This window comes from Dermochelys coriacea, chromosome 7, assembly GCF_009764565.3.
Source record: "Dermochelys coriacea isolate rDerCor1 chromosome 7, rDerCor1.pri.v4, whole genome shotgun sequence".
Lineage (NCBI taxonomy): Eukaryota > Metazoa > Chordata > Testudines > Dermochelyidae > Dermochelys > Dermochelys coriacea.
In genome coordinates this window covers 60448406-60517175 of record NC_050074.1, presented here as the reverse complement: position 1 = coordinate 60517175, position 68770 = coordinate 60448406, and the positions used below count along the sequence as shown (strand labels likewise).

Below are 68770 nucleotides of genomic sequence, written 5' to 3'. Positions count from 1 at the left end.
GTTGATCATAGGATGACTATAAGGATCTGTGAAAAAGGCAAGTGCCATCCCAGGATGTATCAAGCAAGGCACTTCCAGCAGAAAGAGGGAAGTATTAATGCACTGTACAAGGCACTGGGGAGGCCTCATCTGGAATGCTGTGTACAGTTCGGGTCAGCCATGTTCAAGACAGATGAATCCAAACTGGAACAGGTGCAGAGAAGAACTACTAGAATGATCAGGGGCACAAAGGGCCTGTCTTATGAGAGGAAATTACAAGAGCTTGGTTTGTTGAGCCTAGCAAAATGCAGGCTGAGAAGGGCTCTGACTGGTCTCTACAAATCCATCGGGGTAAACAGCAGGGAGGGGGATGAGCTACTGAAGCTAAAGGACAGTGTGGGCACAAGATCAAATAGGGAGAAACTAGTCATGAACAAATTGCGGCTGGAAATGAGAAGAAGGTTTCTAACCATCAGAAGTTCTGTAACAGCCTCCCAACAGGAGCAGTGGGGGCAAGAAACCAAACTCGTTTGAAGATGGAGTCAGATAAGTTTGTGAACAGGATGAGATGAGGGGCTGACTGAGATATCAGAGGACTGGACTTTGTCAAGGAAATGATCAGGAGCTACCATGGGAGACGGATGGATGCACGAAGCCAGTCATTATTTCTCAAGGGCAAAGGCATATGTTTTATTTCCCTCGGTCATCTTTTGCATTATTTTTGCAAAAACTGGGCAGAAAAAATTCACCCTTGAGCAACAGCCCAGAGTACCACTTTCAAAAGGGCCTAGGGGCCATCTTCAGATGTGAATTAGGCACTTAGAAGCCTCAGTTCAATTGACCTTCAATGAGACTTGGGCTCCTGTGTTTCAGAATTTTCAATGTAGGTGCCTAAAGATGCTTATCGGTGCCTGGTTGGGTTCTCAAACGTGTCTAGGTGTCTAACTCCCATTTGAAAATCCCACCAGCTGCCTTGCTGCATTTTATGGGGCCTTTGAAAATCTGGCCCTTTTGCACATCTGACAATTTTACACCAGGTTGAGAGAATTCCCAGTCTACAAATTCTGGAGCTAGGGAAAGGGCCTGTAGAATGGCAATTGTAAATGAGCAGCTGCCACAACATGCCTCAGCCAATTCTATAATAATAATTAATAGATTCTAATAAATATTGTCAGCTTTTTGATGCAAGGACCGCCGTTTTGTTCAGTGTCTGGTCTATGCCTGGTGAGGCACTGCAATAATACAAGCAATAATCCGCAAATCTGTTGTGATTTGTACAGGTTACGGAACCCCAAGGGGATGTGGACTCCAGCGAGCCAGGTGCTGTCCCTGAAAGTAATTGGAGCCAGTCCCTGCCCCAGGGAGCTCCCTGATGAACTTGACAGGGAAGAAGAGAAAGGGGCTATTCTCACCTCACACAGGTGGGGATTGGAGGCACTGGGAATGGAAGTGATGTACCTAAAGGTCTCACACACAGTTGGCTGCCGAATGTCCTGCTCTTTGTGCTAGGGGTAGTTTTCTGACCGAAATCAGTTGTAACTTCCCTCTCTAAAATTCTCCCCCTGCCTGGGTGCTCCCCTGGCACCTCCTGGTGTGCTAAGGAAATCCCAAAGGAGCCCAGCAATGCCACAGGCTGAGGAGGGGGGGCCCTAGGAGGTGACAGGAGGGATTTCCAGAGGGAAACATGATATTGAAAAGTGCCATTGTGGTGCTACGTGGCCTCTGCAACCTGGCGGGGGGGGGGGGGGGGCAGGAAGATGGGTGTGTGTGTGCTGCAGGGCTCTGGTCTCTGCTGAGTTGACATAGGAGCTTTCTACCTCCCATTCACGTGCTGCCTCTTCTCGCACTATGAACATTGTTTCAGCTGAACCTTAGATCCTAGCTTCTCTTGATTCCCTAGGCTCCACGGTGACCCAGGACACGCTCTGCCAGTTCTGGAGGCTCTGACCTGGAACAGGCCTCTCAACGGGCCAGTCGCTGCCTGATGTTCAGAGCCATCGCCCCGAGCTGGCCTTGAGCTCCAGGCGGGCTCCTCTTTCCTCCCTGCACTTCACGGACCCTACCCTAGACGTGGCCCCTGCCCTGAACCACCCGGGCAGCTCCTCGCCTGTCAAACAGCCTCAGCTCTCCAGAGCCAGCTGCACTTCTGCCCCCGAAGACTTTGCAGAGATAGGCTTTGCCAGGCACATGGACTCACATATGCAGAGACAACAGTGTTGAACACACACAGCCACCAGACGTGCAAGCCCAGCCCACGTGCGTAGGCTTTCTGCACAGAACAGGAGCCGGGAAAGGAAGTCAGCCTGGGAGGTGAGGCTGGAGCCTTTGGCTAGCCAGGGACTGAGATGGCTGCAGGAGAGCCCAGACAAACCTCGAGCAGATTAGACTGCAGAGGAGGGTCTAGGAGATCACACTGCTGGCAGGGAGAAGCAGGTGCCAGCTCCCCTCCCTCCATTGCTGCCAAGTGCCCTTCCCCCTGCTGTCTCTCTGTCTTCACAGACTGGGTGCCAGACGCTGGCCCTCGCTCTGGCCCCATGGCACCACCAGAGCAGTACTAGGAGAAAAGCACCAGCTGGGACAGCTCTAAGGTCTGCCCCCCTGCCCCCGAGCAGGGGGCAGGTCACAGGCATGCCTAACTGATGGGGCATGCATACCGGGGCCAATGCGGCTGGCATAAGTTAGAACAACTTTGAGCTTGCTCCACGTTGCCCCGGGGAAGCGTACAGGTGGCACAGGGCTGCTCCAAGGTTATCTGAGGATCAGAGCCCTTCCACCTCCCCTGGCCAGCAAAGCTCAGATTGCAGCCCCCTAGGGCTCAGCACTTTTGGGCTGCCAGAATTGAGTTTTCACTACAGCATGAATTTACTTTGACACATGGCGGCTAGCTAGACAGACAGCTAGGCAGACAGACATCCTTACAGCATAGAAATATCGCCTATTCTTTTGTACACATCTTGGAACAACAAATTAGTCTAGTTCCACCTTTTTTAGTTGAGTGACTTTCTGTCCCAGATAAGGATAGACAAGGCTGCTTTCACCTGGGCTACTTTACGTTCAAAAGCATCTGGCCCGGCCAATCTAGAAGCAAGTTCAAGCCAGGCTAGAGGAAACAAGAGCAAAGGACATTTTCCCCCTCACCCAAATTAAAGCAATCCATTTGTGACATCCCAGTATGGCCCACTTCTACAGCCAGTGTGCAGAAGAATTTGAATTGTTCTTTTGCAGCTTCACAGCCTAGGAGGACAGAGCAAGCAAGGGGGGGAGAGAGGGAGAAAGCAAGCAAGCAAGAATTGTCCAAGGACTCAGACTCAGATGCGTGGCTGAGGAAAGCCCTCTGCTGCTCAGGCAGTGGCTGTGGGTTGTCTAAGTCTCTCCTGCATAGATAACCCTCTGTCAGGCTGGCCAGACTAGATCAAGGGAAGCAGCCTTGTGACTGCTTGCTCAGGGCTGGGGTTGAAACAAGCACTGGGCTGCTCTCTGAAGTTCTCAAAAGACAACAGTGCCCCCTTGCGGCCTCGCCCAATAGCGCTGCTGCTGCTTCAGAGCCTGTCCAGCCTGCAGGATGCTCACTGCAGATCCAGGAGCGCCTGACCCCAGCCCTGTATGTGTCCTGATGTCACTGCTACAGTCTCCTCAGTCTACACTCCAAATACACCATTGCAGCTGCAGATTTGCTTTGCTCATCCCCTTTTTCCCCAAAGCCAGTCCTTGCGGGCCCTGCCAGGTCACTGTGCTGTGCTCTGCAGGGAGGCTGGCTGTGGTTTTGGCCTGGCTTGAGAGTTTCTAGCTAAGTCCCTCTCTTTCCTTTCATTGAGGCTTGGTCTGCACTAAGAACTTATAGTGGTAGGGCTACACCACTCAGGGGTGTAGACAATACACACACACACACACAACCTGTGAGCAATGCAGTTATTTCAACCTAGTCCCCAGGGCAGATAGTGCATCTCCCGTCGACATGGCCACTGCCTCTCGGGGAGGGGGCGTACCTATGCCGGCGGAAGAAGCTCTCCCATCAGCATAGAGCCCTGCTGCAGTGCTGTTGGTGTAGACAACTCTTAGGCTTGGCATTCATCCCCACAGTGAAGCAACCATCTCAGCCCTGCTCCTCAGGACCCCCTGCCTCTCCCACCCCGGGACAATCGCCCTGCACAAGGCGGATGGGTTAGGGTAAGATCCTGCAGCCCCCTGACCCCCGGCTCTGGGACCAAACTCTGAGTCCCACCGGGGATCCCAGTAGCATGTGAGCCAGTGGCTGGTGTGGAGCTGCTGGGGCCTGAGCCCAGGCCAGCTCTCCAAGGGGAGGCGCCCCTCATATCTCCGCTGGGAACAGCTCGGCAATTACTCGCCTCATTTGTTGTGTGAAAGGCCCCTGTGCTGCGCCACAGGGGATGGGTCGGATCAACACGTCCATGTTTGGCCATTAATCAAGGGGGCAGGGTTGGCACTGTTGGCTCCAGCGGCCCAAACTGCCCCATCAAGCCACTACAAAGAGGGGTCTTTCCCATACCACAACCCTGCTGAACCCTGCTCTGGCGTTGAGAAAGGACCTTTGCCCTGGGGGAGCAATAGTGTCTACGAATAGGGGTGGGGTTGGGGGCACTGTGTAGCAGCGAGGTGGGGCTGGGAGGCTGTGTATTTGAATGGGGGTGGGGCAGGGGGGCAGTGTCTATGAATAGGGGTGGGGTGGGGCAGTGTGTAAAGGTGGTGAGGTGCTGGGGGCCAGGCAGGGGGAAGTGTGTAATAGTGGGGTGAGCCTGGGTATTTGAATGGGTTGGGGCAGGGGAGCAGTGTCTATGAATAGGGGTGCAGTGGGGCAGTGTGTAACAGTGAGGGGCAGTGTGTAAAGGTGGTGAGGGGCTGGGGGCCTGGCAGGGGGCAGTGTGTAATAGTGGAGTGAGGATGGGAGGCTGTGTATTTGAATGGGGGTGGGGCGGGGGGGCAGTGTCTGTGAATAGGGGTGGGGTGGGGCAGTGTGTAAAGGTGGTGAGGGGCTGGGGGCCAGGCTGGGAGCAGTGTGTAACTGGGGCTGTGGGGCAGTGGGATTGAGGGCAATGGGGTAGCATCACGTGCTAGAACTGCTTCACAGCAGCTGCAGCCCTGTGACTGCAGTGAAGTCCTGGCTCTTTGGAGCCAAGGGGAGTTGGGCTCTGACTGAAGTGGAGCAGGACAGCCCCCTGGGTGTCAAACCCAGGAACCCTAGCCCGGGGGAGGAGGGTGTACAGGGCACACTGGGAGGAGAGGGGGGCACTGGCAGCAGGTTTACTGGTTACACGGGTGTGCCAGTACAATGCGAGGCCATGCCAACGTGCCACCCAGCCAGCCAAGCCCAGCGTGCAGTTGCTGCCCATGCAGCGGGCACCTTAGCTGGCAGCCCCGGGGCTGAAAGGGAAGGGCTCCTGCTTGCGTTCCCTGCCTGGGAAGCAGCTGCCAGGCCCGGAGAGGCCAGGGAGCGGAGGGGCTGTCTGCACTGCGCTGTTCAAAGGCCCTTTCTTGGCGCAGCCCCCATGCTGCTTGCCCTTTGCCAGAGGCGTTTATCACGCTCCGAGGGGCCGCCCGGCCCCGCTGCAGCGCTCCCCCTCCTTTGTGCGCCCCGAGCGCTGCCAAGGGCCCTACATTTATTAGTTTGACCTTTGGCCGGGGAGGGGAGCCATCAAAGCGGAGCCGCCAGGGCTCCGGCTCTCTTGTGAGCGGCTTTGTGCCGGGAGCGCCCCGCCCCCCTTCATGGGCCTTTTGTCCCAGGCGCTGAGAAGAGAGCTCCCTCGGGGGCGGCCCTGAATGCCAATACAAATCAATTCGTCTCCGGGCCAGCAGAGGCGGGGAGGGGGGTGAGAAAAGGGCTGCGCGCTAATCAAATCCGCCATGGTGCCGGCGCTGCGCAGAGCAGGGCAGGTGGGCCTGGCATGGGCAGGGCTGTCAACAGTCGCAGCTTGCCTAGCCCGCCAGGTGGCAGCAGGGCACTGGATGCCCTTTTCTCCAGGGTGTTTCGGGGAGACCCAGCCAGGGGCTACCCTGACAATCCTGCTATGCCAGCTGCTCGCTGTGAGGCAGATGGGGCAGCTCAGCCAGGACTTGCTGGGGGGAGGATTATGGTCCCCAAGCTCTGACGTCAATGAGACTGGGGTGACTGTCACCCCCAGTGGGTGGATCCCATAGATGGGGAGGGGCAGTAACTCAGGGAACGAGGGGGCATTGGCACTGCCACCTGGCCCAGCCTACCAAATGCACAGGGCACCTGCTAGTCCAAGCCCTATCCCAGCTGGGTTCCCTGCAGTGCCTGGGGCTTGGGCCCCAGGCTCTGGTCTTCAGGGGTCCCTCTATTCCAGCTGTGATCCTGGGCTGCAAGCCAGCCTGGCACAGGAGCTTGAGGCTGCCCTCACCTCAATCTTTTGTTACCTGTAACTGAGTTCCTGCTAATGGAGCTTGGATTGGCCCCTGGCAGGGGCCAGGCTGCTTCGGGAGCCTCACACCCATGGCAGCGGCTTTGCCCACCTGGCCTGAGCTGCGAGGTGAACCCAGACACCTGCCACCACTTCAGTGCTGGCTGGGAGAACAACCCACGCTAAGCCCCCGTCCACAGAGCATCCAGGGGCAGGACACTGGGGGGCAGAGTATATTAGTGATTAACAACACAAAAAAGGGCTAATACCCAGGAATCAGCAGTGGTTAATAATTATTAGTAATGAACCATAATCAGTAACGATCGTAACCCCACTGCCTCCCTCACTGGCATGGCCTCTGGTGCGCCCTCACACAGAGCCAGCTGGGGGTGTCCCAGACGGACCTTGTTCCGCTGCCTCTAGCAAGCCATGGCCTGGGGAAGAGGGTGGGCCAGGGCTTGGCAGTTTCTTGCTGCCAAATCCCGTCCTGGTCTCTCCCCTGTCAGCTGTGCCCATGTTCCTTGCCATGACTCCTGATTTTTCTCTCTAGCTCAATTTCAGACACTGGCAGTTGATTTCCCTGCACCAGCTGCTGCCCTCTCTGATCACAGGCACTAAATACAGCAACCAAGCGCTTTTACAAAGAGAAAGAGCATGTGCTGGGGGCTGGGCTGGCCCATCAGGGCTGAGGAGGGTCCTGAAGGCAGGTTCAGGGGTGCTGAGCAGTAGCCACTGTGGCCAGGGATAACAGGGTCTGCATTGCCCAGAAGGCTGCCTCCAGCCCTGGATATTTTTGCCTTGGATTTTGCAAGGACAATGCATCCCCTTTCCCTGCCACTTCCCAGCCGGTTAATATTCAGCCCGAGTGCCAGACACCAACGCCCCTCCGCTCTCTTGTCAGCATTCTATTTTAGGAAGGGTCCCCCCGTATCTTCCCCCCCCCACACACGAGGGCATACAGCAGCCGCTGCCCGAGAAGCCCCTTTCTCTTGTTTTTGCTGATGTGCCTTTGAAAACATCTCCCCTTCCCCTTGCTGAACAGCCGGTGCTGGGTGGGCTCTGCTCTGCAGCCGGTGCTGGGTGGATGTTGGAAACACACGGCACAGGCAGATTTCAAAGGGCAGCCCTCGAGCCGTTACTTTGAGCTCTCCCCGCGCCCAGGCTCTCAGACCAGGAGAGCCGTGACCCTGATTGGCACAATACGTGAGGGAAGACGGCAGGACTAAAGTCAGGCTTGTGTGTTTGCAGGATTGAGGCCCTCGTGCCTGACACACAACCTAGTGATTTGAACCCTCACTATCGTCCTCAACTTTTCATCCAGGCCTCTCCCAGCAGGTCAGCAGCATCAACCCCATTTTACAGATGGGGAAACTGAGGCACTGAGGGGCAGTGACATGCCCAAGGTCACCCAGCAGGCCACTGGTAGAGGTGGGAACAGAACCGTGGGCTCCTGCATGCCATCCAGGTCATAGAATCAAATAATAGAATACTAGGGTTGGAAGGAACCTCAGGAGATCATCTAGTCTAAGCCCCTGCTCAAAGCAGGACCAATCCCCAATTTTTGCCCCCAATCCCTAAATGGCCCCCTGAAGGATTGAACTCACAACCCTGGGTTTAGCGGGCCAATGCTCAAACCACTGAACTATCCCTCCCCCCAGGTCACTGTCTGCCAGGCCCTATTCATGTAATGGCTGGCAATCTCCCTTCACAATGGATTTTCATCTGCTGCCCCGGAGAGGCAGAAAAGCGTGTGATTCTGCCCCCGGACTGCTGGGCTCCAGCCTGTTCCCGGCCCTTTTCCCACTTCACTCCAAGGCGACTGGCATCGCCACTGTACACAAAGCAAAACCCATCCACCCGCCGCACTCTCCAGGCTGAGACAATCCCTGGCCTACCGGCTGCGTTCGTACGATGTAACTAGGGGGGCTGGGAGGGTACTGCTAGAATTCCACCAGCACCCCCTAGCATGGGCACAATGATACCAATAGAAAGGTGCCTTATACCAGTGGTCTCCAAAGTGGGGTGCGCACACCCCAGGGGGTGCACCAGAGGATCCCAGGGGGTGCATGGCAGGAGGAGCGCCACCGGACAGCACTCCCCTCTTTTCTTTGGCGACAGTTCTGCATGCCTGCAGCAGGTCTTCCCCTCAGGTGGCACACCTGCAGCAGGTCTTCCCCTCTCCTTTCTTCAGGAGGAGGCACCGTGGAGGTGCGCGATCCAAAAACTTTGGAGACTGCTGCCTTATACAACAGAGCTTATTCTCCTTCCCGCATGGGAGTAGCGAGCCTGGCATAAGCACTTTCATATCAGTATAACTGGGCCCATACCGGGGACTGTACCAGTATGATTACACTGGTGTCACTACATCGGGCCAATTTTTGAGCAAGCTTCCTCCCCCCACCCCCCCTCCTCTCTGGCTGGAAAAGCTGGCCGGTTTCTCTCTGAGCTAGTGGGTGTTAATCAGGGAAGTCAAAACAGGTGGGTCATTTTCAAATCCCTGTCTCTGCCTTTAACCATTTGGAGCCTGACCCTGCAGACAAAGCTGTCCCAGCCCAGAGGGGGCTTGAGGCTCCAGTTCTGTTAGGTCTGATCTACACTGGGGATAGTGCCTGGCCTATCATCTCCGCACACTGGGCACTGCACCTGGTTTCTGGAGTGGAAGCAGCTGCCCCACTGCAGACAAGGAAAGCTGCAAGGCTCAGCTCCACCAATTGCCTGTGGGTTGGCACTGGGGCAGCTCCCCACATTACCAGCTCCCAAGGGCTGCAGTAGGGGATAATCCACAAGGGTCGCCATGCCCGCAGCTTCAAAGCGGGCATACAGTGGAGAACTCTGCTCTGGGCGCTTCTGGTTCTCATTGGAGTAACTGATGCCCATGCTGCTGGGCACAAGCAATTAGGCCACCCCTCTGGGGCTCTCCCTTACACCCTCTAAACCAGGGCCCTTACCCCAGATTTGGCCCCATGGTTTGATTCCATGGTACAAACCTGATGTGGGAGCAGTCGGGGGCAGCAGAGAGGAATGCCAGCCCCAGCCCAGGGGGTGGGGATGTAACCACAGGCTCCAGCTGGAAGTAAGAGGTTGGTCCGGCTAACCCAGGCAGCCTGCCCCATCTGACACGTATTTCAATAGCTGCACCAGGATGGGAATTCAGCCTCATATGATCTATTAGGCTGTGAATGCAGAGAGGACAAAGGCGATTAGAAGAGCACTGGATCATAGCCCGGGGGGGTTAATGGGCACCACATGGGTCCAACTGTGCCAGAGGTGGCGGGGGTTCAAAGGATGAGGTGTTGCAGGCAACGCCAGGAGAGGCAGAGTGGAGCAGGGCTGCTCCCCCCACCACCTGCTTGATGAGTGCACTGGCTTCCCATGCCCAGGGCTATAGGAACAGGCAAAGGTCCCATCCCCATGCCAGCACTGAGCACCCTCTGCTCCCATGACACCCAGCACAGGGCCATGGGGGCAGCAGAGGGCCCAGACAGACCCCTTGGGAGGGTTTACTCATAGGACAGGCCAGCCTGCCACCAAGCATGCCCATCACCAGTGCATGCCTCAGTCCTGTCCTACCCTTCCCCGCCCCTGCAGCAAGGCAGCCTGGACAAAGGGGGGGGGGGGGCGGGTTCTGCTGAGCTGTGGGCAGCTTCTCTCCAGGGACTGGACTGAGGCCTGCCAAACTCACTGCACAGCAGCTAGTGGCACCCCCTGGAAGCCATTCCATCCCTGCACCACAGGGGAAGTGCCAGGCCTATGTCAGCCAGTGTCCCAATGGACATATATTTATGCCCAGTCCTTATTCGCGCTGAATGGACTAGAAATGTTTCAATACGAACCCTGGGCTCTGGCTTGGCACCCCGTGCAGAGCAGCTGGGAGCAGAGCCCGCCACCCCTCCCCTCACTAGGGAACCCCCACGCCAGTTTGCGTGTCACTTTTATGGCAGTGAGATTTGCAGTCAGCAATGCAGGGGCTGGAGCTGAGGAACACGGGGCAAGCACAGCCCCGATTGGCTCCATTTCCCTACACTTATATGCACCAGTGCCACAAAGGCTGCATCCCTGCCAGCTTTGCCCTGGCAGGGCGAGGGCCCATCCTCTGGGCTCGCTCTGGCAGGGGGGGAGGGAGCCAGTGACCTGGGGTACCCCTGGCAGGGGAGGGGGATTAGGAAGACAGACCTTGTTCACAGCGTAGGCAGTGCTTTGGGGGTGCATTGGTTAGGGCCCTGGGGCTACATCTTTACTGCCTATAGTGACATACCCACCACCTACAGCACTAGCCCAGTGATTGCCATGCAGATCAGGGCTCAGGGTGGCAACCTGGACTCTGCCACTCAGCCGAGACTTGTGCCAACGGGTGTTTGCACGGAGGCTAACCTATGGTCCTATGGACTGCATGTGCTCAGTGTAGCTGAGGAGGGAGGAGAATCTGCAAGGGGGAAGCACAGAGAATGCCCATGCAGTGCCAGACGCATGCCCCACTTGGGGAGGGCGAAGGGCCCCAGAGCTCCCCAGCACACAGGGAGATCGCTGCTCTGCCACTCCCCTTCTATCCCTTGCCCAGCTGGGGGACCCTGGGCAAGTCCCTTCCCTGCCTGTGCCAGAGAACAACGCCCCTGCCCTCCTGGCTGAAGCATGGGGAGAGCTGGGATGGAAATGGCTAGGGAGGAGCTGGGCATTGGTTATTGCTGTTATAGCCCCGCTGCCCCTCCCAACCACAGTCTGGGCACGTTCCATGCACCCGCCCTCAGGCTCCAGCCTTACCTCACCTCCTGGGAAGGCAAGAAAAGGACCCAAGCCCTGGTCAAAGCTGGGGAGCGCAGTCCTTCCCATTTACCTCCTGAGCCCACTATTACCAGTGTTTAACCCCTGGGGACCCAGAGTCAATCCCTCTGCCCCACCCTCACCCCCCTCTTCAGCCCCATTGCTTTCCAGATGCAGATAGCGGGACAGGAGCAGCAATAGGACCACAGGCAGCTTTGACGGGGCCAGTGCCATCTTCCCCCCAAGGCCATCCTAATCCACTCTGTGAACCCAGTGGTGTGTGAAGGGCACCACACTGTGGAAGGCCCAGCATAGCACACAAGGGAGGCCAGTGGAGGGGGCTGAGTTTATTTGCTTGTCTGTTGCTCTGAAGGGGAGTCTCACCAGCCAGAGTGCCCTTTGCAGGACGCCAAGCCAGAAGCTGTGACTGAATGCACCCTGTGTTCACAGCTGACATGCCCATGTAATCCCCACACTACAAAATATGCCTTGTGAGGTATCATTTGAAAACTAACAATTTGCTGGTCAATGACCTCATGGGGAAATGTGTATAGCAACCTTACATGTAAAGTTACAAACACAAGCTGAAATCATGACTGAAGTATGTTTACCAGACAAGTCTGGGGAGGGGATAAACCTGTTTCTCCAAGACAAAGGACAGGATGATGTTTCTAGCCAGGTGTCATCAAAGTTGATGGACCATCACCTATCAAGGAAGGGGGGCAGAAACAACCCAATCTGCATCTTAGAAAACAGCAGCTTGGAACCTCTTTCACCACGGGACTCCTTGTCTCCATCTTCACAGTGGGAAGAAACTTTATCTCAGGGTAACCCCCAGGAAAATGCATTTCAAGGGGGGGACTAGATTAAAAAGTGAGGGGCAAAAACAGTCCAAGGTACCTCTCCTCACCCATCTCTCTCTCTTTCACCTAAGAAGAAGAAAGAAACAGCCACTGGCTTCTGGGAGCAGAGCCTGGCCTGAGAACTTGGTCAGCAGCGTCACTGGGAAAATGTGGGAAGGGACTTCCCTTTGAACCAACTCTAGGTAGTTAAGTGTTAGTCCTAGGAAGCATTTTATCTTTGTTTCTCTTGTAACCATTTCTGACTTTAATACCTTATGCTTGTACTCATTTAAAACCTGTCTCCTTGTAGTTAAATAAAGAATCAAACAAGCTTAATCAAAACTAATCTGCTCTCATGAACTGTGTGGGTAACTTGATTTAGGGGAGCAAACTGTTGTACATTGATCCCCTCAGAGGGGCAACAGATCCAATACGTCTGGCCAACCCAGGAGAGGCTGGACCATGCAAAACACACATTTTGGGGAAGTCTGGGACTGGGAGTGTGCTGGGATCACCCTGCAAGTGGTATCTCAGGCCGGTGGAAGCCAGAGTGTGGCTGAGGCAGCAGTTACACAGACACTCGGGGTGTGACCTACATGCTGTTTGTGAGCAGCCTAGGTGGGAGCAACAGCAGAAAAGGATTGTGAGGCACTGGAGTTTGCAAGACAGGGCTGACGCAGCCCCCCACTGGTATGGATTGCACCCCAGAATGTTGTAGGAACCCATGCAGAGAGTGTAACATTGCAGCTGGGAGACAGGCTAGGCACTGGAGAAGCAGCCGGGAGGAAAAAGGCCAGAGCTGGTCTCTGGGAGTCATGAGATAAACCCACCGCTAGAATGCCTCCTCCTGGCTATTGGCTCCTTCCAGGTCTAACACCCCTCCTGCCACTCACTCTGCAACTCAGTGCTCACCCTTCGTGGCTTGTCCCTCCAGCCAGCCACCACGTGTTTTCCCCTACCAGGGGTTATCAAAGTCCATCTAGCCAAAATGGCAGTCTTCTCCCTCACTGCCCTGGTGGTGCCACTTCCCCAGCAGCTGGCAGGGAAACCCAGGGCCACCCTGTACTCCAGGTTCCAGCTCAGGGAGTCTTCGATCAGCAGCCACAGTCTGCAATGTCCCCCTGAGCCTTTTCCTACTCTGCCTCTCAGGCTTTAGCTCCACCACCTGCCTGGATAAACCCTGCCTGCAGGGCTGAGGCCCACACAGTCAACCAGGCATTGCATTGCATTGCATTGCGATCCTCTCCTCTTCCAGCATCCTAAGCACGGTCACAGGTCCCTCACCTCAGCCCCCTTCAGTAGCCAACTTCCTGGCTTTGTATTAGCCCAGCCGGCTCTTTCTCAGCTGGGCTCCATCACCTATTGCCACTGAATTCCCCACAGCAGTCACCTAACTGGTTAATTGGCCCTGTCTCAGCCTCCTTAACTCCTTCTAGGCTACAGTGGGGTGAACAACCCATCACACAGGGCTGGGTCACTGGTTGCTAGTGATAGGGCAGGGGCTAGTTGCTAGGGCTGGTCACTGGGGCTGGTATCTATCTGTAGAGGGCTGGTCACAGGGGTCAGGACAGGTAGTTGGGGGCAGGGGCTGGTCACTGGGACAGGTGGCTGGGGCCCATGGCTGAGAGAAAAGGGCTGGTAATGGGGGCAGAGAGGGCTGGGGGCAGAGGGCAGGTTGCTGGGGCTGGTGACTGGAGCAGGGGGCACTAGCCCAGCATGGGGCAGCAGCCTGCACGGGTTTCTGGTTGCCCAGCCCAAACAGCCATACAACAACCATGTCTAAGCCTTGGCCGCCACCTAGTGACAGCCCCGTGCACAGGCAGAGGGAGCAGGACCCAGCTTGGACAGATGCAAGTTGTGGGGTGGGGGAGAACCCTACAATCTGGGGCTTGGGGGCTGCACACGTGGATCCCCAGGCATGCACCCCCTACTAGTGGCTCTGAGGCCTCGGGGCTCTGCTGCAGGAGAGCACTGCTGGAAGGGGGTCTAGTACACAGGGCAGGAGCAACAAAATGAACCATCTTCCCTGACTCAGCTTGGGAAGGCAAATCCCCTGGCCTAGGGCAGGGCCACTTCCTGTGGCTTGCAGGGGCTGCTCTGCCCTCACAAACATGAGGGTGGCGGCTCTGGGGCTAAAGTGCTGAGTTGGGACTCCAGTTAAGATAGGTTCAATGCCCATCTAGGCCTTGGCCTCACTGCCCCCTCTGTAAAATGCAGGCAATGACCCTTCTCTCTGTCAGGTCTTCCTGGGCCCATCCAGTGCCTGGCCCAAAAGTGTGCTCAAGAATCGCCAGGGGCTCTCTACCTGCAGACCCCACAGGGGTCTCTTGGTCATTGGGGCAATTCAGGCTCAGGTCTCGCTGGCCTCTCTGAACCACTCCTGACCTTGCATGCTAGCCCTAACATGATGCCCTGGGTACAGGAGCCCAGGACTGGCAGCGCCACAGCCCACTGAATTTTCTGTTTGGAGGCAGCTGGCCTGTGCCATGGCCTCCAGTGGGAATGATTCTCTCCAGCCATGCTGTGTCTGGGTCATGGCGTTCTCCTCCTCCTGTTCCCTGCCAGAACCAGGCAGCATGTGACCCTGTGTCCAGGGATCTTCCCGCAGCTTGCACCACTTGGTGGCACCCTCCCTTGGCAGTAGCTCTGTACAGAGCCCATGTTTAACAAGCCAGGGGCAATTTCAGCTCTACTGAGTGCTCGAGGCTGTCCCAGGTGTTCCTGGGCTGTTTGCCTCACCCAGTCCCTGCCCAGAAATAAATCAGGGCCGCCCCACAAGCTTTGGCCAGTGATTCTCTTCTCCCCTGAGCTGGCCTGGGGGGCAGAGGTCTGGCTTGGGTGCTCATGCTGAGGAAGGCTAGGCCCCCCCCTGCGAGCGGGTTCAGCCCAAGGGGAATGGTCCCAATGAATCCTGTACTGCTTCTAAACCAACCTTCACAGTGCCAAGCCAGAGAAGCTGCACTTGCGTGACCCCAGGCGTGGCATGTGCAGGGGAGATAGGGTCACTCAGAGCCTGCTCAGAAGCATAGGGGTGCACCAGGAGCCTTTCCAAGCACTGGGTGGGGGCTCACGCTCATTGTGCCTGTTGGATGGCCAGGCTGCACTAGCCTCAGGCACGGCTTTACTGCCAAGGGCTGTGTCAGCCCCAGGGGCCAGTCTAGGGCCAGGTTGCAGGTGATCAATGCACCCCGTGCAGCGGCTCCAGTTAGAGAGTACCGGACCCACTAGCTTACCTCTGGCCCCTGCCGTGCCCCACCAACGCCTAGCTCCATGCACAAGCGCAAGGCTCCATCTCTGGAGGTGGGAGGGGAATGGTTTAGGGGGCAGCACAGGCCTGAAGTCCAGAAGAGCTGGATTCTGTTCCTGGCTGCATCACCAGCCTCCTCAGCCCCGGCCCTGTGCCTTTGTTTTCCCATCATTAAAAGGCAGAGATGGTCCTTCCCTGTGCTACAGGGGCTGGCCTTTGGGCTTCATAACATGCTGCAGGCACCACTCGGGCAGGGCAAAGCTTTCCAGTAAATGCCCCAGAGGGACCTGGCTTCAGGATCCTGCTGCCCCTGCACATCTAGCCCTCCTGGTGCCAGTCAGATCCCCAAGTCCAGGCGGGCATCCCGAAGGGGGCTCTGGCCCTGGCTCTGGGTTTGCCAAGAGCACAGCCAGGCAGAGGCCATCGCCCTGAGCAGCTAGGCAGGTGGGCCAGAATTCCCTTTGAGCAGCTGGATCATGCTCCACAGACACAATCTGAGTAAAAGCCCTGAGGGCACAGCTGAGATGCTAGGGACTGGCTGTACAAACGGTGCAGGGATATTCCACATGAGACACTGAGCCGAGAGTGGCCTGGGCAAAAGAACAGGGGGGGACTCAAACCATAGACTTGATTTGACTGTGAGTTTTGGGGGGCAGCTCCAGCCAGCCCAACAGGGCCATGTCTGGGGACCCACGCTCTCCCACCCCCTCCCCACCACATGGAGTGGCAAGCACTGGCAGTACTGGGCTGGCTTAGAGGGGAAGCCCCAGCGGCTGTCCAGTGTGCTGACCTAAGCGCGGGAGCTGCATCTGGACTTGATGCTACCAGTGCTGCTGTGGCCTTCCTGCTGGGGCTGCTGCTGAGGGGACACTGCATGCCGGACTCCCATTTCCCCGCTGCACCGCACAGAGACACCGCAGGGCAGTGCAGGCTCCACCAGGATCACCAAACAGCTGGCGCCCCCACCAGCTGGGGTTCAGGAGAGCTGCTGGCAAGGGCCCGTCCTAGTACATTATTACATGCATCAAACCCCCCTGCCTGCTGCCCCCCAAAATCACACCCAGGACACAAACCAGGCTACCTAGCAGTGCACCAGCGAGAAACAGACCGAGCTCACTAGGCCATGGGGCAGCCCCATGGTGGGTGAACTCTCAGGGCCGGAGGCAGCAGGGCTGGTTCAGTGACCAGAGCTGCTGTGACACATTTGCTTTCCCAACAATATTAACCAGACCCAAAGCATTGCAAAGGGCAGCAGTTCAGCCAGGTCTCAGCTGGCACCCCAAGCAGGCACTGCGAGCCCCACTTCTAGCTAGCACTGGTGAATGATACTAAACTGGGAGGAGTGGTAGATACGCTGGAGGGGAGGGATAGGATACAGAAGGACCTAGACAAATTGGAGGATTGGGCCAAAAGAAATCTAATGAGGTTCAATAAGGATAAATGCAGGGTCCTGCACTTAGGATGGAAGAATCCAATGCACCGCTACAGACTAGGGACCGAATGGCTCGGCAGCAGTTCTGCGGAAAAGGACCTAGGGGTGACAGTGGACGAGAAGCTGGATATGAGTCAGCAGTGTGCCCTTGTTGCCAAGAAGGCCAATGGCATTTTGGGTTGTATAAGTAGGGGCATAGCGAGCAGATCGAGGGACGTGATCGTTCCCCTCTATTCGACACTGGTGAGGCCTCATCTGGAGTACTGTGTCCAGTTTTGGGCCCCACACTACAGGAAGGATGTGGATAAATTGGAAAGAGTACAACGAAGGGCAACGAAAATGATTAGGGGTCTAGAGCACATGACTTATGAGGAGAGGCTGAGGGAGCTGGGATTGTTTAGTCTGCAGAAGAGAAGAATGAGGGGGGATTTGATAGCTGCTTTCAACTACCTGAAAGGGGGTTTCAAAGAGGATGGCTCTAGACTGTTCTCAATGGTAGCAGATGACAGAACGAGGAGTAATGGTCTCAAGTTGCAATGGGGGAGGTTTAGATTGGATATTAGGAAAAACTTTTTCACTAAGAGGGTGGTGAAACACTGGAATGCGTTACCTAGGGAGGTGGTAGAATCTCCTTCCTTAGAGGTTTTTAAGGTCAGGCTTGACAAAGCCCTAGCTGGGATGATTTAACTGGGACTTGGTCCTGCTTTGAGCAGGGGGTTGGACTAGATGACCTTCTGGGGTCCCTTCCAACCCTGATATTCTATGATTCTATGAATGCCCAGGGCATGGCTGAGAGTGGACTCAGGGCCTTGGACAGGCATCCATCCCCGCTTTGCCTACTGCAGCCAGCCCAGAGCTCAGGAGTCCTGCAGGGACTGCCTCCCTGCCTGGCGATTGGGCAGCATCTAACCTAGTGGGGCCTGGTACCTGGCTCCTAGCCTCCCTCACAATACATCACAAAAACTGCTGCTGCGAGCCTGGGCCCAGCCAGACCCACACGGCGAACATCAGCTGCATTCCCTGCAGCACCGCAGGGCTCCTGAGGGTGAGTGAAAGCATGGTGAAACTCAGTGGGCTTGGAAGGCCCGTCAGCGCCCAGCTGGCAAGGAGAGGCTGCCCGCCCTGGGGAGGGACAGGAACCAGCTTCCTTTTCCTACAGCCATGACAGAGAACATTAGGATGAAACCATTCCCTGAGGCTCAGGCCCAGCCCTGCGGAGGAGGGAAGGGCTGTTCTCCCTGCTTTACACCCAGAGGAAACTGAGGCACAGAGCAGGAACGTGACTTGCCCATGGTCACCCAGCAGGCCATAGGCAGGAGCAGAACCCAGGAGCCCCTAGTCCCAGCCCTGGGCTTTTCCCCCCTCCTCCCATTTCCAGCCTGGTCGTTCTCGTGCACACCCCTTTCATGGGTCTCAGGGCATAGCAGCTAGAACAGCTGCTCCCTTGGGCCCATTGCATCCTGTGCCAGGGCTTCATGCCACCCTCGTGCCTCCTGCACCTCCTCCTCCTGTTTCAAGCCCTGACAGGGGTCAGAGCAGCCTGAGGGTTGCCCAAACCAGCACCTGGCTACCTCTGCCCCTATGGGGCCACTGCAGTCACTGGGACAACTGCCTCCCCACCGCCAATTCTGCTGAAATGAGGCCCCTGCCTGCAAGGGGCCAAGAATGGATCAACCAGGGTGCACTGGACTCAGGCCCCTCTAGTCACAGCACTGGGGCTCCACGCTCTATGGAGGCTAAGCAGAACCACTGTCCCCAAAGGCTGCTCCCCCCTCCCCCAGCCCGAAAGGCGATACTGCTCTGCTTGAGCACAGCACCTGCCAGCACTCCTAGGCAGCAATTTCAGCTCACGAAAAGCAACAGAGAAGCGGGCTCACCTCCTGTCGGCCATTGACAGGGAACAATGGGCCCTCCTGGGTTAGCATGTCAAACCCCTTGGCAGAGGGTAACGCGAGCTGCGGATTGCAGCCGCTGAAAGGCACCCACCTGGCAGCGAAACCCAACACGCCCCACACAGTGGCATCCATCAGCAGGGAAGGCAGGAGAGGCAGCTGGGATAGGAGTGGTGTTAATGCCCAAGTGGTTTTTAGCTAATTAGACTCAATGCTGATTAGCAAGAGGGAAGAGAGGTGGGGGGAGGAAGTCTGTGTCCCCAGCCAGCTTGCTTCCCACTCTGATGCCAGTATCAAATGCTGGTGCTCAAAATTCATCAGCCAGGCCTCAAAACAAGGCTGATTTGAAAAGCAGATTCTGTAAAAATACAGGTGGGGTTGGTTCGGAGGCCTGCAGCTCACACACTCAAATCAGTTTCGAGCTTTTCTCTGCTACTAGCAGCTGTGTGTTTTCAATGCCCACCGAGAGTCCCAGCTCTTCACAAACATCCAGGAGCTTGAGAAAAACACCAGTGAGCACGAGGCTTGCCGTGAAATCACAAGAGCTTCCAACACTATGGAGAACATCAGGTCAACCCAAATGACCCAATTCCACCCCCGCAAAACCCCACCGAGTCAGTGGAGTTGAGTTTGGCCCTTCCTAGATCCCATTCACACTCAGTAACTGCAGGAGGTGACTTGCAAGGCAGCAAAAGCAAACTGCGCTGCTGGAAGAGGGCAGGGGTGCTCTGATAGGAGAGCGGTGCACAAAGGGGAAAAGCACCAGCCGCCAAAGGCAAGGCAGGAGCAGGCTGAGTGCAGCCCCAGCGTACTGCCTGGGCACACAAGGTGCCAGCTCCTGCCTGAGGGGGCCTGTGAGGATGGCAGCAGGACAGGATTTCATCCTCATTCCACTGGAGCAGCCTGAGCGGCCAGGAACGTCTGGCCTGGGGAATAGACAGGACCGGTGGCTGTGCACGGGAAGACAGCTTTGGAGCCACTCTGATGGCTCCAGGGCGGGCGTCGGATGCTGAAGTGTGTGTGTGTGCGGGGGGGAGCCAGCGCACACATGAGAGGGTGGGCTGGGGAGCAGAGCGCTGACCTGGTACACGAGAGAGCAGAGCTCTAGGCCCCCCCCTGCCACCACCTCTCCAGGCAACCTTGGCCAAGTCACTGCCTCTGCTTGGGTTTCAGTTCCCAGGTGTGCACGGGAGACAGCAGCCATCCCTGCATCTGCCCAGCCTAGGAGTCTGCAAGCTCTTTGGGATCAGGATCCTGTTTCACAGCTGGCTGACCAGTGCCTCACACGGGGGATCCTGCTCCCAGCTGGTGCTCCTGGGATACTAAAAGTGCAGGGGTGTGGGGAGCTGGCAGAGTCCAGCCTACAGGCCTTGGGAGGAAATGACGCACTTTCCCTCACACTGCACTCAGCGGGTTCCCAGCGGCCTGCTGCGGAGGTCTGTTCCCCCAGATTTGTTTTTGTACTGCTTGCTGGCCAGCTCTTCTGGGGCCTGGAGAACTAGTGGGGTTTATGACAGCTCCAATTTCACACAAGTGAGACCTGATCCTCCGAAAGGGGAATGAGATTTTAGTCATTTTTTTTTTAAACTCAAATGCTTGAGATACAGATAGGAGGAAAGAACTCGCTGTGAAAGCTCCATCCCCAAGCTCTTGAGCCCTCCAGGTTAGATTTCTGTGATGCCTTCTGCTTGGGGCGACTCTGTGGGACGAGCCAAACAGGGCAGCTGCTCCTCATATGGATCTTTACCTTGCGGCACTCCAGAGTTGTGTTCCCAAGCTGTGCAGGATGGCTGGGGGCCTCTGCCGGGAACTCAAGGGGTTGGTCTTGCCTTTTAGAATCCTACATCATGCAAGCTTAGCCTCAAGGGCTTGTCCTTATGTTCAAGGCACTCACTGGCCTGGGCCCAGCAGATCTGCACAAGCCTTTAGCTCTGGGATGAACACCGCCATTGGGAGCAGAGTACTCGAAAGGCAGAGCCCGTCTGTGCAGGAGACAGAGCTTTCTCAGGGGCCAGGGCTGAGGACCATCCTCAAACGTGCCACCTGACGCTCCATGTGCCAGCTGCTGAGAGAGCAGCCAGTGCATGAAAACCAAACCCCCAAACTGCAATTTGAAGAGGAAGAGTCTCTGTACTCTGCCAGAGCTGAAGTCTAACCTTTCTTCCCGACGTTGTCTGTCCCAATGATATGTGCAGTGCTAAGCAGGGGCCAGGTATTTTTCTACTATTTCAACTCTTTGCTAGCTTTGCACTTTGAGACGGGACTGTCAGAGGGTGGTTGTGATCATGCTTGTGAACTGACCCGGAACCTCATATGCCTCAAACCCTGTGGGGATCAGCGGCAGATTCAGGGATTTTCTGAGCCCAGAATTACTTCAAGGGGGGGGGAAGATTCATTGTTTGCATTAAGGTGACCTAATCAACCCTTGTTAGGTCATGCCAGAAGGGGAGTGCCCCACTCTGAGGCAACAAACCACTCCCTAGGGCCAGGCCACCATCCCCACAAACCGAAGGGAAAGCAGCAGCCACCACTTTCTGGCTGTCAGCCTCTGGCGATCACTTGCTTCTGGCTACGCTGGTTTCCAGCCATGCAACACCACCATGCCTGATAGAGAGGCCTTGCTCCCTGAACCCTGCCGTCTTGCCACCGGAGTCCCACAACATGCAAGAGTTGCAACAGCCTCCCCCCGAAGTCTTTGGGATTTGTTCTCTTATTCCCAGTTTTAGTAGTGGAGGGAGACAGCCCATTACATAGCGCTTATAAAGGATTGGTGGTTTATGGTATATAGTTTCATCAATTTGATAATTAGATTAGCTGGATTTTTTGAGACTCACCTGCTTCGTTAATCTGATTTGTTTGCATGTCTTCAATTTTATGCTTTTGCTCATTTACTTTAGTTAACACAAAGCTAGAAGCCTCACTTGTTTCTTACCCAGTTATAAGGGTCCAGGACCAATGGAATCCCAATAGAGAGCTCTGTGCCCCACCTAGTGGCAGCCCACAGAACTGCCCTGATAGCCCTCAGCATGTTTTTTTGACCCACCTTAAATAATAAAAACAGAATCCTTAAAATTTCATGTGATTTTCTCCCTATGGGGAAAATCACAGGTAACAAATGCCAGTAGTCGTGTTGCTTAAGACACTCTGTAAGGAGGGTGGTATCAGAACTGGAATAGCATATTAGCTCACACTACAATATTGCACAGGTGCCTCTGATGTCATAAACCTACCAGGCCTGCTATTGTCCACAGATACTTCTATGGTCAACAAGACATGAATGTCTAAAGCAAAACACAACCAGAAAAGCCCTTTACAAGCCCTCCTTCAGACAGGGTATAAAGCTGCATGAAATCACAGAAGATGGAAGGCAACAGTTCTTCTCAGATCCCAAGTTGGTCCTCTTTGACTAGCAGTCAGAAAACCTTTGTCAAATGAGCATAGCTGATCTGGCATCACTGACTGTGTCTACACTAGCACACTCATAGCTGTGATCACCACCACTGTAGCACCGCTGCCAAAAGCTGCGGTGTGCACAGGGCTCCACTATTCTTCCCATGAGGGCATCTAACCCTGGTGTTAGAGCAGTGGTGCGCAAACTTTTCCAGTGGCATCCCCATTACCGCTCATGGAATTTGTCATGATCCCCACCATTATTTGTAATCTGAAGTCACGCCTTACTTCTGTGCTGCTGCTGGCATCTGCACTGCCTTCAGAGCTGGGCGGCTAGAGAGTGACGGCTGCTGGCCGGGGCATTCATGTTGTTTGTGGTGTGGGAGGACTATTCTTTTTAATCCCACTCTGCAGTGCCCACTCTATTTTTATCCTGCTCCTGCTATTATGGAAGTGGGTCCTGCGAGATCCCAGTTTCTTCTCACTCCCTACCCCACCCAGAGAACCTCGTGTCTCCCAGGAGGGCACGCCATCCAGTTTGTGCACCGCTGTGTTAGAGCACACAGTGGTAAAACACTCACGCTTGCCCAAGCTAGCACAGTGCAGCACTATCCACTGGTAACAAGGGCAGGAGACCCGCTAAGGCAGCCATGATCGGATAGCTACAGCAGGAGTCTGGTGGGGCTTAGAAGTCATTACACTTGTTGGGGTCAGGATATGGATGAAGCCTCGTCACCACATAATCCCCAAGGATGTGGTGGAGTCCCTAGCAGAGCTTGCTGGTGTGACAAACACCTAACAAGCTACTGCCAAAGGGGCTGGGCTGAACGCCCATAAGGCAGCTGAAGGGGCAGTTAGAGTGAGCTGGAGACAGAGGTACAATAAGCTGTGATGTACCCACCTGGGACAGGATCAATAATTCCCTGCAGCAACGGCACCAGGATTTGTCCTCCACTGTATAACAAACACTAAGGAAATTTCCACTGGAAAAAAAACTTGGTTAAACTGTTCATGCAGACAGAATAACTGAAAGGGCTAGGTGATAACATAGCACTGGAGCTTTAGACACTCAAATAGCCAAGGAATTCTACATTAAGCTCATTCAAATATCCTTAACTCTGCCCCTCCTTGTCATCCCTTAGCTCACAACTAGCTCAATCATCCCCCAGTAACAAGTTTAGCCACTGGCAGGTAAATGGAGATACTCAATGGCCAGGTGGCTTCCCCTCTCCATTTACCCTCCATTGGCTGAGCTCATGATCTGAGCAGGGGTGGAGCCTCCTGCACTGCCACTAAGGGTATGCCTGCACAGAGGGGAGGCATCGATGCCAGCGCAGGCAGGCAGACGTGCTAGCTCTCCTCCAGCTAGCGCACGATAAACAGCAGTGTGGCCGTGATGGCACAGGCAGTGGGGTGGGGTGAGTGTACACTTGGGTGGCTCTCACACCCCAGCTGCTATGTAGACATATCCTTAGCACATCCAGTGCAGCCATCCTGGTGGTTAGCCCTGTGCTCCAGGACACAAGCCAACCAGTAACGATGGGTCAGGAAGCTACATCACTAGGGTTATTCCCACTAGCGGGTCTCTTTGCTTGACACCTTCTCCTGTCAGTGACAGGCCATGGGATGAGACGGCCTCCTGCTCTGATTTAACCTGGCCACTCCTACATTGTAAGAGTAAGAACACCTCAGCGCGTCTCTGCGAGCTGGACCACAGGCCCTTCCATCCCATCTGTGAGCCGGGGGCCGGCAGCTCATGGTCAATCAGCACTAGGAATCAGACCCACTTCAGCACGGGGGCTTCCAAAGGCCACTGCCCCCCAGCCCGTAGGAGAGCACTGCACCAAGAAGCTGGCAGGCAGAGGGGCCGAGCTGGCTCCAGAGCCCCCTGTCAGAGACCCGCATGCCCAGCCAGGGGAGAGGAGGGAGCCAGTTTCCTGCTCAGCTCGGCCGACTCAGAGAAGGAAGGAGTCCAAGGATAGAGAATGTCCCTTGAGTTGGAGGTTTCCTATTGTTTGTTACGCTCATTTTACCAAGGGCACCTCCAAGGCTGGAGCCCCAAGTCCCCGCCATGGGGAGAGGACAGCAGCATGGCTGGGGCAGTGGTGTTTTGCTTAGTGACCAGCCCAAACCCCAGAGCCCTCCTTTGTCTCCAGCTCTTGGAGCCGGCACACCAAAGCGTTCGGCACACGAAATCCGAAGAAACCCTCCCTGGGCGAGGGCAGTGCCGCCAACACAGCCAGGGAGCCCTCTAGTAAAGATCACACGATAATCTCCATTTCCGATTTTCTTATCATGAACAAAAGCATTGGGTCATTTGAGATTCAGATCAGACGTGTTCCCTATTCTCCGTCACCTGATTACACAGAAGGGCCCAACCGTTAGGCTAGCCTACGGCAGCTCCTTCCCCAACACCCCATGTAATGTAGCGTTTGTGAATCAAAGGGCCTTTCCTCCCAGGGCAATGGCACAGGATTTGGCACCCGTACTGGTTACTGCCAGGTGCAACCTGCTGCGATGGTTATTTGTTATTCCCACCCTGCAAGGGGATCAAGGCAGAGGCTCCAGCTCAGCAGCTTCGAGAGGACGAGGCACGCTGGCATTCAGTGGTCTGTGAAGTTTGCCTTTCTCTTCTCCACGAAGGCTGCCATCCCTTCCTTCCGGTCATCCTGAGAGAGACAGAGGGGCTCAGGGGCATGGTCCCGTACAACAGTCGCTCTACAGACAAGCGGTCCGTGGGGCAGCGCCTGTACTCACCGTAGCAAAGGTGGCATGGAAGAGCCTCTTCTCCATTTTATTCCCCTCAGTCAGCGTCATCTCGAAGGCTGAAAAAGAGGAGCCAGTGGCAGATGCAGGTGAAAGCGGAGGGGATGGCTGGGTGTTTAACGATCACATCTAGCCCGCTCCCTGAGAGGAGAGTCCTCCAAGGAGAGCGAGAGCCCCACCGCAGCCTCACCGGGGGAAGGCCAGAATCATGCACATTCCAGACCTCTCATCCCCTCCTTCCACATTTCTTTACCAGCTCCTGGGTGGCCGGGCAGGGGGCTCTCCCCAGACTGCACCCGAAGCCAGCTGACATTAAACCAGGGAGGTTTCAAAGAAACCCTCGCTCATGCGGAGCCACAGCGCATTCAATTCCCTACCATCCCCACCTGTTTGTATGAACCCAGGACTGCACTGTCTGGCCGGGGCTTTGGCAGGTGGGTGGGCTAGCTGGGACAGCGGGATGAGCACACCAGCTAGATGTTTGCACGAAAAGCATCGGCAGTGAAAGTGTAAACGCTGGCCTGCCCATAGTCCCCGTTAACCCCAGGCCATAACCCTGTCTGGGCTAGTGCACCAGTCTGACCGCACACACGTCACCACAGCAGCTGCACTCGGACCACAGTTGCAAGGTTTTAGGCCCAACCAGCAGAGCTGATGGACCAAGGCTTACCTTCACAGATCATTATACTGCGATTGACCGGATGTGAGCCTACAGAACAGGGGTCACAGAGCTGAAGGCCAGAAGGGCCCCCCAGATCACCTCGTCTGGCCTCCTGTCTATCACAAGCCACCAACCCCACACAGCCCCTGCACGCAAACCCAGCAACCAAAACGAGACCGAAGTATTACAGCCCGCAAGAGGCTAGACTGCCGAGTGCCACAGGTAAGGAACAGGAGGAACGGGGGACAGGTGATGGCTAAAGAGCTCCGACCCGAGGGGCGTTCCTGGAGTGGGCCATGGCGGGGGGCTTAAAGGTGTAGTTGCCATCGAAACCGCGATATTACTTTTTTCATGCAAATGCCTATTCCGGGACACCATTCCTCAGCAAGGCTGGCCTCTACGGCCACGGACCAGAGCACCTCAGCCTCCCATTGGGCCCCGGTGGGGTCACGTCAGCCCAGTGAACCCACCCCCATGTTCAGCCATCACTCAGCACTGCCTGTACCTGCATTGACAGCTTCCTTGGCCATTGCTGTTACGAACTTAGAATTCCCTGCAATCTTCTCCCCACAGCTGATGGCTTCTTCCAGCAGCTTCTCCACGGGGTAGATTTTGCTGACCAGGCCTAGGGAGAAGGGGGCACGTTACTGGACTGTCAGCACTTGGCGCTCAGCATTCCCGTGTCCTCCCCACACACCATCATCCGAGAAAATGTTCACAACTCCCAGCCTCTGAGCAGCAGTGTTCGTCAGACAGTCTTGCCCGGGGTCCAACGTCTGATACCGGTAATGCAGAGCGGCTGCCGTCAGCAGATCCAGCACGTGAGCCTCGGGTCAGTTAGCAGGCTCTGCACATGGCGCAAAGCTTCACTGGAGTACAGCATGGGCATGGCCCGAGGCACAACTGTGCATGAGCATCCCCTTCCATCCCCCACACCCACTCCCATGTGTACTCAGAGCCGCAGCTGCTTGAGCTGGACAGTTCGTAGTGCCCAGCACCAGAGTGCGGAGGGGCTGGAAGCAGAGCACAGAGCAGCATTCGAACCCAGCAGCTTCAGCCTGGCCATGCAGCCCTTTCGCCCTCAGGTGCATGGGCTTTGCAGGGCTGTGTGAAAGGCAGCTGGAGTCTTGGCCCCAAGTCAGCTCCAGCTGCGGGATCTTTGTTGCTGATGGGGCCTGAGCCCAGGCTGCGTTTCCCATTAGCAAACCCCTCTTTCTTCTAAACTGAGCACAGCTGAGGGAGACACCAGCATGGAGCCGTGGGATACCACTGCAGAGCCCACAGAAAGCTCCCACTGTCACCCCACTTCGGAGCTTCCCCCGCAGCAGAGAAATGCCCGAGTGAAGCCTGCGGAGACCATGGGATACCACCATCCAAAAGCCACCCCGTGCCGAGCTCCCTCTGCGCTTCAGACTGAGCAGCAGGAGGCACCTCACTCCCAATCCCCGTTTTACCTCCTGGCAGTGAGTCCACATGAAACTGTAGGATCCAGAGCTGACAATAAACGTGTGCCCAGCTACAAGGACAAAGGACAAACTCCGCCCGGGAGATGGAATGGGGGAGGGTTGTTACCCTTTCTATTCTAGCTACGGGGCAGAGGGCTGCTGTCTGCACAGTGCCACGGTCCATTGCACACCTAACTGCTGTTCCAGTTGAGAGCAATTCGGTCCCCTCCACCCAGCATCAGCTGCTGAGTGCAGCCCTTCCCGCTGGGGATCTGGCCACCCTCCATAAGGCCATGGTGTGCAAAGAGCTGCCTTCTTGGCTGGACCCCTTGCCTGCTGGGTTGGTCTGAAGAGCCCCTGAGCTGATTTATCACTATCCGCCAGGATTTGGGGAGTAATAGTGAAGGGAGAATGCCTGGGGGAGGAAATCCTTCCCAGGAATGTCCCCTTCTCTCTGAATGGTCTATCCCAGGACACTGGAAAGAGAAATAATGCCAGGCAGTGGACCCTCTGCACTAGGAGTGCCAGGGAGAGCCGCTGGGCAAACACCTGACAGAGACGGGATCAGTGTGGAAGAATCAGTCATAAGACAGAAGAGCCACATGCCCCTAGCAGCCTCCAACCAGGTATGTTCCTAGGGGACAACTTCGCATGCTGGCTGGTCTGCAGCCTGGGGAAGCCACCTCCTGCTCTGTGCTACAGGGACGGCTGGGCCACGCATGCAGCAGGGAACAGCCGGCTTTAAGGAACAGTGATGGATTTGTAGTCCGGCAGGGCTCTGAGGCCCCATTGTGCCTGGCAGCAGAGGATACACTCTCTGCCCTGACTCATTTAGTTAACTGACACATGCCCAAGGCACAGAGCCAGGAGGATCTCAGTCGTCTATTGATCCACAGATGGGGAGCCCTCTCCAGGAGTCATGAGTTCTGGAGAAGGGCATGAAGTGACTTGCCAGCTTCAGTCAGCGCATCAAGGACCAGAAATGATGCGTGAGCAGCTCTCATGGATTGCCCTCTCACCCACAGCACAGGTCCAGGAACCCGCCCTGTCCTCAGCACTCTCCCTTCCCTTCCCACCCAGTGCCGCAGGAGGGGCCTGGTGGGAAGCCGTACACACTTGTGCCCATACCTGCTTCTTTGGCTTCCTGAGCAGAGATCCTGTCTCCGGTGAGGACCATTTCCATCGCCAGGGACTTGCCCACTGCTCTCGTGAGTCTCTGAGTCCCGCCAGCTCCTGTGGTTAATCAGAAAGGCTGCAATTAGCTTGCAAGGGTCAGTCAAGAGGAATGTTCTAAATAAACGCACCCTGGTCACACACCTGCAATGGGTCAGGTCTGTGCACACAAGGGTGGCAGCACGGCAAGGAGAAGAGGAAGGGGTGGGCAGGGAGACAAGCTGTGGGATTCTTATGCAACAGAGTAAGAGACAGGCGCATTTGTACCGGCTGGCTGTTTTATCACAGGGCTCTAGCTTTGTCCTAGGGCTTAAGGATGTCACGATATCCCATACCCCCACCCTGTGGAATTATGGGGCACCTTTGACTGCCATTCATTCTGTATGTAACCACTTGAACTATTCTCTACACAGATCTAGGCAAAGGGAGTGTTCTGGACCCCGCTACAAGTACATTTCTTGAGCATCTGGGATCTGAGATCGGGGCAAGCTCAGGAATCTCATTCCTTTTATGGGTCTTTAAAGTGACCACATGATTGACAGCTGCCCTGTGCTTGGATGCAGGCATGCAGGTCTATCAATACCTACCAATCAAAAATCAGAGGGTAAATCAGGCTAATTACTGAACGCAAGGCTCCAGATGACCCAACAATTGCACCACCTGACCTTGGAGGATATGGGGTGTGTGTCTAATGGACAAGAAAGTAACCTGACAACATATCTAGCAGGTGGAAGACCTACAGATTCCTGGTGTTAGATACATACATGAAAAAAAAATGATACCAGCCAAGCCCAGAGCACTGAAAGGCAGCAGGAACAGCGAAGGAGGAATGTGACCAGAGATTGGTGCGGTCTTTTAAAAAAAAAAAAAAAAAAAAAAAGGGAGGAAGACACATGCCAGAGATCTGAGCGGGCTTTCACTGTTAAGCAGGAAGTTGTCAGACAGTGATATTTGTCTCTGCACACCACAAGAGGCTGTCGGCATTCGAAAGCCTGGTAGTTCGGGATTCCGAACTAACCAAGCCCATAAGATATGCCTTGGTCTGAACTGATTGCACTCATGTCTTTATCTGAGTAACCAGAGTGGGTCGGTTTCCATGCTCCGTGTACCACGGGTCACTGGGACTCTCACAGTACCTTTCAATACGTCTTTTTAAAAGTGTTCATTTCCCTAATGCCACTAGCCAGCGCTAGAGCTGGGAAGGAGCTTAGCCACCCTAGATGCTCACAGGCAGGAGTGTGCTCAACATGGGTTACCTGGAATGGTTCCCAGCAAGATTTCAGGTTGCCCAAACTGTGCCTTCTCGCCAGCAAAGATGATATCGCACATCATGGCCAGCTCACAACCACCGCCCAGCTTCAGGGGAGAGAGGGGCACGGGTTAGAACTGGCACAGCGCCATCCGGCACACAAGGGTTTCTTGCAGTCGAGCTAGGTCCCATGGGATCAGAGGCCTCACAGTCTGTGCTGTATTCATTCACAGCAGAAGAGGGGGAACTAAAGTCACTTGCCCACAGTTACCCAAGGAGCGTATGGCTGAGCCAGGACTTGAATCCCCTTCTTCCAAGTTCCCATCTGATGCCCTAACCAGCACAGAGCTATAGAACTCACTCGAGGAGCCCAAAGAGAAACAGCTTAGTACAAAGCATTCCACTCCTCTCTTCCAGAAGGGACAAGGGGGTGAGGGATGGGACATTCCCCAAGGCATCAAGGGAGGAAGACAGAGCTGCTTCCTGGGCAAAGCAGGAGCAAAAAACTCCACAGCCAGAGCTGCAGGGAAGGAGGTGGTGTTTGGATGCAGTTCCCTTATCCTGCTGCTTTGACTCAGAAAAATTTCCCATTAGCCCTCTCCATAAAAAGTATGTTAAGACTACCACAATTCCTAGTTAAGACTGGCATCTGGGTCTGCACGGAGCTGGCTGAGACAATGACACAGAAGTTAACCACGGTACAATATTTACCAAGAAACATTTTAGACTGTGGGGTAGATTAAGGAACGGAAAACCCAAACTCACAGCATATCCATTCACAGCTGCTATGACCGGCTTCCGGACCAGAGAGACTCTGTTCCAGTGTGCAAGGAAATTGCCCCCGTAACATTCCTGGAAGGTTCTGTTCTGCATCTCCTTTATATCTGCTCCAGCTGAGAGAGAGAATATTGTGTAGACAGGTTGAACTGAGAAATGACCATCCCTGGGCCACGTGTTGTAGCCCTGTTGGTCCCAGGATATTAGATGTTATGCAGAAGAATGGAAAAAGAGCTCTGTGTAAGCTTGACAGCTTCTCTGTCCTACCAACAGAGGCTAGTCCAATACAAGATATTACCTCCCCCTCCTTCTCTCGCTAACATCCTTTGATCAGTAAGCGATCAGCACTAGATCGGTTTGTCTAAAACTTACAGGGGCCTCTTGAAATAGTTTCAGGTCCAACCCCTGTCTCCAAGTTGCCCTGATAGGATTTGTGATTCGCAAAAAAAAAAAATCACAGAAATTGTCCTATTTTGTAAAAGTTTTCTTTCCTCCTGTTACTGTGTGAAAAACTGATGCAGGAAAGGGCTCAGACTGCGCTGGGGAACCCGGGAAACTGACTCTACACTCAGAGCTCTCTCACTGAAAAAGAGAGAAATACTAGTTTCTCTACTCTCTTTCCACACAGGGATCTTAGGGCTTACTTGTAGGAAAAGCAGTAGGTAACATATGCTCAGACAGAGATGTGATGCTTAAGCTACATCTCTTTAACAAAAGTACCTGTCACTTTGCATGCCTGAAAGACATGGTTATAGCATCTGGCCTTAAAAATAATCCCCCATCCTTGGGGCTTCACACTGGGTTCTCAGTGGCAAAGCCAGACCCTAGCCATGATCCAGGTGTGATTTGTTTTTTCACCCGGGGAAGGGTTGGAACCTCTAGTGTTTGGACATTTAAAATCCAACTGGACAAATACGGCGGGTACGTCTACACTAGAAACGCTGCGACTGGGTCTCTGCAGTGCTGAGGTGTAGACACTTCCTGCAGCGACAGAAGGGGTTCTTCCATCGCTGTAGTAAATCCACCTCTGCGAAGCAGCAGCTGGGTCAAAGAAAGAATTCTCCCATTGACCTGGCAGCGTCTACACTGGGATGAAGGTCAGCTTCATTACATCGCACAGGGGATGACATTTTTCACAGCCCTGAGCCATGTAGGTTGTTAAGCCCAGCTAGCTCTGGATTGCAGGCCAGCCCTGGGAAGCATCCGTCACTAGCCCCTGGGTACGCGGGGGGCCTTTCCCATCTCTAATGCTCACGAGTCTCTGAACGTTCTGGGGGAGCAGCCAACCACTTGGGATCCCCAGAATTATCAGCGGCTTAATGCCTTGCATCTCTCACACACAGCTGGCTTCTCCCCTTTCCAAGAGAAGTGGGGATGAGGCTCTTCCATCCAAAACCAGACCCATGACAGGAGTCAGCAATTCCCCTTCCCAAACTCAAGCCCAGTTTTCCCCTGAAAGTGCTCCTGCAAGGAACATCAGAGCTCCCTAGCATTGCCATCCACAAGGGAGGGCATCCAGAAGGCAGCTCCCAGTTGGGCTCAGAGTTTTCCCGTAGTTCTCACACATCCTCTTCACCAGGAGACAAAGCATTTAAAAGTGAAGCAGTCACCCCGAGGCCTTTGCAGCCCCTGTGAGCCCACCACCTGCCAATGGCAAGTGGGTGGCTAAGGCAAAGCAGCTTTCAGCCCACTCATCTTGATATGGGATGTGCTGAGCGAGCCGCCCCAGAGAGCCCCGGGGTGCCCTCTCTGCCTACCTGCGAAGGCTTTCTCGCTGCCGGTGATGACGATGGCTCCCACATGTGGGTCCTTCTCGAAGGAGTCCAGGGCCTGGTTCATCTCATTCATCAGGCCATCGCAGAGGGCATTCAAGGCCTTGGGGCGGTTCAGCTGGATCACTCCTACATTCTGCTTCGCCCCCTTCTTCTCCACCATGAGGTACTGAAACTGAGTGCCTGCCAGGGAAGGGACACCGGCACATTGTTACAGAAGTGGGCGGCACTGCATGGGATGGACCTGCTTTCTGGCGGACTGGGATCCCCCTCCTATCCTGCAAGGGCAAGCACCCGCTCCTCCTCTGCCAAAGCCACCCCACAATGTACTTCTGCCAGGGCCCCCGGTTACCACGCCTCTGCACCAGCGTGGAGCAGTTCTGTGGCTTGCTGACTCTGGGCTTCACAAGTCTGCTCTGCTGGCTAGTGTCCTGCACTGAGAGTGACTCGGGACAGGGCTGGCTTCCTGTGGTTATGAGCACACAGTCAGCACCCGCCTGCTGCTTTCCCTGGCTTTTCCTACAATGCACAGGGCTTACCCCTGCTAGCTGGGGACTGCACAGCCTGGCCAGAGGCTGTGAGAGCTAGGCAAGCTGTAGGGGCCTGCCCTTCAGGACAATGCCCAGTGTGCAGCTCAGCTATCCCACATCCAGGCTGCTGGAACTCCTACCCTGTACCTTGGGTGGCTCCACATTTCATTTCAGCCTCTGGCTGACAGTTCTTTAAAGCCCTCCCTACCTGCTGGACCGGAGAAGCATTCTGTGTGTCTCCACCTGACTGCTGCAGGACTCTCTCCCTTACTGTACCCTCTCCTACAGCCTCTTAGCCATGTGTTGTAGGGAGGGTTGGGAGAGATGACCTCTATTATTCTGTCCCTTCTCTCAGCCTTCAGCGTTGGACCCCTCCCCATGGATTATCTAGCGCTGGTCTCGGTTCAGAGCTTCCCCAGGAAGTAGTGACACTGACAGAGTCTTGTCTATTTCACAGCTGGGGCTGGTTCAAACCAACCTTGATAATTTCACTACACTGCTGCTCGGGAAAGCTCTGGGCAGCAGCAGAGGCACTGGAGAATCTGCAGTTTCAGGCAAATAGGGCTGCATCTGGTATCCCATTTGGAAGGTTTTGTTCGTAATCATTAAGGCCAGCAACCTACTTTAAAATAATTCACACCTAGCTCTTGTTTAGCAATTTTCAGCAGAGGACGGAAGCACTTTACAAAGGCGGGTTGTACCATTATCCCGTTTTATAGATGGGCCTTGTGGGGTAAGGACTATCCTAAGATCACACCAAAAGTCAATGGCAGAACTTTGCACTGAACCCAGGAGTCCCGGATCCTAGTCCAGCGAAAAGTGACAAATGAAAGTGTAAATTCTGCAGAAGCTGATGGTGTAAACCCAGTCCCCTTCCCCTTCCATTGGTAGTGGGCATTACCAAGCCCTCCAGGATGTACCTCAACGGTAGCAGTACACTACAGAAGATGGCAGCAGTACCAACAAGGACAGCCTACAGAAAAGCAGCAATAATCCAAGGCACTTCTGGGTTAAAAGGTGCAGCCTCCACAACCAGGAACCTCCAATAAAATGAATTGCACTTGAATAGAAATCCCTTCCATTGTTCTAGTTACATTTATTCCTGTGTGTGTATGCAGGTACAACTGGCTCCTCCCAGACTATCTGCTCCTCTTAACCTGAACCTGCCATGTCCTCAGAATGGGGATTTTGTGGCACTTTTTGCCATAGCAACCCTGTCCCAAGCACTGGTTTAGGGGCTTTGCTGCAGCATCTAGTAGGAGAGAGATCTGCCTGGGAAACGATGCCCCATTCTTTGGCCTCCTTGGATTATTCGGGGAAACCATCAAATTTTCAAACTGGGGTACGTGAAAATCCATATGTAGGCTCATAATGAAGAGGCCTGGATCTCAGAACTGTTGAAGTCAGTGCAAGCTGTAGGTGCTCAATAATGTTGCAAATCAGGCTGCTTTTACATAGGAGCCAAAATACGGATGTCAGAAAGCCAGGCATGGAAATCAAGGCCCATATCACAGGCTTTTAACTCACAAAAGTTACCTCCCAAGGCTTGTGTGAACCTGGACAATGATGGGGTTCAAGCTCTGTCCTCACTATAGCTGGCCTTACAGGACCTATTTTTCTATCCAAATCCTGCTTCACATCACATTAGCCGCAGTGACCCCTTTGGCAGCACCACCAATGACAGACCCACCAATGAGCCTGGCTGCAGACACTGATTAAAGTGGCACTGTAAATTGGAATTGTAAAAAAAAGCCATTTTCTGATGCTGTGTGCAGGGGCACCATAAATCCGGATTTTATTCTTAAATTCCATTTTTAAAGCATCTAAGAGGTTTCCCGCTCCTCTGCTGAGTTTTATAAGGATCTTTTTCCAATTAGCTGTCTCCCCCTCTCTGACTAGCCAGGAGACCAGCGAAACTGACTCTGCAAGGTGCCGTCACATGCATAATACACAACTGAAAAGAGGAAAATAGTTTTTCTCGATCAATCCTTCAGTTATGGGAACGTTGTGCCGACAAGGGGCTCTGTTCAGGAGTCTGGCATCGTATGGGAGGACAGCGGCCTTACGTACAACTTTAACAACAGATGGCACAACAGCAAGGTTGATTTTCATTTTGACTTTGAAGTTGGTGCCCTTTGAAGTCAAATTCCTGAATTAACTGCATGGAAATGGACTGATTGAGTAAACTGATCTATATATGCACCACTAGTATGAAAGTCTCATACAAGAGCAGCAGATCTCATCTTGTGTAAACAGAATCAAAGCATTCTACATACACGTCTCTCCTGTGTATATTTCTGTATTGCACCTAACTGGTGCAAAGTGTAATTCATACACCGCTCTCAAAGCATTTGTCAAAGGAAGATCAGGATCATCACCCCACATTACAGATGGCAGAATGGAGGGGAAATAATTGCCCATGTGCTTTTCTGATCAGGAGCCGCAATTGTTCTGGTCGCTTACTCCACAACTGATGACATAACCCTCCATTGGTGAGGTCACAGTCACCTCCACAGCAGCTAACAGAACCTTAGGAGAGGACATTAGCATTCAGATGCTTAAAGGAACAAACATCTTATTTACACACCAGGTCCCCAGGAAGGTTTAGTTAGGCTAAATAAGTTTTATTGCACAAAAGCATTATGATGGCTAGCATCTACCTTGAGTAACCAAAAAAGGGGAGAAGAATACATGGAGAAATCACAAGGATTCCACCCCCAAGTTTAAAGGAAAGCATAATCTAATAGAGAATGATTTAGTTGGGGATTGGTCCTGCTTTGAGCAGAGGGTTGGACTAGATGACCCCCTGAGGTCTCTTCCAACCCTCATATTCTTGGATAACCAGATCCAGCTTCCAACCCAGCTCAGGCTACAGCTCCCTCCAAATACACCAGGAGCATCAACTCCAATATGGTGCTCAGCACGAACTTTCCATTGAGAGAGCACAATGCCTGAATCCTGCTTCATTGGTCGGATTTGAAAGAATGTTACATACAAAAAAACATATTAATCATTTCCTGTATGAAAGATATGGGAGGAAATCAAACATGCACCCACACTTCAGACACTCATCCATAGGGACATGCTGGCCGCCCTTTCCGCAGCCCCCATTGGCCTGGAGCAGCAAACCACGGCCTGTGGGAGCTGCGATCGGCCAAACCTGCGGACACGGCAGGTCAACAAACTGGTCCGGCCCGCTAGGGGCTTTCCCTGAACAAGCGGCAGATCGGCTTTGAGAACCACTGATCTAGACCAGCCCTGACAGGTGTTTGTCTAACCTGCTCTTAAAAATCCCCAATGATGGAGATTCCACAACCTCTCTAGGCAATTTATTCCAGTGCTTAACCATCCTGACAGTTAGGAAGTTTTCCCTAATGTCCAGCCTAAACCGCTCTTGCTGCAATTTAAGCCCGTTGCTTCTTGTCCTATCCTCAGAGGTTAAGAACAACAATTTTTCTCCCTCCTCCTTGGGACAACCAATCCATAGGACTTTCCACACACACACACACACGCGCACACACGCGCACACACACGCACACACACGCGCACACACACACTAGAGGCTGTGTGAATAGATTATCCAGCAGCTACAATACCTAGAATTGCCAGATATATATACACAAACTAAATATAGCAAGTCTCTTCACTCTAACACACTCACTAACACGCCTCAGCAGACCTGCAATCAAATGAATTTGGCTGTAATTTCTTTTCTTAACATTATAAAAAAAAAAGTTCAGTGAGACCACGCGAGCAATATTTTTATGCAAGGCCCTGTGTATCAGCTCCTATTTCATCAGCCCTCTCCCCCGGTCAGTAATGCCAACTTGGATGCATAATGTGTTCCTCCCACGACTATTTTAGTTCCATTTCTCACCCCCTGCTCTTATTCCAATCTGCCAAGCCACTCCCTGTGCTGTGTGTAAATTTCTCCTGAAGCCTCACTTCTCCTCCTGAAGATTGAATAATTTCACATATGACACCAAGGTTTTGTCTACACTGACAAGTGAAAGATAAAACTTGTGTCATTCAGAGGTGTTAAAAAAAGCAACACAAATTGTTCCAGAGCATTCAACAAATGCCCAGAGAACCAACAGTACCAAGCAGGAGGAATCTGTAAAAGGCTCTGAACACACTGAGCTAGAGTTAGTGCTGCAAAACTGAAATTAACATTCCCGCGACCATGCCAGAGCAGCCTGGCAGAACCCAGCCTGTGAGAGGTCAGTCTTTTGGTCTGCAATTAAAACAGACCCTTATTTTTCCATCATCCTCACCATAGCAATGATGGGTGAAGAGATTTGGGCCTAGGCCCACTGGTAAATTTTACAAGGCTGGTGTCAGAAAAGAACCTGGTACAAAATAATGGCTAGTAGGAACCCAGCTGGGGGTAGCTCCCAACGGCCATTCAGTTTCCCACACGATTGGCAGCCCAGCTCCTAGCACCAGCAGCATCCCAATGTCCCCTTACCAGCACGCCTGGAGACTGACCTTGCCTCTCAGCAGGCCTGAGGCACACTGTGCGGCAGCATAGGGAAGGCTTGCCCTGCTGCCCACTCTAAACCTGACCTTGGATATAGGTTTTCCTTCTCCAGGGCAGCACATCCGGTCCCTTTCACAAGCCCCGAATTAACTGAGAAAGAACTGAATGTGGAGGCCTCGCAGACAGGCTCCCATCACCTTGAGCCCTGCTGGCATGGCTCTTGACACATCCACGTCAGCCGCAGGAGCTGTCTGCACAGGGCAAGGGAAGAGGGTATGACCAGGTGGCCACTGGCCAGTCCTCAGGCAAGCCCCTTGAACCAGGCTGAGGCACTGACAGCTGCGAGGTGCTGTCATAAGTGCACAAGGCCCCATGCCCACAAAGCAGGGTGGGTGCAGAGTGCCTCGGAAGTCACCAGGACTGACAGCTCCCCAGCCAGCTTGGAGGGGAGACAGGGCACTGGGCACAGCTCTGGCATTACTGCTGCCCACAGTGCAATGCAGCCCTGAGCTCCTGGGTGGCACCTCCAGGGGTGGGCAGCAAGCAGCGAGGGAGCGAGACAGGAGCTGCTGGGGGGAACCGCATTCATTTGGATAGGCAGAGCTCAACTCAGGAGAACTTTGCCCTCTGCTTTTGGGCAACAACTCCTCCTCCTCCAGAGCTGGCCATGCTGGCTGGGCCTGAGGCCCCTGCATGAACTTCCAGACAGCAATCTCAAAGCATGGCACCGCCCCCCCGACTGCCCTACAGAATCCCCAGGCCGCAGGGTCAGGCTGTCAGAGAGGGATGAGGCAGTGCCGGGAGCCAACTCCATGGGGCAGGACCCTCTCCTGGGGAGGTCGGGGAGCACACACAGACAAAGCACATCAAGGCCCAGCAATGCTAGCCAGAGAGGGGAGCGATCGCCCGAGGAGCCAGCCGGGCCAGGACAGCAGGCTCCACAGCGGGTGTGCCGAGCACCCTGCAGAGAACTGAATCACCCCTGTCCTGCAGCCCCCACACCGCAGCCCCCCCACTAGACCCTGGGACACCAGCCCCTGCACCCCAGCCCCCCACTAGACCCCGGGACACCAGCCCCTGCACCCCAGCCCCCCACTGTACCCCGGGACACCAGCCTCTGCACCCCAGCCCCCGGGACACCAGCCCACAACCAGCCCCCCACTAGACCCCAGGACACCAGCCCCTGCACCCCAGCCCCCCACTGTACCCCAGGACACCAGCCCCTGCACCCCAGCCCCCCACTGTACCCCAGGACACCAGCCCCTGCACCCCAGCCCCCCACTGTACCCCAGGACACCAGCCCCTGCACCCCAGCCCCCCACTAGACCCCAAGACACCAGCCCCTGCACCCCAGCCCCCCACTGTACCCCGGGACACCAGCCCCCACTGTACCCCCGGCCCGGGGACACCAGCCGCCGCTCACCCGCCGAGCAGAGCCGAGCCGGGGCTCGCAGCAGCAGCAGGCGGGCCGGGGCCGGGCGCAGCAGCGCGCGGAGCGAGAGAGCCATGGCGGAGCTGAGCCACGGGACCCGGAGCCCCGCCCCCAGCGCCTTCATCGGCATAGCCCCGCCCCCGCCCCGAGAGCCGTCATCAGTATAGCCCCGCCCCCAAGACCTTCGTTAGCATAGCCCCGCCCCCTGCCCGTGGGTGGGCTCAGAGGACGCGGAGGAGCTGGGGTGCGGGTGGCTTCGGGGAGCAAGGCTGATGGGCTGTGGGTAAATTCAGGGGAGGCTCAGGGGTGTAGGTAGGCTCAGGAGAGGGGGTGGGTGGCCGGAGGTGGGTTCAGGGGAGAATTGGGGAGCCCTGGGTGGGTTGGGGGAGTGGGGAGGATTGGGGGGCTATGGGTACATTCAGGGCAGAATTGGGGGGCCATGGGTGGGTTCAGGGGTCTGGGGTGGATCAGGAGGCCATGGATTGGTTCAGGGAAATATTGGGGGGCACTGGGTGGGTTCAGGGGAGGGGAAGATCGGAAAGCCATGACTGGCCTCCGGAGTCACATGGTGGTGTAAGGGTCAATGTGGCCAGTTTCATGGTGTTGCTGAGGTGCCGGTAGATGCTGCAGACTTCCCGCTAGGCTGGCTGGGTGTGATCCCTCACAGCAGGGTGGCCTGTACTAGTACAGCCCTGGCTGAGCTGGAGCACTAGTTACTGATGTGAGGTTGGGCCCTTCCCGGATCTGTTCTGCCCTTGGGCAGCGTTTCTCAGCCCAGGATGGGCTAGGAACAGGGCGTCCTAGTTGCACCCTGGGACAAAGCATTAAAATTCAGCTCAGCCGTCTGGGCCCATCTATGCCTCCGCTCCCTGGAAGCTTCTGGGGGCAGTCAGGCTGTGAGGCCTTGGCCCCTCTGTGGCAGCATCAGGCTGCTCCTCTTCCAGCCCAGTGCCACCCAGCACTCCCTTTGAGAGGAGGAGGCAGGCCTTCTTATCTCACCGGATAGGTCCTGAATGGGTACTGTCCCCTCCCAGCCCTTCTAACTGCTGGAGGACCATGTTTTGTTGGTTCCACAGATAGAGGGGGGGAGCAACTTGCCCAAAGTACAACAGGTCAATAGGAAAACCAGCAATGGAACCCAGGAGACGTGCCTCCCAATCAGTGATGTCCCTAGGCAGTGCTGGGAGGTCTAGACCCCCTCCCCTTCTATTCCAGGCAGTGCTCTTTCTTCGGGTTGGTATGTCAGCTGTCTACAACGACTCCAGCAGGGGCCAGAGAAGTCTTGAAGCACCCATCACAACACTTAGTTGTTTGTTAGCTCACCAGGAATGCAGTATCTTAAAAAGAAAAGGAGTACTTGTGGCATCTTAGAGACTAACAAATTTATCTCTAAGGTGCCACAAGTACTCCTTTTCTTTTTTGTGAATACAGACTAACACGGCTACTACTCTGAAACCTGAGTATCTTAAAAGGTTCTCATGCTTCCAGGGAGTGAAGGATCAGATGCTCTAGTCTTAACCCAATTGTAGCACTGGTGGTCCCTCCCTACTAAGACAAGTGTCCAGTACCACTTTTAGGTTCTGCAGATTATTTGTGGGTTGGATCACCTGGGAGCTCCCACCCCATAACTTCAGTTTTTATACTTAGGGTGCTTACAGGGTTGAGTGGTGACTCTCTTTTTTTCTATTGGACCCTTGCCATCAGAGCTCTTAGATTTCAGCTCAGTTTCTCTGATGCTTCCATCAGTATCAGGTAGATGGCACTGTTGGATAGCACATCTCTCACCTTTTCTGAGCAAGGTTTTTTGTTTTCTTCATTTTAAGGATTATATTTCTCTATTAACCCCTACTATTAAATGGAATTTCCTCCTCCCATTTCTTTTAATATTCCAGGGTTACACACTGATTAAGTGCTTATCTCTTTCAATATTCTTTCTCCTTCTGGTGCCATAGCAATTCTTATCACTTCTATAATACAACAGTCATTTGAAAAGGAGACCTCCTTCATATTGCCTCTAAATTAAAAAGACATAGCCTGTACATCTTTGATTATATAGTACCATTAATTGCTCATCTTTCAATGCTTGCAGCAGAACAAGAGACATTCTGCTGAAAGAACAAGACAGGTTAATCACATTTAGAGAGGGGGTCTAGCTGATCCCTACAGTGGACCAATATACAGATATGAATTTGGAGTAAAAGCTAGTTTGTTTGGATTTGATGAGGTATCAGGATGTGTGACCTCTGGAAAGTTTCTGGGTCTTACGGAAAGCTATTCCTTAAACACTACCTCCCATTCCTTAACTAGTTTATTTGATGTAGAGTTCCTGACTCCCTCTCTCCGGCACTTAATTTATTCACAGGACACAATTGGTCAATGGTCCACTCTACAGCAGAAAGCAAAATGCTACTCTTTGTCAACCTCTGGGGTTCCCTGGAGCCAACCAGCAAAATGGGAAGCTCTTCCACATGCAAATCTTGTCTGCAGAACAAGCATCTGAAGAATTCGATGAACATCCCGTATCTTATTCCTGGTGTTTGGCATTTCTGAGGTCTACACTAAAAAAGATAGGTTGACCCAGCTATACTCCCTGAGGGGTGTAATTAAGCCTACCTAAACCCAGGTGCAGACAGTGTTAGGTCCGTGGAAGAATTCTTCTGTCAACCTAGCTGCGGGTTCTTGGTGAGGTGGATTAATTACAGTCATTGGAGAACCTCTCCTGTTGGCATAGATGGAGTCTACACTGAAGCACTACAGCAGCACAGCTCCAGAGTCGCACCTAGTATTGCTGTTGCCCAGAGCTGCATGGGGCCGTGAGTACTGGGGCTTGTGCCTTAGCGTTATAATAAGGAGGGAGGCTGTAGCTAGTTAAACATAGAAGTTGTCGCTCTGTATGGGTTTGCAGGGAGCGGCAGAAGAGGGCACCAGAGGGGTTTGCTGGGGAAAGTTTACTGGCGCCAAAGACAACCAGAAGCAGCCGAGACTCTGCCAAACTGGAACTCTGCCCAGGATTCCTGAACTCTGAGTGTAGATGCACTGTTCAGTGACTACCGCTCTGTATTGTGGTAGCACTGGACCGGCGGGTCCTCGTGTTGGATGTAATGCTGTTTTACTACTCCCCCTATCTTTCCCCCCATTTTTATCCATTCATTCCTCTGTAAATATTTCCCTTTCCTATATTCATTGTACTATTCCAGGGTGTGTGTGTGTGTATGTGTTTACTCCAGGGGGCTTGGAACTGGTGCCCTGGGTGGGGTGGAAGGGAGTTTCTCTGCTGCATTCCCGAGGGACTGCCGGCAGAGCAGACTCCATCTTGACCACGAGTGCACTAGAGTTACATGTGTGAAGTACCATACACTCCTGAATCAATCCTTTAGCTAATCAAATGCTCATGTGCAAAGATCAGATGCTCACAAGCCTACAAATGTTGGGCCAGTAGCCTGCCTTGTACAGAGATGTGTATCAGAAACTGGGATGGAGATGGCCAGGCCTAGCAGTCAGAGCTGAAATTAGGAGTCCATGGTGGTCAAAATGAGGCTGGAGGACTGGGAGCAGGGTAGTAACAAGAGCAAGGCTAGGGCAAGCTGGGGCCTGGGGAGTCTTGCCACCATCAGGCAGGAGAGAGTTCCAAGCCCTGAAGTCTCACTGAGCAGACTGAATTGCTGTTGCTTCTGTGGGGCTTATATACCTGCTCCGGAAATCACATGGCCAGTTCCTGGCTTGTGGATTGGCTAGAACCTAGCACGGGAGTGACTCATGGGATTGGCTACAAGCATTGCCTTTGGTGTGAGATCTAAGGTGCAATTGACCTGGGGTAAATGGCTGGTCCTTTGGGTCTGGAAGTAACCTGAATATTGCTGTGATTCTTCATGTAAGGGACCATCTATCAAAGGCAGGCTCACCTGGTTGGCAAGACAAATTGGAGCAGTGAGAGGACTGTCTGTGACTCCATGGTTAGGCTGTTATAGCGCTTGAGCAGTTTATGTTTGATAGCTGGTTGGTGAAATCTAAGTATAGAACTCACAAGCAGTTTGGGGGTGTGCCCTGCTTCCTACCAGTCTGCCATGAGGTTGGTGCTCACGCTCATGAGTTGCTGCTGGCAGCATTGCAGGCAGCAGAGTCCTTACAGGTATAACCCTGCAGTACCTAGAAAACAAAGGCAAGGCAGCCACATAGCCAAGCCCTCTGCAAACAGCCGGAGCCAATTCCTAGGAGTGAGCTGATGAGAGAACAGGAGTGGTGAAAGCCCATTCCTCGGGGGCAGACAAAGCGCTGGAGCATGCATCTGTCACTGGAACAATCTGTGCTAACCCCTGCGGCTGGGTGGAGGAATGTTCCATCTCTTTTGTGATTCTATAAATAACATCTCCACCCCCTCTGTGCAGACACATGCACAGCCCGGCACACATGTCCCCAAACACAGGCATGCATATATGTGCACACATGTACCCTCCCACACCTGCACACATACATAGGTGTACCCACCCACCCCTGCATGCAAGTACCCACACACATTTGTGCACACACATGCGTGCACCCACACACACAAGCACCCATGCACACAAGAATAAAGAGAGCTAATTCCTCCCATAGGCCCAAGTGATCATGCTCTAGGTCTCTCCGTGCCCAGCATGGTGTGCTGTCTGTCCCTTTAAGATAGCTGTGCTGCTACAAGCCCCAATCTCAGAGCAGACACAAGAGCCCAGCCTGGGCACACAGGACATGCCAGGTCCCAGCTGCAACCCCCTTTGCACCATTCCTGAGCCCCCCTCAACATAGTGGGGGAGGGGGACTCCCAGTAGTAGCAGGAGGAAGACAAGGAAGCATGCCCTGTCTCCCCACTAATCCCCTGCTAACCTGCCCACATGTCCCCTCCCTGGCCCTATCCCCACTCACCCCCGCACCTCCCCCCATCCGCTTCTCCCCCCCAAAGGGCTCCCCAGCTCACTGCCCCCTCTAATCCCAAGTGCTTCACGTACATTGCCCTGAAAATACACTAAGTCTCGCCGTCACATAGCGCGGTATAATCCAGCCGTGCCCCAGATATAGATGCCAATCTTCATCATCATCTGCGGCACTGAGAGGGGGAAGGGTGGGTGGGGATTTTGCAAAAAGATCCTGTGGGAATGATGAGGGTGTCACTAAAAATAAGAGCCCACCGCGCCAACACACGCACACAGCACCTGTGCCACACTGCAACCCCCATATAGAGCAACCGTGCCACATCGCAACCCCACACGCAGAGCAACCATGCGCAACTGCAACCGCCCCACACAGATCACCTGTGCCACACCACAATCCCCTCTGCACAGAGCACCTGTGCCACACTGCAGCACAACACACACAGCACCCGTGCCACACCGCAGCCCCCCCACATAGAGCACCCATGCCACACCACAAGCCAACACACAGAGCACTCATGCCACACCGCAGCCCCTCCCCGCAGAGCAACTGTGCCACACCACAAGCCAACACACAGAGCACTCATGCCACACCGCCTCCCCGTAAACAGAGCACCAGTGCCACACTGCAACCCCCCCCCACCAGCACCGTTGAACACCACAACCCCCGCCCCCAGCCAACCACACAGCTCTCCCTCCCCCCTGCTCCTCTCGTAGTGCTGGGCGGAGCAGGAGAGACCGGGGCTGCCAGCGCCGCCGCCTCTGCACCGGGGGCCCGGGAGCCCAGCCCAGGACAGGGGGTCCCTCGTGCCCGCAGCGTCCATCGGCAGTGCGGAGCCCAGGGGGATCTGGAGCCTCGCCCGCGGGGCTGGCCCCTCCCTGCCCGGTAGGCAGCATGGGACAATAGCCGTGCGTGTGTCTGTCTTTGTGTGTGTGTGTGTGTGTGTGTGTGTGCGCAGAGGAAGGTGGGGGTGGGCACCGGGGTGTGCAGAGGATGGCGGGTTCTCTGTGTGTGTGTGTGTGTGTGTGTGTGCAGAGGACGGTGATGTGTGTGTGTGTGCAGATGGTTGTATGTGTGTGCTTGTATGGTTGTGCAGAGAGGATGGTATGTGTGTGAGAGAGAGGATGGCAGGCTGTGTGTGTGTGTGTGTGTGTAGAGGATGGTGATGTGTGTGTGTGTGCACAGAGGAAGGTGGGGAGCGTGTGTGTGCAGAGGATGGTGGGTGTGTCTGTGGGGGGGGGGTGTGCAGAGGACCTCAGTATGTGTGTGTGTGTGCAGAGGATGGTGCAGTGTGTGTGGGTGTTTTTGGGTGTGCACAGAGGATGGCACATGCACAGAGGACAGTGGTGTGGGGGGGTGGGTGCAGAGGATGGTGGCATGCACGTGGATGTGTGCACAGAGGATGGTGGAGTGTGTGTGTATGTGGGCAGAGGATGGTGCAGTGTGTGGAGTGTGTGGGCGGAGGATGGTGGGGTGTGTGTGCAGAGGAAGCAGTGTATGTCTGTGTGGGTGTGTGCAGAGGACAGTGGAGTGTGTGTTTGTGCAGAGGAAGGTGGTGTGGGAGGGTGTGCCAAGCATGGCAGGGTGTGTGTGTGTGGGTGTTTGCAGAGGATGGCAGGGTGTGGGGGTGTGCAGAGGATGGTGGGGTCCATATCCCCCTTGGTCGTGCGGTGGGGAAGCGGGGCTGGTCCTGCTGGGATGCTGGTGGCTGCGGGTGCGGTGGGGCCATGCCCCGGGCTGCCTGTGCTGGGGGAGCAGGCAGCGAGTGCAGCTTGACTCCACTCAGGTGGCTCCTGGGCGACCCGACCCCTGCGGCCAGTGGGTGGCGAGGTGTCCGGGCCCGGGCCCGGGCCCGTCCCCTCCGCGGAGTGACCCAGCCCCACCGCACAAGTTCCCGCAACCTTCCTCCTCACCCTGCCCCCCAGCTCCTCACCCTGCTTCCCTGCCCTGCCTCACAACCCTGCCCTGTCCCCTCCCTACTCCCAGCCTCCTGCCAGCCCCACAACCCTGTCCCTGCCACCCAGGCCCTCCCTGCCCCCATCCTCTCCCCACCTCACAACCCTGCCTCTGCCCCATCCTCTCCCTGCTCCCAGCCTCCTGCCCACCCCACTACCCTGCCCCAGAGTCCCTTCCCTGCCCCTGGCCCCCCAGCTCCTCTCCCTGCCACCGAACCCTCTCCCCACAAACCTGCCCTTGCTCCCAGCTCCTCACTCAACCCCCTGCCCCCTCCCCGCCTCACAACCGTGCCCCCTCCTCGCCCCTATTCCTGGCTCCCTGCCTACCAGGGGGCCTATAAACAGTGGCAGCTTGGCACGTTTAGTGGCAGCAGGGTGAGCTGTGGGGTCACCAGCAAGTCCATGGCCTATCCTGGGGAGAGGGGGGCTATTCAAAGTCAACTTGAGCCATTACTGCTCTCGCTGCTGATGGGATCCCCTTGTTGTAGGGGGCTCCTGCGTGCCCGGGAGGGGGCGGACCTGGGCAGGCTGGCCCTGCATGGCTCAGGCTAGGAGGCTGCTGTAACCATTTATGGGGACTGACTCTTCTCATCAGGGCAAAACCAAACCAAGAGGAACAACCTGCCCCAGCCAGGTGCTGCTGCATCCAGCATGGGGCACTGCGGGGACAGTCCTGCCCCAGCAGAGGACTCTGCCCCGGCCGCAGAGCATACAGGGACGCCCACAGCTTGCTGGCCTGGGGGGACCAGCAGGGAAGGGGGCACTGTAGTGTCAAGGCTAGTGTGGTGCGTGCAGCGGGAACAGGACCGTCTGGCAGAGGCCTGGCCCCATGTGGGCTGTGCAGGCTGGCCGCCTGGAGCCAGCGGGGACAAGGCAGGAGTTGAGGTGCTCAGGGCCAGAGAGCAGATTTCCCCCTCGGAGCAGCTGCATAGAGGCGCTGGGGTCTCTGGCTGATGGGGGGGGAGGGGTTTGCAGCCCTCAGGAAGCCTGGGTGGGCATCCTGGCCTCTCACCTGTCCGGCCTGGGGGCCGGTGCCAAGGGAAGCCAAGGCCTTGGCTATGAGGGAGGGGTCTGCTGCTCTGCTAGAGCTGAATCTATTTCTCGTCGCTTAGAAACGAGCGTGCTAATGCCTGTGCTGGGTGTAGCCTGACGCTCAGCGGAGGGCGTGGCCAGGATCAGCGTGGGCACAGCTCTGCTGCCTGGCATGGATACAGGGGAGGGGGGAGCAGCAGCTGCGGGGCATTGCTGACTCCCAGCCTGGCGGTGGGGGATGCTGCTATTCCATCCCTCACCCCTTCCAGAAGCCAGGCACCCCTTCTGAGCCTGACACCCCCTTCCTGGCAGGCAACCCTTTCCCCTCGTCCTCAAAGGGCTTCTCCTTGGCACAGTTCCCCGCTCCCTGACCCGTCACTCCATTGCGAATGTTCTGCAGCCAGCTCCATACTGCCTCTGCTGGGGGGCTCCGTGAAGGGCTGCAGTGCAGCTTGGCCCACATGTGCGGGGCTACAGGCCTGGGCATCCGCTCCCTGCCCTGCAGCTCCCAGCCCAGCTGTACTCAGGGGCCCCCATGGCGCCCAAGCCCGGCTGCCTCGTATTTCTCAGCAGTGCGGCTCTCAGGGGTTTGGGGTGCAAAGAGCTGATGGTGTCCTCCTTTCATTCCTGGCCTTGTACAACCACTGATTTGTGCCTGGAGTCCTGGGGCCAACCCGCTGGCAGGGCCAGCAACTCTGAGTACCCATGTGAAGGGCCAGGTGGGACCGTGGGTGGCCAGGACACAGAGTGGGACCTCACACATATACTACCAGGAGCGTACCCATTAGCTTCTACAAAGTGAGCCCTGTGCCTGGCAGGATGGGGCCACAGGCGCTCAGGGCACAAGGTGGTGCCCACCTCTCTGGATCGGCTCCTTCGGCAGCAGAGGGTCTGACAAATTGCTGCCTTCAGGCTTCTCTGCGGCCAGCCTGTGGGTTGGGCACCATGTACCCACGGCTGGCTTCCCAGCCAGGCCCTGGCCCCTTCTGCACTGGATCCCTGTCAGGGCCTTGCCACGTCCTGCAATGCCAGCAGGGCATGCAGCCCAGCCACACACAGCAAACCTGAGCTCCCGCAAAGCCAAAGGGCAAGGCCCTGCCTGTTGCTCCCCCAGCCCAGCCCCTGAGGGTGCTGTGTCTGGGAGGGGAACATGGGAAATGGGCCCTATGGCACAGGGAGATGGACTGGCTGGGCTGAGTGAAACAGTGTGTGATGGTTACTGTTTTCTCCTGCCCTCCAAACCCCTGCAGCCCTCAGCCCCCCATGTTACTGAGCCCCCCAACTCCACTCCAGCCCCTTGCACCTCCACATTCCCTGAGCCCCCAACTTTATGCCATCCCTGCATCCCCACATTCCCTGAGCCCACCAATCTCACTCTAGTCCCTGGCACCCTCAACATTCCCTGAGGCCCCCAACCCCACTCCAGCCCCTGTACCCCTCTCATTCCCTGGAGCCTGCCCACATCCTCCTGCACTCCCTTGGTGGTGGGAGGCAGTAGATCATGGCCAGGAGGAGCAGCAAGGGAGGGGGTGGGATTTCAGAATCAGAGTTCAGCTTGGGGCTAGCCACGCTGGCTTTTAGGGGCAGCCGTTCTTGAGCTTGCCTGGGATCCAGTCCCCGTGGACCCCCCACCTCAGCCAGCCCCAGGCAGAGCCCAGCAGCTGATCCCTGCTGGGAGGGTAATGCTCAGGGCAGCACGCCAGGCACAGCCAGACTGTTGCTAAGGCAGGGCCCTGGGTTACCTGCCCGGCGGCTCCAAATTTGAGTGGCATTGAGACAAGTGCACAGGGGCGCAGCTCCGCTCAGATTTGGCCCGGCCACACCAGCAGAGGCAGGGCTCTGCCATTAGCACCCAGCTCCAGTCAGGGGCCAAGGCAGGGGCTTGGGTCCCCTGCAGCCCAGCCTGAACGCTGGCACCACACCAGGCCCTCCCAGCCCCGGGGGACGGCACCGCTCGTGCTGACACCCCTGCCCGGAGCCTGGCGCTGACGTGCCTTTTGGTCCCTCTTGTTCCAGGTGTTGGGGGTAGCGCTGGGATGAAAAGACGCACCGCCGCCTGCTGGACGCTCCTCCTGCTGGCTGCCTTCTTCTGCGACAGCGTCATCTGCAAGGGCGGGCGGGGCGGGGCGCGGGGGGCGGCCCGTGGCAGGGGCATGGCCCGCAGCCGGGCCAAGGCTGCCCCTCGCTACGGCTCCTCGGGAGCGGGGCTGCGGGTGGCGGCAGCGGCGGCGGCGGGCGCAGCGGCGGGCGTGGCAGCAGGAGTGGCCCACAGGAGGATGAGGATCTCTGGGGAGCTTGGTCCAGACGACGGCTCCGAGTTCCAGGAAGGCAACAGGACGGGCAGCGGCGTGTACAGCTACCGCTCGTGGACCTCGGCTGCCGGGGCCCAGGACACGGCGCACCTTGCCATCTCCTTCTGCCTGGTGACTGGCTTCTTCCAGCTCCTTCCCCTGTAAGGGCCTGTGGCGCCCGACCTACCCTCCCCGTGTCGGAGCCTGCAGAGCGGCACCACCCGGCTGGGCCTCGGCAGCACCAGCCCCGTCCAGCTGCGTCTGCTCCCGCCTGCTGCGGGGCCGGAGCAGCCCGCGCTGCCCAGCGGGCTGGAGCCGGAGCAGCTGCCAGTGAGACAGCTGGGGCAGTGCCCCTAGGCCTGATCCCGCTGGGGCTTTGCCCTGGGCTGTGGTGAGGGCAGGTGGTGCAGCAGGGGGACCTAGCGCAGCAGCTGTGGGTGGCATGAGGTTGCCAGGCACTGCCATCGCTGCAGCTTGTGACGGCCCTACTGATGCTGATTGACGTGGACATTTCCCAAAGCACCGGCCCTGCCAGCCTGTGCCACGAAGGGTGGGGCCTGGGCCCACAGGCTGGGGTGGAGCCGGGGCCCACAGGCTAAGGCAGAGCATGAGGGGTGGAGCCTGGGCCCACAAACCGGCGAAGGGCCATATGTCCCAGCCCCAAGGAGCTGCTGCCAGCTCCCTGCCTTGGGGCCCCGCTCTCCTGCCGAGACATGGAAGGGAGGCCGGAGTGGCCTTGTGTGTCCCGTGGGGGCTGCGGTGAAGGCTGGCTGGGGTGAAGCTGTGTGGTGAGGGAAGCAGCTCCATTCCTATGCCAGTACCAATGTGGAGCAGGATGTCGGGGGGCGGGGGGCAGAATCTGGGACTCTGGGCCAGCCTGTCCGAGCATGTGGGGGGCCGGAACTGGGTGTGAAGAGGGATCCAACCTCCCCCTGGTTTGAACCCCAGCCGCTGGCACTGGCTCAGGCTGGTGAGAATGGTGCCAATTGATTCCACAGATGGAGGCAACAATTAGAGCCAGCCTCTCCCAAACCAGAGAAAAGTGCCCTGGCTCCCTCATGCCCAAGGACCCTCCTTGCCCAGCTGCCGCCTCCTCACCACTCACAGGATCCCCCCAGACTGCCGGACACTAGCTGAGGGGGGTCTGATCCCCCACTGACCTCAGCAATGCCCCCCCAGGACGGACTGGCTTCCGTGAACTCTCTGCCCAAACGAGGCCCGTCGAGCCAGGCTGCTTGGGGGGAAAGCCCGAACAGCACTACCAGCCATAGTCCCGCCTTGGGAGCCGCTCAGCTGCAGGTTTGCCCTGACTAGGCCGCGCAGCCACACAGAGCCGTGCTGTGTTCCTGACCCAGCCGAGCCACGTCCCAGCCAGCAAACATTCCAGCTGCTTTGGCTAGCGCCGTGGAGCGGGTGCCCGTTACAGCACAGTGCCAGCATGGGGAAGGGTGGGCTCAGGTTTGCACATACACCAGAAGATCAGTCTCTTGGTTTTGCATGAAGACCACATGCCTCAGCCCCAAATCCTCTGCACCTAATCACAGGGCAGCACTGGCATGTCAGAGGCGTTCCAGGAAAATCGGTCCGTTGGCGTTTGAACTGTTGATCGGTCACAAGTTGGCCCCAGAACGAGTTCCCGCTCTAAATGCCCTGATTTTGCAGGCCCCTCGAGCTTGAGAACGACAGTGTTGGAAGTCCAGAAGGCGGGTGGCAGAGCAATCAGGCGGTGGGAGGGGGAGTCTATGAGCTCAGTGCTCCTTTCTCCTGCCTGCATTCATTATTATGCACTCCCCAAATCCTAGCCCCCTTCCCCCCACTACCTTGCACTCCAGGCCCAAGGAGCAGTCAGGTATTAACCCTACCTCCTCTTACTATGGGAGCAGATTGCACAAGGTCACTTCAAGCAAATTGGGACTAACCCCACCCTCTGGCATGGCTGACTCAAACTCAGCCACGCTGCCTGGCAGAGTGACTGTGCCAAATATAGGTACTTTGGCTAACCTGTCCCTCACCATGAGATGACACTCCCCTCCAGGAGCAGGAGTCCTGTGTCCCGTATTCCCACGCTGGCTAGCCAATGGTCAAGTGTACATTTCCTCCTTGAGTGGCCAGTCCCCACAGGAAAGCCGGTGGCACCGGCAGAGCTGTGTGCTAGGTCTCCAACAGGCCAGAGCTCAACCTTGCTGGCTGCTGCAGCAACTATGGTTCCCAGCCTGTTCTGTGCTATAAATGGCAAAGCCCTCAATGCAGTCACATGTCCCACGGTGGCAGGTCAGGGGTGAGGCTGATGGGCCTTGGCCAGCGGTTGTGCTGCCAGATGTCCCACTAGTAGGTTTGGGAACCTGCTGCAGCAGGAAACTCCTCTGGTACCAGCAGCATGTTTGCCAGGGAGCTCTGGACACCAGCCGAGGGAGAAACTGGGCTCAGGTGACTGAGGAGCTGATGGGGGAAGTGCAAATGGGAGGGGAGGAAACTGCCTTCAGTCCCACTGGGGGGGCAAACAGGGCAGGAAACAGGCAGATCCATGTGGGGATCCAGATTGGTTGGAAGCCAGCTCCATTCACCAGCCCTGCTCTGGCTCCAGCCCCAGCTAGCAGCCAGGAGACCTTTCCCAACACAGCCAGGAGTTAATATAGTCTCAGTCCTTGCAGCTTTTCCACAGGCAGTGGGGAGACAGTGCTCTTCCCAACATCCGGGGGCTCCAGCCTGGAGGGAGGCAGATCCCCCTGCTCTGCGCAGGCTGGGGGAGGGGGCTCCATGCTTCCCACCCACCAGGCTCACCATCAGCTGTCCATCAAACAGTTTGGCCTCCCCCTGCGCAGCGGGTTTGCTGCCTGACCTTGGCACAGACACACAGGCTCTGGCCTCTGAAGAGCATAGGGAGGAGTCTGTTCATGGAATCACTGCACTTGGGGGCACAGTGGTTCTGAGCTTTTTTTAAAAAAATGCCCTCTACATTTTGGACCAAACTCCCCCCATTCCCACTTAACCCACCAGCAGCCAGAGGCAGGGTGCAGGCGGTAGATTGGCACTGAACTGTTCCTCAGTGACCTAGGACTGGTGGGGATCCTCCCACACCGTGTGGCAGGCTGGGCTTTGGGCAGTGTGTGTAGACAGGCCCCTGCTTGCTGTATGTGCATGTGAACAGGGTAGTTATGACATCCCCTTCTCCCCATGCAGAGCCCTGCCCCAGCCCCTTTCCCAGGCCTGATGCCAGCTCGCCCAGCAAGCAGCAGGCCACGTGTTCTTGCACTCACCTGTTTTTAATGTTTCGTGTTTGTAATGGTTTTATACCTGTGTTCACAGTGATGTGAAAATAAAGTCTAGGAGGAGAGTCTGACTCACTGAGCGGGGGGGGGGCATTCCAGAGTGGCACCTCCTCCTGGCATCAGAGGGAGGGCAGGGACAGCTTGCAGACACCCCTCTTCCAGCCCTGGGGCACAAGGGCTGCCTACCCCCTGCACTTGGCATGGGACCTTTCCCTGAAGTGCTCCAGGCTTCTCATCCTAGCACCCTCCACCACTGCCATGGCTTTGCAGGGATAACACTTGGGGGTTGAGAGAGCTGCTGGGCTTGTGCCTGCACTCTGGGTGCAATCACTGCATGCCCCGGGGGGGGGGGGGGATGGGGAGGTTGCTCAGCCAGGCTGCCTTGCTGAAGCAGGTGAGCTGAGAGTGCAGGGGGGAGCACACTCTATCCCCACACCTGGGCACGGCTGCCCCACTAGCACCAGGGGAAGCTTGGATGACTGCCTCCAGCCTACTGCGGGCAGGCCCCAGGGACACACCCGTGCCAAGGGTTCTCCCATTCCTGCTCATTGGTCGTGTATGGCCTGTAGCACCTTCCCCCACGGCTCCCCCAGAGCTCTGGGAACAGGCAGCAGTTCAGCCCTGCCTTCTCCCTGGGAGATCAGGAGATCTGAGGTGTTATATGGCCTGATGGGATCATTCAATCTGATCTCCTGCAGAGCACAGGCAGACAGCCCACCCTGTGACTGCTGCCACCAGCCCCTATCCCATCTTGAGTTAAGACTCCATGTGATAGAAAATCCCCAAGTGCCTGGTCAGCTATTCCAGGCGTTAATTGGCCTCACTGTTAAAAGTGTGTACCTTATTTCCAGCCAGAGTTTGTCCAGTCACTGCTTCCAGCCCTTGAAACTAGGGTAGTCGTTGGCTGGTGGATTTAGGAGCTCTCTCCTGGTAGGGATCCCTACCTCGGGGAGGTTGATGGACACGGTGATCAAGCAGAGTCTGGTCTGCAAGGAGGACTCCTGTGTGATATCCTGCCGTGGCAGACTCAGCCCACATGGAGGCAGCTCAGCTGAGCCCAGCTACTTCACTCCCCAAGGGTCCTAGTGGGCACAGGAAAAGCAGCCAGCTCCTGTGGGGCAGCATGAGAGGTGCTGCACTGTCCCCTCAGTCCTTGCTTTGCCCGCCCAAATACAGAGACAAATGTCACTACTCTCGGACAGACCACTGCCCACTACAGCAGGGCCCTCAGGGGCTCTGCAGGGAAGTCACTCTCTGCTAGAGATAACAGCTGTCCTATGGCTGCAGGGAGGTACGAGCCCTGCCACTGAGAGATCCACCACTTGCATCAGAACCATGTTCACAATCTCAGCTTCCATCATTTCCACTGGGGCCTGCAAAAAGAACCATGGAAGTGTGACCTGAATGTAAGACGCAGCCTGAGCCCATTGCTCTGCGAGGGGGACCTGCCCCGAGCATGACCGATACGGCAATGCTGCCTGAGTGTGCACAGAGCCTGAGCACCTCGCTTTGAGAGAGGGGAGCTGCTGCTGCCCTTCGGGTTGTATCTGAAACCTAAAGACAATTTACATCTTAGTTCCCCCCACAGATCACTGCAGCACAAACATCCAGCTCACACGCTTGCCCCCAGTGCCAGCCTCTGAGAATGCCAGCAACGCAGTGGTGTGTTAATAAATACCAATGTGGTAACTGAATTTAATGGCCAATAAATCCCAGCAGCAGAGGGCTTGGATTTCATTACATGTGCCCCAATTTTTATTTTAAACTAAGCTGCCACCACATGCTGTACCTGCCTTCTGGGGCTTGCTGGCCACTGGAGATAAGTGGGCTGCCAGCACTGCGGCAGTGACAGTGCAGATGGGGGTTTGCCTGGACACAGCTGGAGCACGTCTCGTTGAAGGGGTCCCTGGCAGGGCGTGATCTGTTCTTCCAGGAGACACAGAGGCTGGCTCTGCCCACGGGGGCAACAGCCCAAAGGAACATGAACCTATGCCGGGGAAAGGCAGGGCCCTGAACTGTCCCAAGACCTCCCTGCCCCCGACAGAGAATGCAGGAGTCCCTGGGCTAGGGTCTGTTCACAGCACGTTATCCTTGGGGATGACGGGAAGGCAGAACCCACCCAAGCAATGACAGGAGCTCTGGCTAGGAAGCCAAACACAGACCCACGAGGGCTGCTCTCCCGGCCACACCAACCCCAGAGCTGCGTGTGCATGGGGCAGGAGGAGGGAAACAGCCTGGGCACCGCCACATCCCACTTTGCCCGTGAGCCCACTCTATGCCATGATCAACCCTGGCCAAGAGGATGGCAGCTCTCCCTGAGGCCAGGCAGTCTCAGCCCTTGGCAGGCAGCACTAAGGGGACAAGGCAATGGCTGAACCCAGTGGCAGGTCTTCGAGTGCCCTGCACTGGCAGGTGGGTCCATCCTCCCGCTGAGCCTGAGCCAGGTGTGGGGGCTGGGCAGGGCTCAGTCCAACAGCACCGGGCCCAGCTCCCCCTTGCGGAAGGTGCGCAGGAGCTCATAGGCAGCTGCAGGATAGTTGGGCGCGATCACGTTCACGTCCCCTGCAAGAGAAGGCAAAGGCTGTAGTTGAGGGGGGAGCTCATGGCGCAGCCCCTCGACGGGTTCCAGACTGTACAGATACTGCCCCAATGCAGGCCAAGAGGGAGGGAAAGGAGCTAGCCCTGGCAGGTCCCTGGGCACTGCACGGCCCTGGCTCCATGCAAACGGACACAAGAGGCTCCCCCACAACACACCAGGGCTCAGAGATCCTCCCTCCCTGCATCCACAGTCACCAGCCTCCATCGCCCCAACGGGCAACTCCTGCCAGCCCCCACTGCCCGTCCTGGTGCCAGTCCCATGCCCTGGCCACGCCTCTTGAGGTGATCACGTTGAACAGAGGGTCTGCAGTCGGCAGCAGCTGGGGCCGTGCCACCCCACCCCACGCCAGGCACCTTCAGGCTGGGGCACTCCCCTTCTCTCCCGCACCCACCCAGCTAGGGGGCTCCCTTGTCCTACCCTCCCCGCTTGGAAACTCCAGGTGGCATGGGCACAGCACTTAGCCACCTCCCCCCAGGCTCTCTGCCTGTCATGGGGGGGCACTCAACTGTCCATCCCATCCCCCCGCCCAGCTGGCTCTCACCTGTTCCCCCACGGGGTCCCAGGCCTGCAGGGGCACTCACCTGTCCCTGTGAGCACCTTCACTTTGTGCTTCTTTCCCAGGTTCAGTGCCACCCGCTTGAGCACGCTCTCGATGTCGTCACTGGGCTCGCCCAGCCCATAGCGCTCCACGTAGCTGTGCCCGGGCAGGGAGAGCGGGTTAGCACCAAAGGGCAGGGGCAGAAGCAGCAGCACTAGCCAGGTCAGGGCAAAGGGCAGCTTTTCTTGTGCAGAGCACCTCACCCGGGGGCTGCAGCGCTGGAGTGGGGGCCACTGCTGCAGCGCTCAGGAGCGTGCAGAGGGATGGTGTGGCTGCAATGCGTGCAGTGCCTGCTCTGGGGCAGGGCCAGCACCCTCCATGCCCCGGCTGACCAGCCAGCCGCATAGAAGACAGGCCCCAGGTCCCTCCAGGCTCCTTTCGGCCCCATCAGTCACCCGAGTGGCTCTACCACCACCTCCTAGAGACCGCAGGAATTTCTGCACAATCCTACCTGTGCGGTGTCCCCAGCTGCCACTCTACCAGTGCGGCTGCCAGCACTGGCTGGCTACGGGGGCCTCAGGCAGCGAACACCTTGCTGCTCTGGCATGGGGCAGCAGGGCTGATATCTGCCCTTTCCAGGTGGGAGCCTTCACTAGCAAAACCACCCAGAAGCACCTGCAGACCTGCTGTCAAGGAGGCTGGCTGTCCCTTTCAAGCCATGAGCGCTGCGCCTCCCAGCGGCCAGAAGAGAGCACTGAAGGCACCAGCAAAGTATAGCAGAGCTTCAGCTGATTCTGGGACAAGCGCTGCATTTTGTTCAACAGGTGCCAGCTCTTGCCAAGGCTTTAGGCCTCAGCCAAGCACAGACAAATTAATTGCTGGAAACTAGGCCTGTTTCTCCTGTGCGTCAGTACAGCTAAGATGGGTACTAAACTTAGACTTTTATGAAATGTCTATAAGTTGCTGCTCACATCAGTCACACTTGTAATATCTTTATCACATGATCTAAGATACATAAGCTTTTGCTTTGTAACCGTAAATAGTGTTTGCTCTGGAATGGTGAGTCTTGCAGGAGGGATGTCTCCTGCCCAGAAAGCAGGGCTATCAAAACTAAATGAGCCATTGTGGAACATCATAATACAAAGACTTTGTGATTGTCCCTTCCATACCCATGAAGAGGCCACAAAGGAAATAAAAATAGCGAACAAGAAAAACGTGCATCTCATTTGACTCTCCCAGGGCTGGAGCCACAAAACAGAAGCAGAGATCCGCAGGGTCAACCTGGGTTAGACATGTGAGGTACAAATGGGACTAGCAGCGACCCAAATCTTTTGTGATCTTTGATGTAGAGCAACCAGCCTTCACGAAGTCCAGCTTGCCTGGGTGGCAAGACAGACTGGAGAGCCCAAGGGGACTGTCTGTGACTCCACAGTAAGATTGTTCTAGTTCTTCAGTTCACACTTATTACTGGGTTGGTGCAATCTAATTATAGACCATATTACCAGCCTGGGGTGTCACCCTGCTTTTGACAGTCTGCCCTGAGGTTGGCCCTCAAAGTCATGCAGCGTGACCCTCTGCACCCGACACGTGCTGGGCACCACTCCATCTCCTACAGCCCCTCCTGGCAGCTCAGTGCGTGGGCACCGCCAGTCAGGCTCACATCAGGAGCGGACAGATCCTCTGCTCTGGCAAGGAGCGCCCCCGCTGCAGGAGCTTCCCTGCCAACGGTGTGCACAAGAGCAGACTCCAAGCAAGAGCTGAGAGGTGGCACTGGGGAGACATGGGCAGGAGCCAGCCCCCAAGACCAGCGAAGCCCCTGGGGTCTCAATGCATGAGCCCAGCCAGCCCCACCCCCTGACCCCACAGCAGCCAGGTGCTCATGAAGTGCTCACCTGAACTGCTGCTGCTTGTTCAGGGTGTACAGCAGGTAGTCGGCCATGATGTCCTCACCCACCAGGTGGTCCCGGATGGCCCCTATGAGACACAGAGCAAAGCCTGAGTGCCATCCATGCAGGGCAGAGGCCAAGAGAAAGCCCCATCTGCACTGGCCTGGGAGCTGTGCCTCGATCCCTCTCCCACAGGGCTCCAGCCGCCCGCTCAGGGGCCAGCTTGGCCAACCTGAGACTGTGTGCACAGGGCACCTCCGAGGCGCTGCGCCCCTGGGGCCACCCTGGGAACAGCCAGGCTCGAGCCCACAGCGCCAGGCACAGTATGGAGGCAGCTACTGGCCTAGTAAGAAGCTCCCCAGGGCGGGGAGATGGGCCATTCCTCCTGAGCTCTAGAGCCCACAGTGCCCCCCTCAAACCTCGGGCGAGAGCCCCAGCAGCTGATGTGGACGTTCACCAGCTCCAGCTCAGTCAGTATGGCCAGGCGGGGAACAGGGGCAGGGCAGACAGCTGGGCTGGAGCACATGCGCTGGGTGATGCTCCTCCCTCCAGACAGCTGGAAGCAGCAGCTTGTCCCGAGCTGGGCTCCTCAGGGTAGGGGACAGGCAGTGGTTCTGCCCCAAGCACCCAACAACAACATGTCTCAAGGCAGGGTCCGTGCTGCCTCCACAACTCCCTGCTGCCTGGATGGAGCGTGCCTCCCTCCCCCACGCTGTGCCCAAGATCATGAGTTCCGGGGCTTCCTATCTCAGCCCTAGCCGAGTGAGGACAGGCCCTGGCCAGAAGCAGCTGCAGCTCCAAAGCTCTTCTCACCACACAGGGCCAGCTTCATGCCCGTCTCCACGCTCTCTATTCTCGGAGCCAGCACCCCAGGCGTGTCCAGCAGGTACATAAGGGGCCTCTCGGAGACCTAGACAGGCAGAAGCAGGCTTGTTACGAGGCCGTACGGGTCAGAGAGCAGAGCCCAAAGCAGCACTCTGAATAGCACCGGCACGAACGGAGGGGACGCTGGCACTTTCAAGCCGATTCCCCCCACCAGCTGGCTTGGTAAGGGCGTGACACAGCTCTGTGCTCCACCAGCCCAGGCAAGAGACTCTGTGGAGCACGAACACTGGTACTGGAAATGGCCCAGTATAACCAGGCACCCCAGCTCCGCCCCAGAGGGTCCCTCGAGCAACCTGCCAGCAGCCCAAGGGCCAAAGCAAAGCACAAAGCAGGGCAAAACCCAGCCCACTCCTACATGGGTCACCCACAAAGAACCACACTGGGCTGGCGTTGTCCAGGATCTTTCTTGGCAGGCAAAGAAGCCGAGGAGGGTTCCACACCAGGTGTGGGGTACTGGCGCTTTGGCTCTGCTGGGGGATAAATGGAGGTGGGTTCGGAGCTTCCAGCCTTTATCCAGATGGGTGGGATGCTGAATCCTTAGAGAGCTCTCCCCCTATACCCCTGGGGCTGCTGGAGGGCATCCCAATGTAACGGGACCCAATCGTCAGACAGTCTGCATAAACACCACCTCCCTCCTGATGCCAGCAAGTCTTCTAGAGCCAGTTAAGAGAGGGCCCAAACCCAGGGTCACTTCCTTTAAAGGTGACCTTTACCAGCAGTGCAGTTTGCAGAGACTACAGATCCTGGCATGCACTTCATTACAGCCCTGGGGACCTGGCCAAGCAGTCCCCTCAAGCCAGGCCGGGGGTCCCAGCCCCATATTCTATCACTATGGAGCAACAAGAAGGCCTTGCCTGGAGAACACAACCAGGCAGCACCCCAGGGTTATTTTGAAAGCTACCAACACTGTGTTGTCCCGGGGTCTCTTAACCCAGCCACCTTCTGACCATTTCAATTGAATGGCTACTGGCATCACGCAGCCCCTCGCACTGTGCACACACTAGCTACACAATGCAAGCACACACACGCTCTGTCCATGGCCAGCACAGCACCCCGGCCGGCCATGCTCAGGGACACAGCTCCCGAGGATAGTACCTGGATTCTGGTAAGCACGGCCTTGGTGATCCCCGGCTCACCACCCACGGGGGACGCTTTCCCTTCAGGAAAAGGAGAGGCCCGGTCAGCTGGAGAAGGAAAGCTCACTCTGGCCTAGCCTGCTCCCAGGGCAGTGATGGAGCTTTGCCACTGGCCTCATGGCACAGGGGTGGGCCCTGTGCATATCCAAGAGGTCTCCCAGCCGTCCCCGATTGGTATGTGCCTCATGGGACTGAGGCCCCGTTCAGCCAGCACCTGTTCCCCAGAGAACTCCCTGGTTTCTCTGTCGCTGCTCCTAAGGCTCTGCCAGCCCCTCTGCATCCCTCATCGAGCATCACAGCAACGGCAGAGCTAGTGCAGAGAGGGGAGCAATGGCCCAGCTCCCCCTGCTGCCTCCGGGGCCTCCCAGCTAAACACTGGCTAAGCCCAGCTCTGCTCAGCTTGGGTCACTGAACAGCCAGGGAAAAGATGCAGCCTGCAGGGCCAATTCAGCAGCTGGGAGAGCCAGTTCCCTGCAGGAAAGGGTTGAACCACTAGGAGGTCTGATGAACCCGCCCCTAAGGCCACCTCAAAGCCCCCAGCCCTCCAGGGACTTGTGACCCTCAGGCAGGGGGTGCTCTCCCCCCAAGCCGTGGAGTGCAATGGAAAGGCACATAAGGAAGTACCCTTTTTGAGGTGCAGCCTCCGCATGGAGTTGATAATGGAGGATTTCCCCACGTTGGGCACCCCAATCACCATGATGCAGTACTCCACGTTCTGGAACAACAGGAAGGGAGATGGACGAGATGCCCCTCCCTCGGCAGCAATGCCAGGCAGCACCATGCCAGGCTCCCCGTCCCACCCAACCAGCCCCCAGAATTGCCAGCTGGCACCATGCCAGGCTCCCCGTCCCACTCAGCTGGCCCCCTCCACACACCAGGCAGGGCAGAGTTAACAGGAGCGTGGAAGTGTCAAGGCAAATTAATCTGGATCTGCATGGAAACAAGGAAAGTCATAAGCCAGACATGCCAGGGAATGGAGGCTTGTACAGTTCATTACACTCCTGGCTTCAGCACAATCTGGGAGAGACCAGCTGGAAGCCCAGGCCACCAGTGGAATGTTTCCATCTGAAGAGATTAGCCAGACTCTTCTCCCACTCAGCCCGTGGAAAACCAGATTCACTCCACTGGAGTCAGCTGCTCTGCACTGACTCTCGCGTAACCAGGAGCAAGACTGAGCCCCAGGAGCTGAGAGCATGCTGGGGGTCCTGCAGCCACCAGAGCACTCTAACTCCTGCTGGCTCCCGTGGGGACAGAGGGCACTCAGCACTGAGAATCAGGACCTCTTCAGGGGCCATCTACATGTCTAATGTGCGTGCAGGTTCCCAATCAGTGCGTCCAGCTGGACGAGCCCTTTGCCCATGTGGGGAACCAGGCAGCAGTGTGGGGTTCTCACTCTGGCCCGTTAGCTGACCTCAGCTCTCTGGTAGCGCTGGCTGCTGCTGACCAGATCCGTGACGAGAGGGATGACCTGCAAGGCAATACAAAGACAGATGTTAAGCAAAGCACTGGTGGCTTTGTCCTGAAAGGGTAGTAACCTGCCGTTAGACACCCTGGCTAGCACAGTGCTGATACGAGAAGCCAGGCAGAATTCCCTGGCAGGACAGGCGTGTCTCCTGCTGCAACTCACCAGCTAGTGGGAAATCCAGGGATTTCTCTGCAGCTAGCCTGTACTTTAACACAACTTTAAGTGGCAACTGTTTCCAAATGAAGGTGCTAACAGGATGGACAGAGACACAGTGGGGTGAGCTCTTCCTAGCCAGCTTTCACTTCCAGCTGTGTTCAGAGAACAACTAAAGCACAGCTTTAATGCATGCAAAGCAGGGGATGTTCACACTGGTGGTTTTGTTCCACATAAAAGGCAAAACTCTCCTCTGCCCTCCACAGGGCGGATGCCAACTGATATCGAGCTCCTTCTGCATGCACAGATCTTCCACTGGCAGGGCAGAATATGGGAGCTGAGGACTCCCCTGCAGGTCTGAGAGAAGCGCTTGGCCACAGATGTGGCTGCATGAGCATTAGTGTCACTTTAACAACATTTAAAAGAATCAAAGCTTGACCCCGCTGTCCCTGGCATGAGTGCTCAGATCCTATTTCTGCATGTACTGCAACGGCCATGCCCACCACTAGGGCACTGCTCAGAAAAGCACAATGTATGGATGCCAGCAGGCAGTGCTGCCTAGTAGTCTCTCAGCAAGCCCAGGGGAAGGTGCACTCAATGTATGAGTAAAGAGATGCTCTTTCTAACTGCCAGCGCCACAAACTCCCCTGGGCTTAGAGATTCAAGCTGGGCTCTTAGATCTGAAGTCAACAATTCCGAGGCGGCATTAACTAAAGTGGAATCCTGTAGTAAAAATGTAGGGCAGTCACTAATGGGACCTGATCTCACCGAGGCGCCCGGGGCGCTGAACAGCTGAGTGCAGCGCGGCTTGCCCTCAGCTCCAAGCAGTCACATTGCAGAGCGGACACACACCGTAAGGAATTGTTGTTAGAAGAGACAGGGGCTGTTACCTTCTTGACATTTTCATCTTTTACGCAGTTTGTGAAGAGGATGTTTTTGAGCCCTTCCTGCTCCAAGTGCTCCAGAATTCTCTAGCAAGAAATGAGAGAGATTTCCATGTTAGAGAATGCAGTGACCCACGATGCCCCTTGCCCCAGTCAAACAGGCAAAACCACGATAAGGTTGCTTAGGTTGGAGCTAACTGGAGTGAAGTGTGCTGTAGCCATCAGCTCTGAGTTACCCTTTGCAGAGAGGACACAATGCTAAAACACAAACATCTGTTCAGCTCCCCACTACCTGTCTGGAAAGCATGACTGCTGGCCAGCTCAGAAAAGCAGACAGGTTCCTGTGGGAGGCCCGGAATCTAGCCCCCCTGCTCTGTGCCTCCCTTTCCCTATCAGTAGAACGGGGATGACAACACTCAGCCAACACACCATAGCTCACAGGGATGCAGTGAGGATCAGGGAGCATTACATGGCCATGCTATCTACAATGGAGACTGGAGGCTGAATCCAGGATCCTTCGGCCAAGCGAGGAAAAGGGGTATATGTCAACGACAACTCCACTGCCTCTGCCAGACAAGGACCCCAGCCCCATGGTGCCTCTACCCTGGTCCGGAGGGCAGCTCTCTGGACTTAGCCTCACTGCTAGACTGCCGAGAAGACAGTGTGTAAAGGGATGGTTCAAACACGGAGCTAATGGCAGATCAAGCCATCAGCAAGGGTGCCCTTCATAGGTCACTGAACAGCCAGGTATCACCAGTGGGGATTACTGCCAGTTGGGTGAAGGAGACACCCATGGGGAACCTATCTCCCCCACTGCATGGCTGGGGGCCCCTAGCTGGACGGTCTCCGTAAAGAGCTGCAGCTGGCTCAGGCCCTGTAAAGACGTGGCCTGTTTGACAGTCGGGGGTGTTGGATCTCCTTAGTGCCATCTTGATGGACTGCTGGCCACATCCTGCATCCGCAGCCTAGCACTGGGAGATGGAGGACTAAAGGAAGAGGGAACAAGGGATGTTGATGAACTGAAAGCCGTACTTAATACCTCCCCATTTCAAACACTTCAGCTATTTTTTCTTTTCTTCTGGATCTTTAATAAAAGAATGTTTCATGGTGTATTTGCCATGGCACTAAGCAAGCTGAGGCCTCTGTATACCAAACTCTGAACCTTGTTTAACACTGTTTAATGTTGGATTATGTTAACACATTTGGCCTATAGATTCCATCTGCATTAATACAATGGATTAATACAATACCACTAGAGGATCTGTGGACCCGTGGGCTGGTGCCAGGGCCTCCCCCGCCAGCGGCAGGACCGGACCACGCTCTCAATGGAAACCCAATTCTCCTGTGATAACAAGGAAATACAACTGCACAAAGCTCCTTGTAACTAATGGGCACTGCCTATGCTATATTGCCTCCAGAAAACCTGCTGCCCTGCTCGGAGGTACCATGTGGTTAGTACCATCAGGGCAAGTCTATATTTAAAACGCTGTAGCACTTCAGTGAAGACGCTACTATGCAAATGGAAGAGTTTCTCCCATCGGCGTAACTAATCCACCGCTGTGAAGCGCACTAGCTAGATCAATGGGAGAAGCCCTCCTATCGACATAGAGCTGTGTGCAAAGGGGCTTAGGTTGGTATGACTGTGTTGCTCAGAGGTGTGGATTTTTCATGCCCGAGCCACATAGTTATACCACTATATGTTTGCAATGTAGATCTGGCCTCAGCCCAAACATTTACTCTAAATTACAAGGAGAAGCTGCATCAGCGAATTAAACGGGAGGATGGTTGTGAAGAGAGGGAGGAGAAAGACTTTAAACTGGGTTCTTACTGCTTTGTGAGTCAGATCAGCCAGGTCCATTTTGTTCAGTACAAGCAGATGAGGTTTGATTCCCAGGGCTTCCTGGAAGGCTGGGTTCCGGCCCGAGAATGGGATGTGCCACCGTTAAGAAAGCCAAACAACTGAGATATCCACAGTGACGGGAAAGGGCCCAGCCTGCAGAACTCTGCCCCATCAGAGACAAACTCTCACCTCACAAACTCACAAAGCAGGTTCCTGCAGCCCTGTCAACACATCAGGGTTGGAAGGCACCTCAGGAGGTCATCTAGTCCAACCCCCTGCTTAAAGCAGGACCAAGCCCCAACTAAATCATCCCAGCCAGGGCTTTGTCAAGCCTGACCTAAAAAACCTCACAGGAAGGAGGTTCCACCACCTCTCTAGGTAACGTATTCCAGTGCTTCGCCACCCTCCTACTAAAAAAGTTTTTCCTAATATCCAACCTAAACCTCCCCCACTGCAAATTGAGACCATTACTCCTCATTCTGTCATCTGCTACCACTGAGAACAGTCTAGATCCATCCTCTTTGGAACCCCCTTTCAGGAAGTTAAAAGCAGCTATCAAATCCCCCCTCATTCTTCTCTTCTGCAGACTAAATAATCCCAATTCCCTCAGCCTCTCCTCATAAGTCATGTGCTCCAACCCCCTAATCATTTTTGTTGCCCTCCGCTGGACGTTTTCCAATTTTTCCACATCCTTCTTGTAGTGTGTGGCACTAAACTGGACACAGTACTCCAGATGAGGCCTCACCAATGCTGAATAGAGAGGAATGATCACATCCCTCGATCTGCTGGCAATACTCCTACTTATACAGCCCAAAATGCCGTTGGCCTTCTTGGCAACAAGGGCACACTGTTGACTCATATCCAGCTTCTCGTCCACCGTAACCCCTAGGTCCTTTTCTGCAGAACTGCTGCCTAGCCATTCGGTCCCTAGTCTGTAGCGGTGCATGGGATTCTTCCGTCCTAAGTGCAGGACTCTACACTTGTCCTTATTGAACCACATCAGATTTCTTTTGGCCCAATCCTAATTTGCCTAGGTCCCTCTGTACCCTATCCCTACCTTCCAGCACATCTACCTCTCCTCCCAGTTTAGTGTCACCTGCAAACTTGCTGAGGGTGCAATCCACACCATCCTCCAGGTCATTAATGAACATATTGAACAAATCTATCAGGGAGGGAGGCAGTGGGGACCCGAGGGCCACACACAGCCCTGCGGGTCCACGTACTGGCTTTGGGAGGACACTGCAGCCCAGGGGCCAGGGTGCTACCAGAGTGGCCTCCAGCCAGACCACCTGCTCCAGGCACTGAAGGATATTCGGGCATCGTGCACCTCGATAAGGCAGTCCACCTTGCGCAGCATCTCCTTCATCCGCCGCAGGCCTGCCAAAGTGGAGCCAGGTCAGCTGTGCCCACCAAGCCTGGCCGCCAGGGGAAGGGACTGGCTCAGCCCCGCCCGTGCTGCCCACAGCTCGGGCCAGGCCCCGGGCAGATGCCCCGCAGACCTGGCCTGAGCCTGCCTGGCCATAATAAGGCGCCTGCAGGAGCCGGGACTTAGAATCATAGAACATCAGGGCTGGAAGGGACCTCAGGAGGTCATCTAGTCCAGCCCCCTGCTCAAAGCAGGACCCAGCCCCATTTTTGCCCCAGATCCCTAACTGGCCCCTCAAGGATTGAACTCACCATCGTGGGTTTAGCAGGCCAATGCTCAAACCACTGAGCTCTCCTCCCCCTTCCAGCGGGACCCCAGATATTGCGAGAGTCGGGACAGACACGGCTCCCGTCTCTGAAATGCAGCAAAGCGGGTCCCCCGCCCCGCCCCGCCCCGCGGCCACGTTTAGTATCTGGAGCGAGACGAGACCCCCGCACGGAGCGATCCCACCGGGTCTCCCCTGGACTCGAACCCAGGCAGCGCCGGGGGCAGGCAGCCGTTCGGGGCTCGGACGGGCTCCCGCGCACGCTGCGGAGGGGGAAGGCGCAGGCTCCGCAGCGGGCACAGAGGCTGCTTCGCCCCGCCCGGGCGATGGGAGAACAAGCGAGCCCCACGTCACAATAAGCCGGCAGATGACACGGGTCCTCCGGCAAATCCCTGAGCCGCGCCGGAGCCCAGCCCCGCACCTTTGGCCATGTGCCCGGGGAACCAGGCGGCCACGTCCCGGCCGCCGAAATCGAAGCGCTCCCGCCAGCCCCGCAGCGCGCCCGCCGCCAGCCGCATCCCGCCGCCGGAACCCACCAGCCGCCACGGGGAGCGACCCGGAACGCGCTACCCACCCCACCCCCCCGCCCAGCCAGCTTCCGGTTCCGGCCGCTCACAGGCCCCGCCCCTCGGCCGGCCGGAAGTAACCTAGACGTCACGACCAGAGCAGCCCCCAACAACCCTTCTACCCGCGAGGATCCCTCATCGCCCCGCAACGGGGCCGCCGTGAGGCGCATCTTGCCCCGCCCCTGCCCGAACGCCGGGGGCGCGCGCTGTGGTGTGACCCCATTAGGGGCGCGGCTATGTGACGCACGATGTTAGGGGCGGGGCTTTGCATGTGCGTGGGGGGGTGGCGCGCACACGCTCGTAGGGGCGGGGCTTTGGCGGGGGCGGGGCAATGGTGGCTGCGCGTGTGTTGCCGGAAGCGGCCTAAGGCGAGACGGCGGCGCGGGAGCTGGGTTGGTCCCGCGGCGGGCTGGGACCGAGGGGCGGGCTGTGTCCGGTGGGCACGGCGAGGGCGGGCGGGGCAAGGCAGGGTCCCGCCCCCGTGACAGCCGCTCTCTCGTTCTCTCTCTCTCTCTCTCTCGCCAGGCAGCGATGGCAGAGCCGCAGCGTGAGGGGCAGCCCGGGTGTGGCACAAGGAGTCCGGACTCATCCCCTGGCCTGCCGGGCACATCCCCCCCAGCGGGGACAGCAGCCCCGGCAGCTCCCCCCGCCAGGGTAGCGCCCCCTGGGCCAGGCCCAAGCCCCCCTCCCAGGGCCGCTCCCCCCCTGGTGCCCCCTGCCATGGCATCCCCACCTGTGCCAGGCCCAAGCCCCCCTGCCCGGGCCGCTCCCCCCGCTCCGTCTGAAACAATGCCCCCCAAGCCAGCTGAGGAAACGCCCGTGCTGCTGGATGACGTGCGATACCAGATCGCGTGCACCAACTGGTACTAGCGCTGCCCAGCCCCACGGCATCTGGAGGGCAAGTCCCAGGCCCTGGTGCGCCAGGCATCCAGTGACACAGATGGGCTCCATGTCGTCCCCCAGGAGCACCTGTGTCGCTGTCGCCCTTGAAGATGACATCCTGCGTACTGCTGCATCTGATGCTTTGAATAAAGAGCCAGGGTCAAAGCTGCTGAGTTCCTGCTCTTCTTTCCTGCTACTAGGCTCCCAGTTCTACCAGCCTTTATGCTGATATCCCCAAAGCACCAGGACAGCGACCCTGGCCATAACCATGGGGCTTTACTCTCTCCCCTCACCCACAGAAACTTTCCTTCCCAAGGGGCCATATCCCCTCTCTTCCCCATGCACACGTGTCCTGCCTTCTTGTGCTGTATATGCTAACAGAGCATACTGTGCTGACTGCACAGCTTGCAGTTTTCAGAATCAAATCCACTTTTTGCTGGATTGGTGCTTCTCCCCCACAGAAGATAATTGCTTTACCAAAATTCACCTTCCAACCCCGCACCCCACCCAGTTGAGCTACAGAGTTGTTTAATACATTGGGCTAGGTATTTGTAATAATGGTGAGTGTATTCCCTCTCCCACAGCTCTAATACTTCAAGGCAGCTGAAACCTTTTTTTAATACTGTCTTCTGCCAGAAAGCAAGTGTGAATAGCAGGAGGCCAAACTGCATGAGGTTTGCAGACCCGTGAGTGACTGGAAGTGGTGTGAAACAGAAACCATTGTATAGCCTTAGGTGGAGAAGTTGGGGCTGCCTCTACCATCATTTTTGCTGCTCAGTTCCTGAAATGCTGAGTAAAATAATTGCCTTTAGGCAACATTTGTCCTTTTGCTAGAAGTGTGAAAAGAAGGAAATAACCAGCATGCAGATCTCCTTCAATGTGGCCAATACCATGTACACAGGGGAATGTAGAGAGGTATGTGGTAAGATTCCTCCAGCCAGAAAAAATACATAGACTCTCACATGACAGGGAATTGCTACAGGATCGAAACGTGACTCACCACTTCATTACAGTAGGTTTCTTAGAGTTTGCACTGGCTTAGCGGGGAGCAGCACTGGGCTTCATGTGTTCAGATCTAACCAGGCTTGGTCTATGGGGGTTTAAGTGCATGTCAGATCTGAACTTGTGCTATAGGTCTGAAAATAGCGGTTGTAAATGGTTCTCAAACTTATTTGATCACACCTCCCTTCTTTGTGTCCATAGTAGTTTACACCCCCCAACTCTGAGTGCCGCACAGCAGCCACCGCTCTGCGACTGCCCTGCTCTGAAGGTGTAAAGTGTGGGTTTTTTCCCCTAAAGCTTCTCGTGCTCCCCAGAATACATTCTGCACCCCCAGTGTGAGAACCTCTGGTCGAAGAAGTCTATCTCCCCATTGGGCAGAAGGAGGGGAGGGTCAACCGACAGAATGGCAATGCATTAGTTTGCTAAGAATTAGGGCTGGGGCTCAGAGTAGTTGCCTGAAACATGCAACTCTGGTGCCAAGGCTGCTGGGAGAAGGCTAAGGGGTGCTGTTGACACCTCATTCCTCCCTCCTTTATCTCTGAGTGGGGGTGGTGGGACCACCCCCATTGTGCATGGCAGCAGCCTGTTTGGCATTGCTTGAGCTCATTTCTAAGTTACAGGCGACAGCCCCACTGGGTCTGTTTTGTTCCAGCTCCAAGAGGTGCAGTCTCACTTCACAGCAGCTTTGGCTGCTGGCCACAGGGGCTCTCTTCGCAGCAGGCTGAACCTTGGTCCTGATAGCATGGTAGATGGGGCACTCCTCTGCAGTGATTTACTGCCTGAGCAGCTTCTTGTAGCAAATTCTCTGATGAGTCTGTCCTTGGGACATTGCACAGCAGCTGGCAGTTCAGCGTGACCAGCAGACAGTGCTCTGAGAGGGGGACAGAAGGGCATTAGGGTTCCTGGCTCAAGAGCGGGGCGATGGCTGTGAAATGGAATTGTTCCCAGTGTCATTCTAGACAGGACAGTACGCCATGTCAAGGCTGGCTGCTCCTTTCCTGACCACCGCCCCATGCTGATTTCAGACCCTCCCTCCTTCCCTTTACCAAGTGTCCAGCTCAGGCCTCCCTCCTTTTGTCCTAGATTGTCCCAATGGATTCTCTTCCCCGCTCCTCATGCCTACAATCTCCTCCTTTCCCTGCTATCTCTCTGTGCTCCAGGATCTTCAGGCCAGCAGCCTGGCAGGATAGAAAATGAGCCCCTACCCCCTTCTGTAGTTCAGTTCTGCCCCCACTGCCTATGCCCCCTACATTGCCATTCTTGTCAACGACTCCTTGGGCTTTGGTGCTAAATCCCCCTGTCTCTTCACAGGGCTGGGCTGACTCCTCCAGCTCAGCAGAGTGCTGGGGGTGCACATGTGTGTGTTCCTAGTCCCCTCTTGCACAGTCACATTGCTGTGGGGGTCCCGCTGGCTACAAGCAGAAACTGCCCTTTCCATGCCTCTTCTGATAAGTAAACTGAAGCCACTGGACACCATCTCTCCTGGGTGAGAAGAGTCTCCACCCACGGCTGCATGTCTGTCCCTACTAACTCCACCCTTTACTCACCTCCACTCCATAACCTTAGCTTCATCAATGGCCCTGCTGTTCCCA

General features: G+C 56.0%; 3 protein-coding genes and 1 long non-coding RNA gene across 6 annotated transcripts; 2 read left to right on the top strand and 2 right to left on the bottom strand.

Annotated features, from left to right (window-relative positions):
• Positions 1 to 24191: 24191 nt before the first annotated feature.
• Positions 24192 to 38402, bottom strand: ECHS1 (enoyl-CoA hydratase, short chain 1). Its single transcript, XM_038409808.1, has 8 exons — positions 38194 to 38402; positions 31746 to 31943; positions 29977 to 30104; positions 29219 to 29318; positions 27918 to 28022; positions 25850 to 25969; positions 24675 to 24742; positions 24192 to 24586 (listed from the first exon to the last, which is right to left on the bottom strand). The coding sequence occupies exons 1-8, from the start codon at positions 38330 to 38332 to the stop codon at positions 24521 to 24523; spliced, it is 924 nt and encodes a 307-aa protein (XP_038265736.1). The 5' UTR covers positions 38333 to 38402; the 3' UTR covers positions 24192 to 24520.
• A 5389-nt stretch (positions 38403 to 43791) lies between these two features.
• On the top strand, positions 43792 to 51716 carry SPRN (shadow of prion protein). The gene is made up of 2 exons (XM_038410345.2): positions 43792 to 43989; positions 48108 to 51716. Exon 2 carries the CDS (start codon positions 48128 to 48130, stop codon positions 48545 to 48547), a length of 420 nt encoding a protein of 139 aa, XP_038266273.1. The 5' UTR covers positions 43792 to 43989; positions 48108 to 48127; the 3' UTR covers positions 48548 to 51716.
• Positions 51717 to 53329: 1613 nt separating this feature from the next.
• On the bottom strand, positions 53330 to 65464 carry MTG1 (mitochondrial ribosome associated GTPase 1). 2 transcript variants are annotated; one of them, XM_038411569.2, is made up of 11 exons: positions 65150 to 65306; positions 64350 to 64414; positions 63026 to 63130; positions 61204 to 61284; positions 60107 to 60163; positions 59320 to 59410; positions 58655 to 58716; positions 57488 to 57584; positions 56681 to 56762; positions 54832 to 54944; positions 53330 to 54213 (listed from the first exon to the last, which is right to left on the bottom strand). In XM_038411569.2, the coding sequence occupies exons 1-11, from the start codon at positions 65244 to 65246 to the stop codon at positions 54116 to 54118; spliced, it is 948 nt and encodes a 315-aa protein (XP_038267497.1). In that variant the 5' UTR covers positions 65247 to 65306; the 3' UTR covers positions 53330 to 54115. The 2 variants fall into 2 exon arrangements, with proteins under 2 accessions (XP_038267497.1, XP_043374101.1); XM_043518166.1 differs by lacking the exons at positions 63026 to 63130; positions 64350 to 64414 and having other exon boundaries at positions 65150 to 65464.
• LOC122460913 lies at positions 65375 to 66987 on the top strand. 2 transcript variants are annotated; one of them, XR_006282528.1, is made up of 2 exons: positions 65375 to 65505; positions 65820 to 66987. It is a non-coding gene; the product is annotated as an uncharacterized LOC122460913 (long non-coding RNA). The 2 variants fall into 2 exon arrangements; XR_006282529.1 differs by lacking the exon at positions 65375 to 65505 and adding an exon at positions 65613 to 65686.
• The last annotated feature ends 1783 nt before the right edge of the window (positions 66988 to 68770 follow it).

Bases quoted from the DNA above. Each gene is read 5' to 3' on its own strand.
- ECHS1 (XM_038409808.1), bottom strand. From the start codon at position 38,332: ATGCCGATGAAGGCGCTGGGGGCGGGGCTCCGGGTCCCGTGGCTCAGC. The intron at 30,105-31,745 runs GTAGGCAGAGAG...TCTCTCTCTCAG, and splicing joins CAGCGAGAAAGCCTTCGCAG to CTGGAGCAGATATAAAGGAG. The intron at 29,319-29,976 runs GTGAGTTTGGGT...TCTCCCCTGAAG, and splicing joins CAGCTGTGAATGGATATGCT to CTGGGCGGTGGTTGTGAGCT.
- SPRN (XM_038410345.2), top strand. From the start codon at position 48,128: ATGAAAAGACGCACCGCCGCCTGCTGGACGCTCCTCCTGCTGGCTGCC.
- MTG1 (XM_043518166.1), bottom strand. From the start codon at position 65,464: ATGCGCCTCACGGCGGCCCCGTTGCGGGGCGATGAGGGATCCTCGCGG. The intron at 54,945-56,680 runs GTGAGCACTTCA...GCCCGGGCACAG, and splicing joins AACAAGCAGCAGCAGTTCAG to CTACGTGGAGCGCTATGGGC. The intron at 54,214-54,831 runs GTGAGTGCCCCT...CTTCTCTTGCAG, and splicing joins GAAGGTGCTCACAGGGACAG to GGGACGTGAACGTGATCGCG.